Source organism: Dryas octopetala, chromosome 4 (assembly GCF_963921425.1).
Source record: "Dryas octopetala chromosome 4, drDryOcto1.1, whole genome shotgun sequence".
NCBI classification, from domain to species: Eukaryota; Viridiplantae; Streptophyta; class Magnoliopsida; order Rosales; family Rosaceae; genus Dryas; species Dryas octopetala.
This window is the reverse complement of record NC_141369.1, coordinates 8,746,862-8,818,950: the sequence shown is the minus strand read 5'-3', so window position 1 is coordinate 8,818,950 and position 72,089 is coordinate 8,746,862. Positions and strand designations below refer to the sequence as shown.

General features: G+C 36.2%; 6 protein-coding genes and 1 pseudogene across 9 annotated transcripts in view; 3 read left to right on the top strand and 4 right to left on the bottom strand.

Moving 5' to 3' along the window:
• The first annotated feature begins 813 nt into the window (after nucleotides 1–813).
• Nucleotides 814–6,664, top strand: LOC147286540 (PR5-like receptor kinase). 2 transcript variants are annotated; one of them, XM_086241499.1, is made up of 2 exons: nucleotides 814–1,649; nucleotides 5,374–6,664. In XM_086241499.1, the coding sequence occupies exons 1-2, from the start codon at nucleotides 848–850 to the stop codon at nucleotides 6,483–6,485; spliced, it is 1,914 nt and encodes a 637-aa protein (XP_086097625.1). In that variant the 5' UTR covers nucleotides 814–847; the 3' UTR covers nucleotides 6,486–6,664. The 2 variants fall into 2 exon arrangements, with proteins under 2 accessions (XP_086097625.1, XP_086097624.1); XM_086241498.1 differs by lacking the exon at nucleotides 814–1,649 and adding an exon at nucleotides 5,251–5,283.
• LOC147286541 (LEAF RUST 10 DISEASE-RESISTANCE LOCUS RECEPTOR-LIKE PROTEIN KINASE-like 2.7) lies at nucleotides 2,083–3,173 on the top strand (annotated as a pseudogene).
• A 14,102-nt stretch (nucleotides 6,665–20,766) lies between the features above and the next one.
• LOC147286539 (uncharacterized) lies at nucleotides 20,767–28,127 on the bottom strand. The gene is made up of 14 exons (XM_086240784.1): nucleotides 25,699–28,127; nucleotides 25,504–25,609; nucleotides 24,772–25,404; nucleotides 23,912–24,391; nucleotides 23,264–23,476; nucleotides 23,076–23,168; nucleotides 22,888–23,001; nucleotides 22,389–22,787; nucleotides 22,025–22,276; nucleotides 21,689–21,945; nucleotides 21,435–21,605; nucleotides 21,225–21,332; nucleotides 21,068–21,137; nucleotides 20,767–20,947 (listed from the first exon to the last, which is right to left on the bottom strand). The coding sequence occupies exons 1-14, from the start codon at nucleotides 28,125–28,127 to the stop codon at nucleotides 20,801–20,803; spliced, it is 5,472 nt and encodes a 1,823-aa protein (XP_086096910.1). The 3' UTR covers nucleotides 20,767–20,800.
• Nucleotides 28,128–38,309: 10,182 nt separating this feature from the next.
• On the top strand, nucleotides 38,310–39,807 carry LOC147286538 (PR5-like receptor kinase). The gene has a single exon (XM_086239425.1). It carries the CDS (start codon nucleotides 38,478–38,480, stop codon nucleotides 39,426–39,428), a length of 951 nt encoding a protein of 316 aa, XP_086095551.1. The 5' UTR covers nucleotides 38,310–38,477; the 3' UTR covers nucleotides 39,429–39,807.
• CRS1 (maize chloroplast splicing factor-like protein) lies at nucleotides 39,304–47,599 on the bottom strand. 3 transcript variants are annotated; one of them, XR_015121678.1, is made up of 10 exons: nucleotides 46,644–47,599; nucleotides 45,482–46,007; nucleotides 45,217–45,347; nucleotides 43,741–44,091; nucleotides 43,494–43,650; nucleotides 42,442–42,734; nucleotides 42,291–42,350; nucleotides 41,766–41,936; nucleotides 39,980–40,574; nucleotides 39,304–39,399 (listed from the first exon to the last, which is right to left on the bottom strand). XR_015121678.1 is itself a non-coding variant. In XM_086239424.1 (8 exons), exons 1-8 carry the CDS (start codon nucleotides 47,475–47,477, stop codon nucleotides 41,886–41,888), a joined length of 2,403 nt encoding a protein of 800 aa, XP_086095550.1. In that variant the 5' UTR covers nucleotides 47,478–47,599; the 3' UTR covers nucleotides 41,418–41,885. The 3 variants fall into 3 exon arrangements, 1 of the variants encoding a protein (XP_086095550.1); XR_015121679.1 differs by lacking the exon at nucleotides 41,766–41,936; XM_086239424.1 differs by lacking the exons at nucleotides 39,304–39,399; nucleotides 39,980–40,574 and having other exon boundaries at nucleotides 41,418–41,936.
• Nucleotides 47,600–54,648: 7,049 nt separating this feature from the next.
• LOC147286536 (UPF0481 protein At3g47200-like) lies at nucleotides 54,649–60,291 on the bottom strand. Its single transcript, XM_086242463.1, has 2 exons — nucleotides 60,185–60,291; nucleotides 54,649–56,169 (listed from the first exon to the last, which is right to left on the bottom strand). The coding sequence occupies exon 2, from the start codon at nucleotides 56,002–56,004 to the stop codon at nucleotides 54,658–54,660; it is 1,347 nt and encodes a 448-aa protein (XP_086098589.1). The 5' UTR covers nucleotides 56,005–56,169; nucleotides 60,185–60,291; the 3' UTR covers nucleotides 54,649–54,657.
• Nucleotides 60,292–67,924: 7,633 nt separating this feature from the next.
• The window catches only part of LOC147286535 (delta(7)-sterol-C5(6)-desaturase-like), a 4,719-nt gene continuing 554 nt past the window's right edge, over nucleotides 67,925–72,089 (bottom strand). The window contains exons 2-3 of the mRNA XM_086241860.1: nucleotides 70,199–70,504; nucleotides 67,925–68,595 (exon numbers count right to left, since the gene is read on the bottom strand). Of these exons, the coding sequence (XP_086097986.1) occupies nucleotides 68,303–68,595; nucleotides 70,199–70,504 (599 nt within the window). The 3' untranslated portion in view covers nucleotides 67,925–68,302. The remainder of the gene's footprint in view (nucleotides 68,596–70,198; nucleotides 70,505–72,089) is intronic.

Genomic DNA, 72,089 nt, shown 5'->3' with positions numbered 1-72,089 from the left:
ATTCCGACCTCATGTCCTATTTTTCCACCCACCTTATAATTTGGACAATAAGAGGTTAATGGAGAAAAATAATTTGGACAATCTTGTTGAATTTGATATGTTCTATGGATGATTTTTATCTATATGAATGCTATTGTTTAGTTATATAATTTTTTATTATAATGTTTTGATGTCCAAAAGGCATACACTTAACGCATTAAGGCTTAAGCCCTGCGTAACGCTTTTGCTCTGAAAACACTGTGTAGTACATATAGAAAATATGGTATAATTTAGCAATATTCAACTCATCTATACAAATGAGCTCCATATCTATTAGAAAAGTGTTACATATGTAATACTAAAAATATAGTACAAATTTATTCATACTCATTAGAAATGACAAAGTATGCATTGCCAACAAGACATCGGGGTGGAACAATAAGGAATGGGATAGAGGAATCCAATAGTCTGGTAAATTTTGACAACTCCCCGAACCACTACGCCATCTGGTAATTAAAGACACCATATATCAAAGATACACTTGGCTGCCTTCCACCCTTGACTTTGTGGTTGAGGAAGGACGGACCTGGCTGTCTTAGTTTTGTTGGCATTGAAGGTTCTTACTATCAAGATAAAAGAGACCCGTAGTTGAAGACTTGGCACGACTACTAACATCATGACTCATGAAAAGGAAAGGCTTCTACCTCATTCGCTGAATATTTCAAAGGCCTACAATTCAAACTTTAACGCAACATTATATATTGACAAAAGAAAAGTAATAAATACGCAACCCATTCGTATCACACCTTTGTAAAGTTGGTTGAATTAATTTCTTTGCTTCTAATTATCTCTCAGCATTTTGTCTAAGATGCATTCCCTTCTGCTTCAATCTTTGATTCCTTTTCTTTTGATTATTTCAATCAACTTCGAGCTATCTCTATGCGCCGATGATCCATACTATGCAAACTGCAGCCAATCCATTATCTGTGGGGACAGCAAAAGCATCAACTACCCCTTTTGGGGTGTAAACCGAGCCAATTACTGCGGTGAACCTGGGTTCGAGGTCAAATGCCAAAACAACATTCCAGTGATCACCACCAGGAGTATCGACCTCAGAGTTCTCAACATGAACTCTGCTAGTCCTCGTGCTGTTACAGTTGCTAGACAGGACTACTGGGATAACATCTGTCCCCAGAGTTTTGTTAACACCGCCCTCAACTTGTCTCTGTATAATTATCCCACTTCCGGGCTTAGAAACGTGACCTTTTACTATAACTGCAGTACAGGTGCAAGTGTAGGAATCTCAGGGATTTCTCTTACTCCTGTTGAAAATTGCAATATAAACGGCAGCGAATTCCCTGTTACGTATATCTCCCAACCTGCTACAGTGGATCCAGTTATGACCCGCCTCTGTACAGACTCAGTGATTGTTCCGGTTTTCGAAAGTACCGCTGTGTCTCTAGACGCCAATGAAACAAACATCCGTGATGCCATAGATGGGGGTTTTGAATTGCAGTTGCAGGTTGATAATGATCAATGCAAGAAATGTGAGGATTCAGGAGGAAAGTGTGGGCTTAACACTACTACTGGTGGTGGATTCCTTTGCTTTTGCATAGACAAGCCCTATTCAGACACATGTGGCAAATCAACTGCAACAAAATCATCATCAGGTTTGTCATTCTCCTATAAATTAAAGATTAATTTGGAAGATGCTAAGAAAATTTTCTATCATGGTTGTTGATTTGTTTAACTCTATAAGATCTCCACCAGTTGAATATCTGCCGCGTCTAGACTCTAGATTTCTAATTCAGGGCTATATAATCCACAGTTCCCTGTAGAACCATTCAAAAGTTGAAATGTTGGATGACCATCAATATGTTATATTTGTTCTTTTGACAAACTAGAAGGATAAGAACCACGTGTACAAACTTGCATTTCCTGACACTCCTAAAACAGGTCTTCTATATTCGAGATATTAAACATAGAAGTTAAAAATACAGAAACTCAACGACTCACCGATACGTCGACTAAACTCAAAAGTCCACTCAATTTGTTGCCGTGGTCCATGAGAAATTGATGAACACGATTGTCAGCTCTATCTTCTGCTTTTTCCAACTTTGAGTAATAATTCAAAACTCTCTCCATCTCTGTGAAAATGCATCCCTATCCTTTCCAAAACATCTATTCAGTACTCCTCATGATCATAGCCATGTGCTTAATGTTTCATGTTCCAAAATCTTGGTGGTGGATGAAGATCAGCGATACCTCAACTGCAGTACTTCATTCCAATGTGCAAATATTCCGAATATTGGTTATTCCTTCTGGGGATCAAGCCGGCCAGACTATTGTGGCTACCCCAAGTTCGAGTTGAACTGCACCGGCGACACCCCAGTGATCTTGTTCCAGGATGGAGATTACAGAGTCCTTGATATCAATCAAACTGCAAATACTCTCAAGCATGCTAGAACTGATTACTGGAACAATGTTTGTCCCATGTCTCTTGCCCATACCACCATACACTCAGCCCTTGTTGAATATATATGCTTCCAATGCTCAAGAACTACTGCTGTTCTACAACTGTCCCCCACGTACTAAATTAATATTCCACTTCCAATCCAGCTTACAAGTCAGTTTAATTGCAGCATAGACAGTACTGCCATTTCCATCAATTACTATGTGACACAAAATCTCACAAATTCCGGGATCCCGAATATTAGTAGTAACTTTGGATACTGAAATGCAACTGTCACTCTCCGGATTTCTCAATCAGCAGCTACGATGTTGAATTCATCCAAGGAAAATCGATCTAGCTGCTGCTCTGGATTCTGGGTTTGGGTTGAAATGGGATGCGAGTAACACCTTGTGTGGCCAATGTGAAGGGTCTGGTGGTAAGTGTGGGTACAATACAGCTACAGCTGAGTTCACCTGTTACTGCAAGGATGGGCCTAAGCTGTCTAACTGTGGAGGTATGCTATGCCTATTCTTTGGTTTTTCTAACATTTTCATGCATGGGTTGTTTAAATAATAGGCTATGGGTTGCTCACTTTAGCTTCTGGTCCTACATTTGATCCCTTTATGCCAAAGCCTCCTTATCTAGAGTTTAGGATAACAATTTGCTGCTTCCTTTCTGTTCTTGTACACACATATTCTGGTCTAGCAACAAATGAGGGGCTAAAACTAGATTGGCTTTTGAGTTGGGTCCGAGAGAAATATGAAATTAACATTGATGGAAAAATAGGAATTTCTTATTAGATGGGAATATGGGATGCAAAATACCTGTTAGCTTATGAAATGCCTCAAAGAGGCAATTCATCAAACATCTTTTGGCTCTCCCTTTCAAGGAAAATTGAACAAATTCGGTTTTGAGTTGAGCCCAATAGGAGTATGGTTAAAATTATATGTATTGATGGAAAAATAGAACTTGCTTATTAGATGGGATGCAAAATGCCTGCTAGCTTAGGGAGTGCCTCAGAGAGGCAATTCATCAAACACCTTAATTTTGTCCCTCCCTTTAAGACGGTGAGGTTTGAAGATTATGTGGACAAGTATCTCATCATGATGGGGTACGGGAAATTTAGATGAAGAATATGTGAAAAAATTTCAGAACTGGATTTTGGAGAAGAAAAAACTAAAAGTTGATTTTTTTGAAAAAAGTATTTATAATTTTTTTTTTAAATATTTTATATATGCATTGACGATAATATCCTTAGATTTTACAGAAAATTTGACAGAATATGACAACAGGTTCTAAAATAGCACAATTTGCAAAATGTAGGTGGCAATTAGTCATAAAAAATTTTAAAAGTGGTATTGGCGCACATTATGCATTGTTTGAGTGATAAATGTACATAGCCTATTATATGCCAGAACTATTCAGCATGTGTCGCGTGAAGCTGGCCTTGCTACTCCTTATACCACTACTGCTCCCCCTCCAACTCCTTCAGCCTCTTCTTCCTCTTCCACATCTACCTCCACCACCAGTCCTCCGAAGCCGCATTTAATTGGCACCTCACTGGCATCGCCACCAGATTTGACCTGACCCGCTCCTCTACTCGACTTTGGATCTGCCACAAAGAAAAATCAATAAACAATATAGCAATTGACAATTGTACTCCTTGAAGCAGCAACCCCAAATTAATTGATTGGAAATGGATGTCTATCTTCTGTCTCTCGTACACTGTTGCCCCTTCCAACCCCATCCCTCCTCTGTCCCAACTAATCATAGATGCGGGCTCGTTTGGCACTGTTTCTTAGAAGCGCTTTTACTTGGTAGCGCTTTTCCTATAAACGCTTCTGCTAAAACGTATAAACAAGTTTTTATAAAAATTTTAAGTGGTTCTTGCAAAAGCACTTGAAAACGTCTTATATATAAAGAAGCACCTGCCTTGTTTTTCTCAAAAATACCCCTTAAAAACGCTTTTAAAACCCAAAAGCGCTTTTATTCATTTATGTCAAACGCAACTAAAAGCGCTTTTACTAATTTGAAAGAGTTTTTAGCAGTTCAAAAAATAGTGCCAAACAAGACTTAACTGTTTTATTTTTAATTTTATTTTTTTCAAGTTTTAGAGATATAAAAGAGAACTCAAAACATAAATAGCTTTTAGCTTTGTACCAATAAAGAAAAACATAAACAGCTAGCATGTGGGTTTGTTTTTTATATCTTACTTTTACATTATTTTAATATATATTTTTGTTGAAATAAGGAATTTCAATATTAGACTTGATTGCAACGGAGAGTTAACTATGAGAACTTAACCGAAAAATATGAAACTACAAGAATGCAAGTGAAACTAAGGTCAAATTATGGGGACAAAAATGATCATTTGCCCTAAATAAATGTTTACTATTTCTTTCATTAACGCTACACTTATCATATTTTTATATCACAATTTTATATCATTTTATATGTTATTTATACATTAAACACTAAAAAATAAAATGAAATATTATATCCAATAAAGTAATGACATAAAAGGTTGGATACAAATGTTGAGAAAAAAAAGGTGGGACAATTAGCATTATTGTATTTTTATTAAATAAAAGTTTCATTTAGAACCTAATCAAAAGTTTCTCTAATTAAGTTAAGGCATCTTCTATTCCTTAGCTTGGAGGGTTCTTTAATTTTTTTTTTTTTTTATTTATCCCAACACTCCAGGATTACAAATTTACATCAAATATATGCTTCATATATATATATATATGTAAAAATTAAACTCTTGTGATTATTGGTTAAAGCCAAGAACTCCTGTGATTAAAGCATTTTGGTTGCAGGTTCAAGTTCAGCATTACGCGATTGGCTCATAGGTACGTACGTGCATATATATACACGGTACTTGAACAAATAGAACTTTCTATGAATATTTCTTTCTTTTTGACCTTTCTTGTTTAATACAGGCATTTTTGCGGGTGTTTTTGGGACTATCATAATCATTATTGGTTTTATATGCATATCAAGGAAAAGAATGGTTTTCTTCAAGAAATATAAGGACAACGAATTTGATGTAGAGGCATTTATAAGGAATAATGGATCGCTTACCCCAAAGCGGTATAATTATTCAAAAGTGAAGAAAATGACAAACTCCTTCAAAGATAAAATAGGTAAAGGAGGATATGGCGTTGTATACAAAGGAAAGCTACCTGATGGCCTTGTTGTAGCAGTGAAAGTCCTAATTGTGTCCAAGGGTAACGGAGAAGACTTCATTAATGAAGTTGCTAGCATTGGTAGAACTTCCCATGTCAACGTAATCACTCTTTTGGGATTTTGCTATGAGAGGGATAAAAGAGCTCTGATTTACGAATACATGCCTAATGGATCTTTAGATAATTTTATACATAATCTTGGATCTTCTAATGCAAATTGTCGCTTAGAATGGGAAACATTATCCGAAATTGCAGTTGGAATTGCACGAGGTCTAGAATATTTACACCGTGGTTGTAACACAAGGATTTTGCACTTTGACATAAAGCCACAGAACATTCTTTTGGACAATGATTTTTGCCCAAAAATTTCTGATTTCGGCCTTGCCAAGTTGTGCAATACGAAGGAGAGTATTGTATCGATGATGGGTATGAGAGGAACTGCTGGGTACATCGCACCTGAAGTATTTAGTAGGAACTTTGGAGGAGTATCTCATAAATCTGATGTTTACAGCTATGGGATGTTGGTTCTCGAAATGGTTGGAGCAAGAAAGAATTTGCATTCCGGAGTGTCTCGTACAAGTGAAATGTTTCCACATTATGTTTTTAAAGATCTAGAGCTAGACAAAGATGAAAATATTTTTGGGACAATATCAGAGGAGGAAAAAGAAAGAGCAAGAAAGATGATATTAATAAGTTTGTGGTGCATTCAAACCAACCCATCTGATCGGCCATCAATGAGGAAAGTGGTAGAGATGCTTGAAGGTCCCGTTCATTCCTTGCCAATTCCTCCCAAGCCTTTCTTGTTTTCTCCTACAAGAATTGTAGAAGAATCTATGACTACATCCCAAACATCTGAAACAAGCTAAGGCAATTAATTGTAGATGACTACATCCCAAACATCTGAATTGTATGAAAGTTTGTGTAGTGAAATGAAACAGTCTTGATTATCCAAAAAGTGAAAATATATATTTATATATATTTCACTTTCAATAGTTTCTGATAATTAATAAATTTGTGAAATCCGGTATTCTTTTATTTTATGTATATCAACAATGGCTAGGCTACACAATTATTAATTATATATGAATTACAAGACTTTCTAGCAAGAAATATATATAGATCCTAAATCTAAAGGAATTCTCTATATACAATAAATGGAAAGAAGAAACTGACATGATCTCCTAAAATATTATCATATCTCTTCTTCATCAATGAGGTATCACATCTTATCATTTGATATTACTCCCCCTCAAGTTGGAGTATATATGGAGGTCGAGAATGCCCAACTTGCTCTTTAAGCTCATAATTTGTTCTGTGCCTAATGATTTCGTAAACATATTAGCAAGATGATTAGAGGAGGAAACAAAATCTGAATGCAAGAAACCAAGTAGAAGTTCATCTCAGACAACATGCATGAAAATAAATTTCAATGTGTTTGGTGCGTTTATGAAAAGCCGGATTAAGCAATGGGCAATGCGGCTTGGCTGTCACAAAATAAAGTACATGGGTTTGAAGATTGAATACCAAGATCTTTAAGAAGATAACCAAGCCATTTTATTGCACATGTTGTAAGAGCCATAGAACGTACGGTATTCTGCTTCAGCTGAGGAACGTGAAACAATTTTCTGCTTTTTAGTTTTCCATGATACAGGACTATATATGACCAAGGACCTGTAGTTGATCTTCTAGTCATGGGTCAGGTAGCTTGCCCAATCAGAATCATAGAAAGCCTGCATGTTTAAAGAAGATGTAGCAGATGACAAAATATATGCTAAAATGCTTTAGGAGAATAATTTTTCTGATATCTTTCATAGACACCACAAAGTGGTATATGTACAGAGCCTAAGCCACAATTACAGGAAAGAAATCAATGCATAATTACACCCGTATATCTCTACCTAATTACAAGGTCTGACTTTGTTATCAACTAATTACAGTAATTAATTGAAAGAGTTGACTCACGCCAACACTCCCCCTCAAGTTGGTGCATGGATATCGCACATGGCCAACTTGACAAGTGAGTCAAGAAATACCCTGCTAGCCACTGCTTTGGTAAGTACATCTGCTAGTTGGTCTTCAAACTTCACAAATGGAAAGCTAATGATTCCTGCTTCAAGCTTTTCTTTGATAAAATGTCTGTCAATCTTTACATGCTTTGTTCGATCATGTTGAACAGGGTTGTGGGCAATATCAATGGCTGACTTGTTATCACAGTATAGATTCATTGTCATTCTTGGTTTAAATCCCAAGTCATTCAGTAAGTTTTTCAACCAGAGCAACTCACATACCCCAAATGTCATACCTCTATACTCAGCTTCGGCACTTGATCTTGCTACTACTGGTTGCTTCTTACTTCTCCAAGTCACAAGGTTTCCACCTACAAAGGTGAAGTATCCTAAAGTAGACCTTCTGTTGTCAGCTGACCTTACCCAATCAGCGTCAGTATATCCTTCAACCTTCAGGTGACCATGATTAGAGAATAATAGACCTTTGCTTGGAGCAGATTTCAAATATCTCAGTAAGCGCTCTACAGCATCCATGTGGGGTTTACGTGGGTCATGCATGAACTGACTCACCACACTTACTACATATGCAATATCAGGTCTAGTATGAGATAAATAAATCAATTTTCCTACAAGCCTCTGGTATCTCCCTTTGTCAGTAGACAATGCACTCAAACACTCAAATAGCTTGTGGTTTTGTTCAATAGGAGTATCAGCTGGTTTACACCCAAGCATCCCTGTTTCAGATAACAAATCCAGGACATATTTTCGTTGGGATAAAAAAATACCATGCTTCGATCGAACCACTTCAATCCCAAGAAAATATTTCAAGTCTCCAAGCTGCTTTATCTCAAACTCAGAAGCTAAATAATGCTGTAAAATAGACATCTCTTCATGATCATCTCCTGTGACCACCATATCATCAACATAGATAATCAAAACAGTGATTTTACCTCTTCTTCGCTTCAAGAACAAAGTATGATCTGAATTACTTTGTTTGTAGCCAAAATTCCTCATAGCTTTGGTGAACCTGCCAAACCAAGCCCTTGGTGACTGCTTCAATCCATACAGAGCCTTCTTCAGTCTACACACCATTCCTGTGTCTGAATACTCTGATATACCTGGAGGAGGATCCATATATACTTCTTAAGTGAGGTCTCCATGCAAGAAAGCATTTTTGATATCAAACTGGAGAAGTGGCCAATTCTGATTGGCAGCTAACGATAAAAGTACTCTGACTGTATTCAGCTTCGCAACTTGTGCAAAAGTCTCTTGATAGTCAACACCATAAGACTGAGTGTACCCTTTTGCAACCAACCGAGCTTTGAACCTTTCAATGGATCCATCTGCTCTATGTTTCACTGCAAATACCCATCTACATCCTACGGTTCTCTTTCCCTTCGGTAGGAGAACAAGTTCTCAAGTTCCATTTTTCTTCAATGCTTCCATTTCTTCTGCCATTGCTTTGGTCCACCTAGAATTTGCTAGAGCATCCTGCAATTTACTAGGGATAGATGCAAAAGATAATTGATGTACATAAGATGCATATGACTTAGATAACCTATGGGATGAAACATGATTATTAATTGGATATTTGACTTTGGCCTTAGGATCAGGTTCATACATAACAGGAGGAATACCTCGAGTACTACGAGGTGGAAGTTGATATTTTGGAGAATTAGACACAGAATCAAACAAATCAGAAGAAGAAGGTACCTCAAGAAGCATATCTGGAGGTGATTGTACTGGTGGTTCAGTAGAGGGAGTTGTATTATCATGGACATCACCAGAAATAATAGGTTCAGAAGCATGTTGTTCACCATCCCCTTCAACATGTTGTTCACCATCCCCTTCTAGAGTTGAGTGTTCAGATGAGCGTTCAGGACAACCGTGATCACTAGAAAAAGTAGAATGCTCAGATTCAATTGCCTTTGTCTCTTTTAAAGGCTCTTTCATCTTGAATGTATCATAAAACCCCAAGTCTAAAACTCATTCAGTCTGAGTCGTCGCTTCACCATTCGTCTCCCCCAGAAGGGAAGAATCAATACTTGTCATAGGATAAAATAACTCATGTTCATGGAAGGTAATGTCCATAGTCACATAGAATCTCTGAGTTGAAGGATCATAACATTGATAACCTTTTTGGTTAGAGCCATAACCCACAAAGATACATTTGAGAGCACGAGGGTGAAGCTTGTCACGCTGATGAGGATGTATATGGACGAAAACCACACAACCAAATACCCGAGGCTGCAAATGTAAAATAGAGGGAAGAGCAAAGTGATCAGACAAAACATCCAAAGGCCGACGAAACTCCAAAACACTGGACGCAGTTCGATTAATGAGATAAACAGCAGAACTAAGGGCAGCACCCCACAGATAAGCAGGTACACGTCCACCAATCAACAATGCTCGAGCAACTTCCAACAAATGTCGATTTTTCCTCTCAGCAAACCCATTTTGTTGGGGAGTGTGAGAGCATGAATTCTGATGAAGGACGCCATGTGAATCAAAAAAATCACGCAACTCGTGATTGACAAATTCACTTCCATTATCAGAACGAAGAATTTGAATACGAAACTGAAATTGAGTTTGAACCATGTGATAAAAAGACTTAATTGCAGCACAAGCATCAAATTTATATCGGAGAAACTAAACCCACACCATTCTGGTACAATCATCAATGAAAGTAATAAAGCAGCGCATACCGTAAGTAGTAGTCAGTGGAGCTGGCCCCCAAACATCAGAATGAACGAGTTGGAAAGGAGCAGTAGCCCGATGATCACTTGGAGTAAACGAAGTACGGTGACTCTAAGCCATCACACAAGTTGCACACCGAAAGTCTGAAGCACTACAACCAATGAACGAGGAGGGAAATAACCGTCGAAGATAAGAAAACGAAGGATGGCCTAATCGACGATGCCACAACCAAACCAGCTTCTTATTCCCCAAGACCTTGTTATCAACTAAATGAGCATGTCCAAAGCGGCCTAAATTTACATCACTGTCTAGATAATACAAGCCCCCTCTTCTAGTACCACTACCAATCCTCTCCTGTGTGCGGATGTCCTGAAAAATACAATGAGTGGAAAAAAAAGTTGCAACACAATTGAGGGACTTAGTTAGTCAACTAACAGAAATAAGATTGCAATTTAGTGACGGAACAAAGAGCGTATTAGATAAAGACAAAGATGGAGACAAGGACACAGTACCGACTCTTACAACGGGAGAGGACACACCATTGGCATTAATAATAAAATGTGGAGAAATAGGTTTTGACAAAGACTGAATCACATACTTATTATTAGTCATAGGGTCAGAAGCACCAGAATCAATTATCCAAGCATTATCACATGTAAATTGAGGAGTACTCAAAGCAGAATTAGGTGTACCTGACATGGCAACAAAGCCGGAAGTAGAGACAAAATTTTGGCTAGGAACCGATGTCTCCACCTTAGAGTCAGAAGCTGCCAAATATGTCTTATCGGGAGTAATTAAGAAAGACATATCCGGAGTATCTAGTAAAAAATTCCTTTTTTTTTTTTTTTTGTTAAATATGAACTAACATAAGAGTAATATAAATGAGAGAAAGAAAATATAGTGTTGTGCACGAAATAAAAACAGAGAAAGAAAGGCTAGGGCTAGCCTTTCTTTGATGGATTAGGAGCGTGGCTGCCAGACGAGATTGGTTGGACAAGTGTTCGGTAAGGTTGGGCTTGGCGAGGATGGGCTCGGTGAGGATGGGCTCGGCGAGGCTAGGCTTGGCGAGGATGGTCTTGGCAAGGCTGGGCGAAGGATCGCACAGAGAGCAGCAGCGGCACAAAGGACAGGTGCGCGGCAATGCAGAGTTGCGTCGCGACAGGCTGGAGTCGAGCAGCAGATTCGTAGGCGCGCAATGGTGTGCTACGGACCTGATCTGCGACACCACATCACGGGCTAGGCGGGGCTGGGGTCGCTAGCTGCAGTGGTCGCAGGCCGTGGTGGATTGCGGCGGAGGTCGCAGTAGGCTGGGTCAGGCAGCGGTGGCTGAAAGTGCTGGACAGAACACCTTGGTCTTGGTAGAACTAAAGCCTAATAACAAACTCTGATTCCTACGATAAAGGAGAGGAAACCAGAGGTGGCTCTGATACCATGCTAAAATGCTTTAGGAGAATAATTTTTCTGATATCTTTCATAGACACCACAAAATGGTATATGTACAGAGCCTAAGCCACAATTACAGGAAAGAAATCAATGCATAATTACACCCGTATATCTCTACCTAATTACAAGGTCTGACTTTGTTATCAACTAATTACAGTAATTAATTGAAAGAGTTGACTCACGCCTACAATATATCCCTTGTCTAGGTGAATTTTTAAGATAACGAACCAGACGAATAGCAGCATCCATGTGAGGTTTTGCGATGCTCATGCATGAATTAACTGAAAAACATGGAATGGATAGACGATGTCAGGGTTTGTAACTGTTAGATAAATGAGGCGTACCCTATTAATCTCTGATAAGAAGCTGGATCATGGATAAGGTCACCATCCATATTTGTGAGCTTAAGATCTTGTTCCATGGGAAAAGTAGCTAGGCACGCACCACATAAGCCTGTATCATTAAGAATATCAAGGCTATATTTTCATTGGCTAAGAAAAATACCTTTCTTGGATTGTGCGACTTCTTTGCCAAGGAAGTATTTGAGCTCACCAAGGTCCTTCAAGTGAAATTTTTGATTGAGAAAAAGTTTTATGACTAGATGGTTGAAGTATATGTGCTTGTGATAATGATGTTGTCTACATACACCAAAATAAAAGTAGAAGATCTGCCCTTATATCGATAAAAAAATGCATAATAATTAATTAATCAGGCCACTTTAGATTGAGTAAAACCAGCATCAAGAAGAGTGTTTGAGAACTTTTCAAACCAATTTCTAGAGGCTTGTTTGAGACCATAGAGATTTATTCAAGCGACACACTATATTCTCCCCCTTTCCACTATAGTCAGGTGGAAGCTGCATATAAACCTCCTCACTTCAAATCACCATGGAGGAAGGCATTGTGGGCGTCTAGCTGATGCAAAGACTAGTCATGAATGGCTGCAACAACAAGCAGCACTCGAACAGTAGTGAGATCGATGATAGGAGAGAACGTTTATTTGTAGTCAATCCTTTCAGTTTGTGTATAGCCCTTTGTCACCAATCGGGCTTTATATCGTTCAATACTCCCATCAGAATGCCGCTTAATTTTGTAAACTCATTTGCAACCAATGGGTTTTGACCAAGTGTTGTTGGCTTCCAAGGCAGAAATTAATTTCAGCGTGCATATATGGCAGCACCATTCACTACCAACATAGAAGAAGGAATATCAGTTTGAGCAAGTGAGCAATGGTAGTCTTCAAGATAGCTTGGAGGCCAACATTCACGCTGAGATAGACAAGGTGGCGACACATGCGGAGCAGGAGAGGGTAGCCTTGATGGTAGTAGTGACCAAGAAGAAAATATGTTTTTTCTTGTATTGATAGTGAAGCTATAATACTACGTTTTCAAAATATGAAACATCGTTGATCGTGGACAATTGTCGGTTGTAACGTTGTTTTAACATGAATTATGAATGAAACTACTATTGTTCAATTTTTCATTGTTATTGTCGTCCAACATTTTTTTTTTTTTACTTTTACACTATGACCCCCTCAGGTTAGGGATCTTGTATCCGCTATTGAGAGAGATATATATACTTAAATGAAACAACCGTACTCACATGAGAACAAAAGGCCTCTATCTCATTGGTAGAATGTATTCATAATAATTTACTCCCAAAGACAAAAAACCAAAGAATTTTAATTGAAAATCCACCTAAAAATAAAATTAAGCCAAAGCACATTCAATTTTACATGCGCGCGGTCGGCAGTGTAAAAAAATATGCAGTTTTTTGAGATGCATCTACATATGCATTTGATGCTTATTTTGGAGTTGCATCGACTGTTTTTTGGATATTTTGAGCTTGTATATGCAGTTTTTATGATGCAAATGCACATGCACTACTAGGAAATACCCCATTAGATATCACTAAAAAAATATCAGTTTTTAAAAAATTGATATTGTAAAATTTTTTTATATCAGTTAGATTTTTAGTTTTTTAAAACTGATATCGAAACACATTTGTATATCGCTAGGTTTCCAAATTCGATATCTAAAATTTTGGGTAGAAATTAAAATTCTATAAAAATCGATATCTAAACCATTAACTGATATTAATTATTTCAACTAAAAATCAATATACAAATTTTTAGGACAACATATAGACTTTTTGACTTAAATTTAGACCCGATACTCCCCTCTCAAACACAAACACATAAACAATCTATCTCAGCACTCCCTCTCACCCCGAGCTCTCTCTCTCTCTCTCTCACACACCTACCTCTCGTTCTCACAGTTGTTGTCGCCGTCGTGTGGTTGACCTTGGCGTCGGCGTCGGCCCTCAAGTGTTTTATCTCTGCCTTGCTCATCGTCCTGGGTTGCAGCCAAAAGGTAAGATTAGTCATCTCGATCTCCTGGGTTCTCTTTTCTCTCTGTCCTCGATCTTCTCTCTATCTCATCCTAGGTTCTCTCTTTCTCTCTGTCATCTTCTCTCTTTACTAAAATTAGGGTTTCAAAATGGGGTTTTCTGTTGTTTAGGTTTTTCTTCAAATTAGGGATTTCTTAGGTTCGTATGTTTCATGAAATTAGGGATATGATACATTTGTTTCTTCAAATTAGGGGTTTATTTTCTATGAATTTAATGTTTCATTTGCTTCTTTAAATTAGCGAGTAAGAACTGAGAAGATATATATGAAAGAGAATGGGGTTCAAAGCCCGGCAGCGGCGCACCGTCTCTGCCCAGAACAAAGCCATCGACTGCCGAGAGCATGTCCTACGACTCGCCCTTCAGACCATCGATCTCGCCAAAGATCCCTATTTCATGCGCAACCACCTCGGAAGGTACCTATCTCTCTTTCCATTGAAATTTCTTTGTTTAATCTTATTGTTTTCTTCTGTTTCATACGCTCCCAAAACTGAATGGGTATTTATTATTTTTGTTTTCTTGTATTTGCTTAGAACAATTTCGTTAGGAGTCTAACGTTTCTGGGTTAATGTCCAGTTTTTCTCAGTGATACAGTGTAGTATGGTTCAGGAGAGATCTGAGGATAAAAGATAACCCAGCTTTAGCTGCTGGAGTGAGAGCAGGGGGTGTGGTTGCTATCTTCATATGGGCACCTGAGGAGGAAGGCCCTTACTACCCAGGAAGGGTGTCAAGATGGTGGCTCAAGCATAGCTTGGCTCATCTTGATTCCTCTTTGAAGAGTCTTGGCACTCCTCTCATCAGCAAGAGATCCACTGACAGTGTTTCTTCTCGTCTTGAGGTTGTTATTTCCACTGGTGCAACTCAACTCTTCTTCAACCACTTATATGGTCAGTTCTTGATTCTTTTTCTTATCTGTAATACTATTTTTTTTTTATGTCAGACCACACTACAGTAGTAAAATATGTTCTTTTCAATCTTCTAGGTTGTGCCTATATATATATATATATATATATATATAGGGTAGCTAGCTGTGAAGTATCAAAATTAATTTGGTGCCTCATAGTCTCAGAAATCGTTCTGAACAAGTACGAACGGCCAGAGTACCAAAACGGCAAAACAGTATTAATCAGATTCAGGTGTACGTTTCAGCTCATTTTTTTGACCATCTAATTAATAATATTGGACATGGGACAGGTGGTATATATATGCCAAATGGACAAGAGTCATGCCTTGATTAGCTCCAGCTATAATTCCCTTTCTCCATCTTTGCTTAATTATTGGTGTCCCGTAAACTGTTTTTTTAATTGGCACTCGATTCATCTCTCGCAAAATGCATGCAGAGAATCAATGCTAGCCTTAGGTGTGACTTGTGAGTATCATGCAGAGTCTATTGATAAAAAAAAAAAAAAATGCTTTATGTGTGAGTTGCATTTGAGAGAAAAGGTACATGCATGAGGTACATATATATATAGCTAGCAATCAGAAATAGGCCTGTAAAAATATATAACCAAACAACCATTGCAGCTCTGTTTCAAGGTGCAAGAAATATCCATATCTCTCCCACCAGAAAATCTCTCTCTCTCTCACTCTTCACCACCATGTTTGAGTTCAATACAAACACACAAGGACGTGTTCTTCTACAAAAGGCTGTGTTTTCTTTGATTGAAATGGCGGACTAGGGTACGTTCTACGTCTCACAGAGGGATGAAGATGTGACATTGGTAGCCTCAAACTCACGGGACCCAAATGCTGTCGCAGCGCTGATGATGTCATCTCTGAACGCGTTCAATAACTTGAGCAGATGCGACAAGACGAGGTTCTGTTTTCAGTTTAATCTTCGCAAGTTGTACGATATTTTGATTGACGCCAACGAGGATGAGCTTTATACTCTTAATCTCAATTGGCCTGCTGAGGGTGACGATCATAACAATATTGACATTGTGTTCGAGAATTCTAGTCAGTACCATCTTAACACATTTCTTTTAATTTATTGGTTTTGAATTTTGATCTTAAGATTTCATGGGGGTTTGTTTCTTTTTCCAATTTATGATTATCGATTAGTTTACGGTTTGTTGCTGGGTTTATAACTATGAGAGGACATTGGGTCCTCCTTTTATTATGAGAAATTAAGCAATACTAGTGTGAGAAAAATTAATAATTTCCAAAATCACTAAACATAGTAAACCAACGCTTAAACTACTAAGGAATGCAGCATACAAATTTTAAAACAAAAAACAAAAACTTTCATGGTCAGTTTTGATGGTTAGCATTGATTAGAATCTGTTGGGAGTAAATTGCTTGTGATCGTTATAAAAGCCATTCTAAGCTTCTTGTGTACGTAATTCATCACAGTCAATAACAAACACTTTCTATTCTCTCTGAATGTCTCTCTAAGTTTTTCATCATCCTCAACATTTTCATTCATTTTCTGCTCCATGGTTAACATATGATTTGCAATTGCACGCTTAATGGTTTGTGTCACTGTCTGCATATCATTGATTTCTGTACTGTTTGTTATAAAATGTGTTCAAAATTTGATGAACTATCTGCATTTTTGCGTTCTTAATTATATATATCTACGTACTCACTATCTTAATTGTTTCTGATCCTTTGTTTATAATTACAATAATGCTGAATGAAATCCCAGCCGGTAACTCCGAGGAGTATGAACTGTCATTAACTGAATACTCTACTGCGGTGTCCGATGATGAAATACCCAAATGGTTAGATGAGAATTTTAACATATTTGTTGCAATTCCTTTGGATCAGTTCACAGAGCTTATCAGGGATCTGGTATCTTATGGGACCGCAGGTACTTTATCATTTGGTCTATTAGCCATATGGTACTGTAGGCATGCAACAAGTTTAGACTTGCTAAAACAAATTAATTATGATACATGCCATTTTGAAATAACTAACTATGAAATCTTATGCATCTACCTCAGTTTATGCGTACGTCAGTGCTGATCGAGTTACGTTCATTGCCGGGAATATGCAGCTGGCCTCTTGAACCCTGTAGGTTGATCTCAGCATACTTTTGATTTTTGTATGCTTTTTGAAACTCTCTCTTCTTCTCGGTTCGGTGCTAGTTCAATAAATTTCTTGGTTTGTTGTGTAAATCCCTAGTACTGGTTGATTGTTGGAAGTAGTTCAATTTGTTTTCTTATAATTCGAAGGTTGGTGCTTTGATGACTGGCTGAATTAGACTAGAGTCTTTGATTAATTTGATCAAGTTGCCTATTAACCACCATGTTCCTGTTTTGGGTGATTTATTGTTCACTAGCTGTTACCAATCCAGAGGTCTATTGATTGGGGCAAATATGTTATTTGATTGTTTGCAGTATAGTGGTCCCTTCTTACCTAGAGTGGGTACAGATGCAATTATGATATGTTCATCTACCCTAATTGAATGTTTGTTTAGTATCAACTACTTTAGTTACATCAAACAGAGTTTGTCTGTTCTGTCTAAAGATCCTTATGTTCTTCAGTTAATGAATGCTTGTATTTTTCATTACAGAGTTGAGGAAATAAAAGCAGCAAGTTTGTGGATCTCTATCTTTTTTTTTTCTGCTGCTTCTATTTTGTTTCTTATTATTTACATGAATTGTACTTTACAAATTCCTTATGTAATTGGTAGTAGAATAAGCATTCTCACAGAGAAGATAATTTCACTAATCATTATTCTCATTTTTTTGGTGATTCCATTTTTTTTCTTCAGATGGAAATGGTTTCAAGACGAGTACTAGCTATGAGAATGTTAACTTGTAGAGGGATTTGTAATTCATTTTTGTTCACTTGAATATGGGTTGAAATTGGATGTTGGAAATGTATGAGAATGTTGGATGAAATTTATGGAAGCATTTAAATTGCACAAATTGGATGTTGCATATTGGAACTTTTATATCAAATATTTGGCAGGAAAAATTGATATCTAACAACCGATTTTATTTTATTTTTTTAATTTAAAAATATTTACAATATCAGTTAAACACTGATATCTAATGTCTATTAAATCTGATATTTATACAGGTATATACATCGAAATAACAAATAATACCGATATCTAATGTTATTTTTATATCACATTGTAACTCAAACCTGATGTTTAAGAGACTTATATATAATATCTAAAACAATTAACAAACAGATATCTAATGTGTACATATATATCGTTTTTAGTTACAAATTCGATGTGTTAAAAATATTATATATTGCTTTGATAAAAAAAGTGATGTAACAACCTACCAAATATAGCTTTTGATGAGTTTATAATATCGAAAAATAGAACCAAACAGATATTTAATATATCTTTTAATGTCATTTCTTGAAAAAATAATGATATTGAAAGTATATTATATATCAGAATCCGTTCATTTAGATAGCGGAAACTTAAAAAATCGATATATATTTTTTATTAACAATATCGGATATTTAACAAATAAGATGTCTAATTTGATATAGACATCGGCCCAAAACTGATATTAAAAATAGGGTACATTAGATATCACGTCTGCCCTTATCGGTCGCAAACCTAATAGACATCGGTGTTCCACTGATATCTAATGGGGTATTTCCTAGTAGTGATGTTTAGGTTGCAGATACAGGCTGCACCTGTAACCTCTAAGCGCTCGTTAAGAATTACCAAAATGAAAGACGCTGTGTATCTAAAGAAAAGTCTTCTTCATGATGTTGCGATGAGGTTCTGACAATCAAGAAAGAACAGACCCACAAAAAAACAAAAATACATTATTAACATCATGAGAATGAATTCACTACTAGGAAGTACCCCATTAGACATCAGTGGAAAACTGATGTCTATTAGGTTTGCGACCGATAAGGGCAGACGTGATATCTAATGTACCCTATTTTCAATATCGGTTTTTACCCGATGTTTATAAAAACTTAGACATCCTATTTGTTTAATTTCCGATATTGTTAATACATAATATATATCGAATTTCCAAGTTTCCGCTATCTATATGCATGGATTCCGATATCTAATGTACTTTCAATATCATTAGTTTTTTAAAAACTGACATTAAAGTGTGTATTATATATCGGTTTAGTTATATTTTTCGATATTGTAAACTCAGCAAAAGCTATGTTTGGTAAGTTGTTACATCACTTTTTTTATTAAAGCGATATTTAATATTGTTAACACATCAGAGTTTTAAATAAAACCGATATATCTATATAGATTAGATATCTGTTTGTCCGTTGTTTCAGATATTATAAGTCTTTTAAATATCATGTTTGAGCTACCATGTGATATAAAAATTATATTAGATATCGCTATTATTTTGTTTTTCGATGTATATGCCTGTATAAATATCATGTTTGAGCTACCATGTGATATAAAAATTATATTAGATATCGCTATTTTTTTGTTTTTCGATGTATATGGTTGTATAAATATCAGCTTTAAGACATTAGATATCAGTGTTGAACGGATATTGTAAATGTTTTTTAATTAAAAAAAACAAAATTAAAATGGATTGTTAGATATCAGTTTTTCCTGTCAAATATTTGATATCAAAATTCGAACATGCAGCATCCAATTTGTGCAATTTAAATGCTTCCATCAATTTCATCCAACATTCTCATACAATATTTCCAACATCCAATTTCAACCATATTCAAGTTAACAAAAATAAATTACAAATCCCTCAACAAGTAGGGATAACCCTAGCTAGCTAATCCATTTTTAACCCCCTAAGAAACTTCAAAAATCGATCTGCACAAAATATAAGGCATGGCTAGTTCTAAATTATGCACACTAGTTAGCTAGCTAGCTAGTTCTAAATTCTGCCTTTTCCTCTACAAAAGATTGGAATGGCAGCACTAATACCATATCCACAAAATGTACGTCAAAACAGTATACCAACATGCATGTCTAAAAATAATGCTCGGTGACATAGTCTCCCCACTCAACTCGGACTTCATCAATTTGGGCTTGGGTGTAACCAGACCGCTTGTTCTTCGCCTTAGACCACTGAAAACATTAAAGACAAGTGCATGATCAGCCACCAAAAGATATGCAATTATATATTCAAATGATAAAAGTTATGGTCTTGCTGCAATCCCAAAACCTATACATGGCAGAGTGCAAATAATATATATAAGGCTAGCTGCATGCTATCAGAGCCACCTAGACATGCAATTGTTCAAATAAAGAAGCTAGGCAGCTGATAGCAATCCCAAAATCCAAAAGGAAGAGTTGCATGTGATAGCCCCCAGCAACAAGCTTAAGTACATGTGATGGTCCAGCAAGCTTTAAAGTTCAATTTACCAGATTTACAACAACCAAAACCATATCCTAGTTTCCTATCAATCCAAAACCAGTTTCAACTTTAAAGATTGAGAAAGCCATATCCAAGTTTCCTATAAATTAAGCTGCATATCCATGAAATTAAAAAAGTCAATTGCATGCAGTTGGAAATTCTAAAGACAAGGGGCAGTTCCAAGTTCAACATGCAAAGTTGCAAACATTCATGCAAAGGACAAATATATGCAGGGCAGTTCAAGCCAATCATACAGCATATCCAAAGGCAGTACATGCCTATATATATAACTTCAAAATCTCCAAAATAACAGATTGATGACATAACCAAAACAAAAATGCAATCAAAATTACATCGGATAATAATTTATATATACTGAAATAGTCAAAAGAATTCTAACCATGGTCTCAAAGGCAAGGTTTGTGTCCTCAATGATCTCTTTCATGTACCTCATCACATAATATGCACATTCAACACCACCTGGTTGTTTAGGACACTACATACAAGCAAAAGACAGCACACATAGAGTTATATATAACAATGGCATCCTTAGTCCAAATCAGAATGACATAAGTCGCTTAAAAAACTCAAGTATAGTACATAGATCGATGCTTACAGCGAGATTCTTCCATTGTGGTGTTTTTCTGCCTTGCCTTCCCGTAACGCCATTGAATATTTTAATGGCACTTGATCACCACAATTTAAATTCAAGTTATGCTCCATTATCAAAGAACTATGCATATTGGTAAATTTATGAGGGAACAGAAACTTACGTATTCACCACTTCCACCCATTCTTGGTTACGAGTCAGTTTTGGAAGAGGATCCATGATGTGAACCACGTCTTTTTCCTCGCTAATGATAGTCAAAATCCAATGGTTGCTACCAAATAGAACGATTATTACCATGGCATGTATGGGAAGCATATATACAAATAGCATTACAAATGACTGACATTCAGGTTCACCAAATAAATACCCTTACCTAGAATTGAACGGCACTAAAAAGACACGGTCACATTTTCCTTGCTGGAACCTGTCTGCTAGGTACTTTGATCTATTCTCTGAATTTCCAATTCCCACAGAGACACGTGCTGGGTCCACAAAACCAACCATTTCAGCCATGTTGGATTCGATAAGCCTATCGTACAGGTACCTAACAATTTTCAAGCATCCATTTGTATCACAACAGTTTATGAGGAAAAAAAACAATGTAGATGAATCAAAGAGTACACTGACCTCATGTACACAACTATGCAGGTTGCTGAAAGTTCCTCCATCCTCAATACTGCAGCTATATCCTCGTACAAGATATAAAGTTTTCGGACAGCTCCAAAGACTTGTTCCTCTATGTCAACTGTGATGGCCTTTCCACTAGAGACCATCTTTTGTAATGCTAAGCGATACAGCAACTTGCATTTGTTCGGGACATTCTTTTCAAGTGAATCCTTCTTGAATAGCTCCTTCGCCATGTTAGGAACATGCTTCATCTGTTTCTAGGGTATCAAATACAAACAACCAGGTTAGTTTCAAGCATGTAGCCTGAAGCAATACCATAGGTGAGGCAACATTTACCTTTTCCTTCATGCAAATAACAAGTTCTTGGGGCCACGCCACGTGACTGCCAACAGCCTGCCCAACTGTGATTAATTCGTCTCGCACAGGAATTGGCAGCAAAGCATCTTCCTTGTCAGCAATGTCAATGCCAACCCGCATGTTTCCCTCACCCAAAGGAACACCATGCACTGTGTCCGATTCCATATCAATTACTGTACCGTATGCAACAATGTTGCTGACATCTCCCACAGCCAATTTGCACGATTTCCCCTACATAAATATAAAAAATCATGGGGATTAAACCTCCACTAGTATGGACATGTTGATTTATTTGTCTTAGATCTAATAATATGAAAAAGGGCACCAAAGATTCATAAGTTACCTTCATTGTTGCCAAATTCAGCTCTTCAATATCAACTACATCGACATCTTCCTTTTCGACCTTTGCCTCGTACAAACAGCTGGCTTTATCGGAAACATTCCCTGTACCGGGAACCGGCATTGGTGTAGATGGTTCTGCAGCCTTGTTCTTTGCCTCCTCCAATTTCGCAATTCTCTCATAAAGCTCCTTACATTCCTTTTGCAACATAGCCACCATCTCAGTCTTTGTCATCACATCCTTTGGCTGTCTTGGAATGTTGAAGTACACCGAAAGAGGGACGTTCCCCCCCACAGCCCTTACCCTACCTCCATGCTCCGGAGTCTCTAAAGCCATGCTTAGAACATCATTAGAGCCTTCGACAGTCAACTCTCCAGCTTTCTTTTTTTCCAACAACTCATCCTGCCAAAACAACAAGATATATCAAGTATCAATTAAGCATATCTAAAAACAATTTATTATATATCAAATTAATCCAAACGACACTCATTCACTTGCTTACTATGACTTTGGCCACCTGATCCACCTCTTCATTCATGTGGCCAGTAGAGTCCTCCCTAGCTTTCTTCCATAGGACAGATCGGTCTAGCTCAGATTCTTCCATATTCTTTTTCCTCTATTCAGCATAAAATCACATGGTTAGTCCAACCGAATTCCCAATTGTTTAGACACAATTCAAATAGCCTTTACCAATTCTTCCTGCAAGCCAATGTATCCTTTCCTTGACAACCTATGAGGATACTTCCGTTTTGCAGTTCTCTGACTTTGAGCTTCGTGTAGTGCCTACAATGTCAACACGTACCTTTTGATCATCCCCTAAATGGAAGCTATTAAACACATATGTACCAGAAATGTCAAAAGAAAACTAGCATATCTACCAGAAACTTGTCTGTTAATCGGCTAGCAACAAAAGCAGTCCAATGCTCTTGCTCAATGAAGTCATACTCCTTTGGTCGGGTCTTTAAAGCTTCTGGATCGTCTTTGAATGGCAAAATGTACTTGGTGGTTAATGCAGTCTTGAAAGATCTCCATTTGGTGCCAGCAGAGGACAGCACCCACTTCTTGCTTTCTGGTGGTAGATCAAATGCAGCCTACAATGAAAAAAATACAAAAACCCTTAGTATGCACTCTATAGGTTTCTGCTTAATCACATATGTATAAATAACAGCTGCATGCTTGTAATTATCGTTATAAATAACACCTTTTCCCTTTTATAACCAAGAAGAGTAGATATATTTTATCTATCATGGAGCTGATTTCTTCCCCTTCTACGGAAAACTTGGAATGAACCATTTAGCTATCCATCAATTTCATTAGTTTATATAGTAAGATTTTCTTAAAAAAATGTCCAATTGAAATAAAATTTTGATATTAAAATGGATATGTAATTAAGTGTGGAACGAATGTGCACATGTGTTCATAATCAAAATTATCAAAATAAGCCATTTTTACAATAATTCCTATACAGTGAAATGTGATTAGCAAGTGAAGAAAGATTAAATACAGATATAACAGCTCTTAATTACCTGTACATCATCCCAAATTTTATTTTTTTCGTCCTCTGTCACAGCCGGCCAGTTATCATACGTAATCGGCACTGATTGCCTTGCCACAACTCCTATGTAAGAAGCCAAATTCGGACGCGCGTCTCCTACTGGCACTCCATATGGATTGTACTCCACTTTCAGCTTCCGACCTAAAGCTTTCCTAACAATGATTCCATGCATCATTGTAACACCGCGAGAGGATCTGCTGGTGCCTTCATCCGTAACGGTTGCCTTTGAAGTCGAACACTCCTTGGTGGAGGCATTCTTGGCCTTCAATACTGCAGCTTTCTTGGCCTTCAATACTGCAGCTTTATTGGCCCTCAATAGTGCAGCTTTCTTGGCCTTTGACTTTGGTGTGGATACCTTTGACTTTGGTGTGGATACCTTCGTCTTCCCCTTGGGTGTCGAGGCTGCCTTGGCCTTGGATTTCTTTCCTTTTGGTGTTGCCATAACAAACTCCTAGACCTGAAAATTACAACAAAGGGTACAATCAAATTCATTAGCACACAGAAATACATTAGCACCTAAGCTGGGTTACACAATGATCATAACAAGTAAAACAATTCATAATACAAATTTTAAAATACTGAATTTAATAACAAGTTAACACAGTTAATAACAAGTTAAAAATAGGGTTACCCATTGAAATTCATGTCAAAATAGGGTTACACAGTGTTACAAAGTGATCAGAGCAAGTAATACAGGTAAATTCAAATTAATTAGCACACTGAAATTCAAGTTTGCAATTCATAATCACAAATAAAGTTTACAACCCTCACAGCTAATTAACTATCCCCCTTGCATCCTGCCAGCTGGCTTTTTGAGTGATCAATCCATACACCCTCACAATTATCCCTCTTGTAAGTGTTAGCATCCTCCCCCATGATATCATCGAAATCCTCAGCGGGTGGTAATCCAAGGCTAAAAGATTGATGGTCAACAATGGTGTCCCCCAACTCATCCTCTTGAGCACAATCAATAAAGTCTCTATTTGGGGCTGCAAGCACTACTGACCATCTAGAGTCCATGGGGTCTTCTACATAAAATACTTGCTTCACGTGGGCAGCCAAAGCAAACACATCTCCCTTATGACCTATCCTATTAAGGTCAACCAAAAGGAACCCTAGCTCATCTTTTCTAATGCCCTTGTTGTTCTCTACCCATTGACATTTAAACAAAGGCACCTTGAAGTCGTTATAATCCAGCTCCCATATTTCTTGGATTACACCATAGAAAGTCATATCTGTGTAGACCGGATTTTTATCTTTCGCACTTGCCACTTGCATTGTCTTTGCCACCAAGCTCACCCCACTGTTTTGGACAGCGCGTATAGAATCACGTGCCTTTGTGTGATAATGGCAGCTCCCAATCTGGTAGCCCTCATACTGCAGCACACTCATAGGTGGACCAAGAGCTAGCCGCCTCAATGAGGTGGTTATGTGACTGGCTCCATGATTTATTAACTCTACCACCTATATGAACAGATTTAAGGGGTCATTATTACTCAAAAACGGAAACACAAGACCAAATATGTCTATCAAAAAGTGCTGTTAAAGGTAACAAAGTGATACCTTATCACGCAACCAATTGCTAAATCTGTGGTTGTGCTCTTCTAGCAGCCACTTTTCACTTTTCTTTTTACTTGAATAAATAGTATTCAAGTAGGCCTTGTGCAATCTATAAATAGATTACAATAATTACAACATGTTAATAAATTGGTATAAAAAACTGCTAAGTGTTTAAATAACAGAATCAGCGAATCTTACTCGGCATAAGGATCACATTCAGAAGAATTCTCCAAAACACACCGGTGAGCTTGTTCCCATTCTTCACGGGGTACTGAAACTACCCTACAACCTGATAGAGGTCTACTAGTGTTTGGGTCACCCATGCGCGAAGAGGGAATACCAATTGCATTTAGCCCGGATAAATACTCTGAGCAAAAATCCATGGCTTCCTCACCAACATAAGATTCAGCAATGCAGCCTTCCGGACGATGACGGTTTCGGACATAACCTTTTAACACTTTCATGCCTCTTTCAAATGGATACATCCATCTATACCAAACCGGTCCACACAATCGAACCTCTCTAGTAAGGTGCACAGTTAAATGGACCATTATATCAAAAAACGAAGGAGGGAAAACCTTCTCCAGCAAACACAAGGTGATAACAAGATCGGATTGAATTTTATCCAACTTGGACACATCAACCACTTTGGTGCAGAGGGCATTAAAGAAGAAACACAACCTAGTAATAGCATATCTCACATTCTCGGGCAAAACCGAACGTATGGCAATTGGTAGCAATTGTTGCATCAAAGTGTGGCAATCGTGAGACTTAAGACCAAAAAGTTTAAGCTCTTCCATGGACACGAGGTTCTGTACATTTGAAGAGTAACCTTCCGGGACCTTGATACCCAAAAAACACTTGCACATAGCTCGTTTCTCATCCCGAGACAGCGTATATGGAGCTGCAGGCAGAAATGTCCTTTTCTTCCCAATTTCTGGTGCCAAGTCTAATCTGACCCCCATTTCCACAAGATCTAAACGGGCAGCCACCCCATCTTTTGTCTTCCCTGGAATGTTTAGTAAAGTCCCAATGATACTGTCGCACACGTTTTTCTCAATGTGCATTACATCGAGGGCATGCCTTATATAAAGAGTCTTCCAATACTCCAAGTCAAAGAAGATTGATCTCTTCTTCCAACATGGAGCATGGCTTTCACCACCTAAGCTGCTTTTTTTCTGTTTCTTCCCAAAGATACAATTGATTTCTGATACTTTTTCTAAGATGTCCTCTCCACTTAGAGGTGTAGGAGCCTCACGATCGTCCTGCTGGTTATTAAAAGCTTTCATTTGTTTTCGATATGGGTGGTCGCGTGATAAGAATCTTCTGTGGCCCTGAAAACTGATTTTTTTACCATGCTTCAGCCTAATAGAATCTGTGTTTTCTCCACATATCGGACATGCCTTATACCCTTTCACTGAGGCCCCAGACAAGTTACCATACGCTGGAAAATCATTGATCGTCCATAGAAGTACGGCCTTCAAAGTGAATGTGTTTTTTCTGAAACCATCGTACACTCCATCAATTCCATTCCACAATGCTCTCAAATCTTCAACCAATGGTTCTAGATACACATCTATGTCATTTCCTGGCTGCTTAGGACCAGAAATCAACAAACTTAACATCATAAACTTCCTCTTCATGCACAACCACGGAGGAAGGTTGTAAGTCACTAAGATCACGGGCCAACAACTATATCGGCTACGGTTACTATGTGGATTTATCCCATCAGCCGAAAGGGCAAGCCTTAGATTTCTAGGCTCCAAAGCAAAATCTGGCCACTTATGGTCAACCAACTTCCAAGCTGGAGAATCAGCTGGATGACGCATCATGCCGTCAGTCACCCTCTGATCGGCATGCCAAGTTAGGTTCTTTGAAGTTTCACAAGATTTAAACATTCGTTTAAACCTTATAATAGGTGGAAAGTACCACAACACTTTGGCTGGCACCCCTTTCTTCTCAACCACTTCCTTGGTTACCTTCCACCTAGAGAGGTCGCACTTGGGGCACCTTGTTTCATCTTCGTACTCCTTTCTATATAAGATACAATCATTCGGGCAAGCATGTATCTTCACATACTCCATTCCTAAAGCAGTCAATGTCTTCTTCGCCTCGTACGTAGACAAGGGTAGCACATTACCATCTGGCAGCATATCTCCAAATGCGACCAAAAAATCAGAGAAGCAACTATCAGAAATCCCATGCTTTGCCTTCAAGTTGAACAATCTGACCAATGCAGATAGCTTGCTGTACTTATCACAATCAGCATATAAGGGTCTCTCTCCTTCCTCAATGAAACTCCTAAACTTATCTGGATCATGATCGAAATTATCAAATGCTACTTCGCACATATCTACTGTTTCGGACCCAAGAAAACCGTTGTATCTTTCCTCATCTCTAGTTTCACCATGCCATATCCACGTCGTATACCGTTGATCAAATCCATGAAAATACAAATGCTCCCTTACTACTGCAACAGTATACTTACTCAAGTTGACACATCTCTCGCAAGGACAATGAATGTACTTACGATTGCCATTATTGGCTAATCCAAAACTCAAAAAATTGGCAACTCCCACATCATATTCCTTACTCCTTCTATCAGCTTGAATCCATGTTTTATCCATGGATATAACTGATATCAACTTCACATAAAGAGATAGCAAATTAATTCAATATAAAAGGTTCAAGATGCAAAATCACAACCCACTAAGAAACAACCAGGTTATAAGCGTATTTTCCCTAACATGCAATCAAGAAAATTCACGATTTACAAATTTTAAAGCATTCATAACACACAAACATGCTATTCCTCACATGAAAACATGCAAACTAGCAAATTTTTAAGGTCCTAACACACAAACAGACCATACCATAACCCTATTTTTTTTAACCTGGAAACTAGGAATCAGCTATAGATCGTTAGCTGATCACCAAATATTCATATATAGAAGTTTGAAGAAAACCCATGTAAGACCACTTAGATTCCAGATAATCTTTGTTTAATTGACTGTTGTATATTTTCTTGCTGCAGGCTTTGTATTTAATTTATTATGACTGCTATATACCACATTGTACAGAGATTTATATGTTAAATTTCCATATGTTTTGCTTGTTTTAGATCGACCATGCTATATATATGTAGTATGTACCATATACTGGCCTCTATACATAATCTTAGATTAATTTTTGGGAACTTAATTGGATGCATATATGAATTATGAATGAAGCAATATATATTGGTTTCATACTTCTTTCATCTTCGAAACTGCAGTGACTTTTGCAAAATAAAGAATCAAATTTTCATTTTATTTCATCTAGCTAGTAGATATATATTGTTGGGTTTTCTTGGAAATTGCATATTTGCACCCAAACAAAAATATGGGTTTCATAAAGCTAGCTGAATATTACCATTGGAAATTGAACAAAATTCGAACAGCTAGCAGGTGCACAGAATACAAGATGATCATGATATTGCTAGATGTATTGAAGTGATCATTTGAATGAGTAGTTACTTAATTTTAGTCACTATGTGATCAGATCATAGAAGCTAGCTAGGCATTAAGTGAGGGACAGTGACCAGTACTTGATAATAAGGTACATATATAATTAAACTGGGCTATATAGCTGGTCGATCAGCTAATTGAGTGCATGCTAGCTGCTTGTGCTTTTTAGACCCCAAATTTGAATGCAGAGTGTAAATACCCATTTACTTCATACAACCACCACCATGCAATCAATCTATCCTAGCTTGTACACAAGGCAAGGGAATATATATATGTTGACTACTGTTAGCTACCAAGGGTCAGGACCACATGAACCACAATACATCTCCATAATTCAACCGCATGAAATAATATTGCAGCTAGCTATGTCAAGTTGTACCTTATTTTGAATCTGATATATGCATGTTTTAATTTTTTTTGAACCTGGGAGGGGTAATGAATTAAATTATAATTTATTAATTATTATGTGTCAAGGGTATAACCATGAAAGCAGAGATCTTGCTGATACTGTAGTACTCTATCTGTGGAATTACTTGCAAAGAAAATGAAATGAGCTACTAGAGAAACACAATACACAAGCTCGTTATCACAATACAGCTATATAGCTAGAGAAAAGGCAAATCTTATATAGCTCGTTATCACAATACACTCGCTGCAGCTCGCTCAGGCTCACAAGCTCCCAAGTCGAAAGCAATTGTACACCTACCAAAGCTCCTGTGGTGCTGAAACCAAAAGCCAGAATTAGCACAAATAAAAACCCAAACTTCCTAAGTTAATTCACAGAATCAATCATGCCAAGAAAACCACAGAATAAGCCCCTAATTAAAAGAAGCAAATGAAGCATTAAGCCCACAAAAAATTAACGCTAATTTGAAGAAACAAATGCACCAGATCCCTAATTTCATGAAGCATACGAACCTAGCTAAGAAATCCATAATTTGAAGAAAAACCTAAACAATAGAAAAGCCCAATTTTGAAACCCTAATTTCAGTAAAGAGAGAATAGGACAGAGAGAAAGAGAGAACCCAGGATGAGATAGAGAGAAGATCGAGGACAGAGAGAAAGAGAGAACCTAGGACGATGACTAATCTTACCTTTTGGCTGCAACCCAGGACGATGAGTGTGGCAGAGAAAGCTCTTGAGGGCGGACGATATGGCTAAGGTCAACTACGCGACGATGACAAGGCCGGACTGTGAGAACGGCGACGCCACGATGAGGGCGTGGGTGAGAGAGAGAGAGAGAGAGAGAGCTCGGGGTGAGAGGAGTGTGAGAGGAGTGTTGAGCTATAGTGTTTCTGTGTTATTGTGTTTGAGAGGGCGGGAGTAGTGTCGGGTCTAACTTAAGTCAAAACACTTAAGTTGGAACCAAAATTTTTATATTTGAATTTGAGCTGAAACAATTAATATCAGTTTATAGTTTAGATATCGGTTATTGTAGAATTTTAATTTTTACCCAAAAATTTAGATATCGAACCTGAAAACTTGGCGATATATAAATGTATTTAGACATCATTTTTAAAAAACTAAAAATCCAACTGATATAAAAAACTTTGACAATATCAATTTGTGTAAAACCGATATATTTTTAGTGATGTCTAATGGGGTACTTCCTAGTAGTGTAATTCGAAAGGCATACAATTCAAAATCCTACCCTACTAGATTCCCTAAATACATATTTCAAAGGCCTACGGCCTAGCTACCTCTTTCCTTATTACAATCCTGTGGTTTCAAGTTTTCTTTGTAAGCACTTGAATTTCTTTGCCCCTCACTGATCTCAGCTTTTCCTTCAAAAACATGGATTCCCTTCTGCTTCAGCCTTTGGTTTCTTTCCTTTTAATCATCACTTCCTTTATTTCAATCAATGTTGAGTTATCTCTGTGCTGATGATCCACAGTATGCAAACTGCAGCCAAGTTAAAAACTGTGGGGACATGACAAACATCTCGTACCCTTTTTGGGGAGTAAATCGACCCAATTATTGTGGAGAACCTGGGTTGGAGGTCCAATGCCAAGGCCTTATGCCAGTGATCACAACCATGAATACCAACCTCACGATTCTTAAAATGAACTCTGGTAGTCCTCGGACTGTTAAAGTTGCTACACATGGTTATTGGGATAACAAATGTCCCCCAAATTTTACTTATAACACCCCCCTCCGCCTCAACTTCTCTCGGTTTAATTATCCCACTTCTGGGGTTAGGAACGCCACCTTTTACTACGGCTGCAATCTCTCTATTACTGCAGCCGCAAATATTTATCATGGGGTCTATTGCTTGAGCAACACAACCCCCAATGTTACTTTTAGCTTGTACACCTTTAATACCTCAGATGATTACATACCTCCTGATGTGGCCTGTACAAATGAGGTCGTTGTTCCAGTTTCTGAAACGGCCGCTCTGGCTCTAGAGAACGGCCCCATGCAACCACATTGACCCAAGAAAAGTAAATGCATTGACTATGCACTTTTCTTGGGATAATTCAACCACAACCACAACATCAAGTATGCATGTTTGTCCCTTATTCGCTTGTCATATTATCTTCTCGTATAACTTAATTATTATTTATAAATTAGGAATTTAAATTTCAAGCCATTTAGTTAAATCTTAGCTACCTAGATCTTATAGATGGTTACTGATTTGAATAAGATTTGTTATTTGCATTGACTGGCACTCCTATAAAGAAAAGAAAGTCTTCTATTCCAAAAAACAATATAAAGTCGACCTTGACCTGAAGTCCACCCAATCTGTCGTGGTGGTCCATGAGAATTGGTGAACACGATTTTCAGCTTTATCTCGGCCTTTTCCAATTTTGAGTAATTTCAAATCTCTTTTGTGAAAATGCGTCCCAATCCTTTCCAAAAGACCCCTTTACCCAAAGAAAAGTTGAATAACCATCCATATTTTATATATTTGATTTGTTTTTTTATTTGCATTGACTGGCGAACAATACTTGGGTCACCCCTTGGAGGTACCTCAAGGTCACCTCACCTCCCCAAATTATGATTTCGGCAATGTCCGCGCATAAACGGAACCGTTTAATTTTTAAATAACATATTAAAGATCATCTCTGCAAAAAATCAAATCAATCGAAAATCGTTTGGTTATATAACTGTTGTCAATTAAATAGAAAAAATCAATGGTTTGGTAAAAAAATCACTCTTTAATTGAAAATCATCTATTTTTTCTATTTAATTGACAACAGTTATATAACCAAACGATTTCCGATTGATTTGATTTTTTGCAGAGATGATCTTTAATATATTATCTAAAAAGTGAACGGTTCCGATTATGCGCCGACATTGCCGAAATCATGATTTGAGGGGGGTGGGGTGACCTTGAGGTACCCCCAAGGGGTGACCCTAGAATTGTTCTTGACTAGCACTCCAATAAAGAAAAGAGAAAGTCTTCTATTCCCAAAAAAAAAAATAATAATAATAAAATAAAATAAAAGAAGAAAAAAGTCGACATTGACTTTAAGTCCACCCAATCTATCACGGTGGTTCATGAGATATTGGTGAACATGATTTTCAGCTTTATCTCTGCCTTGAAGTCCATGAGAAATTGGTGAACATTAACTTGAAGTCCACCCATATGGTAATTTCAAATCTCTCTAGATTTGTGAAAATGCGTCCCTATCCTTTCCAAAAGACCCCTTTACCCCTCATTATCACAATTACCATATGATTATTTCATTTTCCGAAATATTGTTGCTGGTGATAAGCAATACCTCAATGTACATGATTTCAATTAATGTATAAATGTTGGGAATATTGGTGATCCTTTCTGGATATCAAGCCGTCCCCACTACTACGGCTACCCGGAGTTCAAGTTGAACTGCACCAATGACTCCCTGGTGATCTTAATCTAGAAAGAAAATTGTCGAGTCCTTGCTATCAATCTATTTACACCAAAATTCAATACCTTTAGGCCGACCTGTTTTTCTGACCCGCAGTTGAGGTGATTTTTTTACCATTGGGTGAAGATTTGGGAGATTTTGAGAAAAATATGGCAAATCAAAATAATCATTTTTGAATCATTATCTACTCTATAAATAGATAATGGTTATTTTAAGTTTTGTGAGCCTTGAGATTCGTAGTTAAGATCACCATTGTTACTCGTTTTCCTAAAAAAATCAAGTTATCTACCAGTTTTTTCATCAAAGTGATCCATTGTTTTACTTTCAATCTTGTTACTTTATATTTAGTTGTTCGTACTTTAATTTGAATTCACAAAAATGGTAACTGATACATTTGACTAGTGAAGTCCTTGATTTCCAAGGAAAGAAAGAAGCCAAATCGAGAATCCTTCCTTCCTCGGTTGCATAAGCAAAGAAGCAGCCAGTCACGTGAGAAAAACTGCTTACCCATCTTTCTACGCTCAGCCTCTTGATCGCGTAATGGCACACCACGCATTCTTATTGAAGGACGTCCATATATGTTCCCTGTATCTTGGTCATATGCCGGTAACATAATTGGCATGTTCAATGGACCAAACAAACTTATCGTAGTTGAAGATTTTTGGTATTCACTAGAGCTCTTAAGACAAGAAATTTTGAATTTTTGGAAGAATTAAAACAAAGAAACATAACCCTTGCAGACTTGGTTAAATGGCGAACAAGAGGGATGGAGAAGTACATGATGAGCTTCTCTTGACAACAGTTCAGCTACACAAGACGGTACCGACCGTGTTGATGAGGCAAGCTCATTAGATTTGTGCAGGTAATGAATGAATCGGGAATAGGTATTCGATGGAGTTAGCCCAAGTCTTACATAAGAGATATGTGGAGTTAGGGCTATGTTTTACGTAGGTGTTGGCAAGATGACGATGAGTTTAGACTAACTTTAGCCATGTGGGAGTTCATGTAGTCTCAGGGTGCCTAGAAATCTCACATGCCCAACTTTTCAAGTGAGTCAAGAAACACCCTGTTCGCCATTACTTTGGTAAGCACATCTGCCAATTGATCCTCAGACATCATAAATGAAAAGTTGATAATTTCGATCAGCTTCCAACTTCTCTTTAATAAAATATCGATCAATCTCAACATGTTTATTTTGATCATGCAAAACATGGTTATGAGTAAAATCAATTGCCGATTTGTTATCACAATGCAAATCCATAGCCTTTCTAGGCTTAAAACCCAAGTCAGTTAACAGGTTTCTCAACCACAACAGCTTAAACACACCTAAGGCCATACCTCTACACTGAGCTTCATCACTTAATCTTGCAACCACTTGTTTTACTCTTCCAAGTGACAAGATTAGCACCCATAAAGTGAAATATTAGAAAGTAAGCCTTATATTATCACCTAAGCATGCCCAGTCTGCATCTTATAACTACCTACATCAAGATGACTATGTTTATAGATGTCACACCCCAATTCCAGGCCTAGAAGAATTGAGCTCATGGCAGTTGGCGTACTTCTTAATTGCTATAAAGTTGATCACCCCCTCTAGTACCTCAACCTTACATCAATTGAAAAGAACAAGACTAGAGAATTACCAAACTATCCTCAGATGAGGGGTGCCGGTTAGGCAGAGTCTAATTAGCGGAGCGCTTCACAAACATGTGAGCACATTAAAAGTGTGTTTCTAATCCATTTATTTAAAATTAGGCTCGAATTGATTATTAAAAATCATTTTAGCATGCAAATCTTAAATTTGGTCAACTTAGGTCAATGTCAAAGTCAAAGTCAACCCTGGCATACCTAAACACATCCAATAAGGTATAAGTAAAATCAAAACTCATATGTGTTGGTATAACAATAATTAATGGGCCTTTACAACTATAACATAACAAATAAAAAGAAATACAAAGCCTAGCTAGTAGACGTCATACTCACACTCTCATCAATGAGCTATCCGAGCTCGAATAGCCAAGTGTTGTCGAGGACTGTGAAGTCCCGTTGTGTTTGATATGACTCAATAATCACCATGTCCTTGTGCCTGCACAAAAGTCTGTGTATGAGTGCGTACCACCAAAACACTAGATCATTTGTTTGGCTCATCGACACATAAATCTTTGCATAGAGGGTTTTAAAGTAGTTTTATAGAAAATAGACTTATTTTCTAAAAACGTTTTGGAAAACCCAATTCAATCACAAACATACAAGTTTCATACAAGTGTTTCACAGTTCACATAATCATACACGAATGAAAATGATAGATATAGGATAATCAATCTGACAAGACAATATCGGTGCAAAATTCATCATACAATATTACCCTTTTGTAATATATATTCATTCATTCCTTGTTATTATATTGAATGCATGGCAATAGGAATGATATGAAAGCATACCTTTGCTATCCTGTAGTAGCATAATAACTTGTAAAGCAATACAATTGACCCACACTAGCCGGTATATATCGTACTACCCACTACTAGCCGTGTAGTAGCCGAAATCTAGTAGCAAGAACGTATGCATGTTCGCGAACACTTGTGATAACCTAACGGTTCACACTTAGCATATTAAGAATGTCGTAACCACGCGGTCGCATATAAATACCTAACCACAATCGAGGAGCCATTGTCTCACTAGGTTTCTACCGGTAGTTTAGGGGATCGAAACCCTAGGCCATAAACCATGACCTCTTGTTTCTAAGCTAGTGGTACAAACACTCAATTTCCATTAGTCGTCAACAATTAATGAGATTGATGTCATGCATGGATACATCAAACCGAATGCATCATCTCATGATTTATTCATTTATCTCATGCGTATGCATATGTTTTTAATATGTTAATTTTCAATCACAACACCATGTATCCATATATAATCACATGTACCTTTCATGACATTAATTGAAATGATAATGATAAATCATGTTATCATTGAATCAATATTCAACTTCATTATTAATCATATTACCTAATATAGTTAAGTCAAATTATGTTTATTAACTCATATGGGTAAACCGAAATTAAGCATCAGCATCACACCAGTAATCATCTAAGTAATTAATACGGAGACTTCAATCATCCTACCAGTTTTAATAGCAAAAAATCACATATCCCTTTAGCTAGCTAAGTGATTAACTCCTTATCTATCCATTTATGAATCATAAAGTGATTAATTCCTTATCTATCCATTTATGAATCATAACCCTAATCTAAGGTTCAATCACATTACAAGCATTCAACTTTCGGGGAATCATACATATGTGAATGTGAACATCACTTTATTTTGAAACTTGGTAAAGCCTTCAATTAGCATAAATGACATAACTTGTTTACGTGAGGTTGGCATGACATAAAATTAAAGGAAATACAAGTGATGAACGCTCTTTGCTATAAACTTTTCACAACTCATGATTAGGTGACAATTTTGCTATGAGAGTTATAACCATTGATCAGTAACTAAAGAATGGTGAATCTTTAGATTGACGTGTTAATGCATGAAAGTTCATTGATGGACCATGAACTCAAACTATAAAAACATCATCTACCATAATGCATAGACTCTTAATCACTAAGGATAATATATATGTTCTCAATGGTGAGAGAAGTGTGGACGCATGTTTCAATTTGAGTACGTTCTAGGATGCCCTAGCATATTCTAGATGTACCAACGCTATGGAAGAGTAGATGGATGCATTATAACTCTAGTAAATGAGCATATTCTAAGTCAGCCTTGATTTTCTGAAAAATTGCAGTTTTGAACTTTTTAAGTATTGTGACCAGTCTTTTGGGATTTTGAGTGAGTTGTGAATTGAGACTGGGCCTGAAGTTACTAGGACTTGAAATAGACATGTCAATAAGCATTTCAAAACAAAACTTGTGAATTGAAGTTGTAATGAGTTTTCTATGATTTTTCCATTCAATCCCTGAATTTGACAAAAGTGTGTACTCCGGGTTTTGACCTTGAATGCTTGGCTAGACTGTACCAAATTACAACTCCTGTACACTTGGTAAATTTTTTCAATATTACTTTGTATGTATAATTTCACCCTATTAGTTTTCATGGTCATTGAATCTAAATTGAATTTTATAAAAAATCATGGAGCATATTCTGCGCTGACTGCCCGTGTAAAAAGCAGTAAGCTAGCATGCATTCACTCCTACACCTTGAACCACTTTTGAATGAAAGTTGAGCCTTGTTTTTTAACACATTGTATAATGTGGTGTCTAGTTACTGTGGGCGGTGTAAGTCTCTTATCCAAAATGCTTTTGGTTGTTTTATAAAATTCTAACCCTAGGGGAAGTAGAAGGAATCTTCAATCAAAACAAGTGGTATTGTTTCATTTCAAAAGCTTTTAATGCATTGACTGAGCTTAACTTGTTTTCCCTTAATGCATCATCGATACAATACGTACTCTCCCTTTTTTAGCCTTGGTAAAGCTACTAATCTAGGTAGGGGGAGTGCTTGCATAAAAACCTATTATTCCTATATATATATATATATATATATATATATATATTGACGTGCATGTGTGTGCTTTGGTGTTGAGAATGTTGTGAATGATGTGAACTTGCTGCCTTGTTTGGTTTTCTAGCTTGTGATGTGTTCTCAACTTGGAAGTGATCCTCTATGAATTCCATGTGGGTTGATGATGCTTATACTAGATTATATGTGTGACATGCATTTTAAAAAGTGAATAGTGATCTTGTGTATGAGTAACTTATCATGTGGAAGTATGTTGATGATTTCAACTTTCTTTATTCAAAGAAAGAACTCTGCTTGAGTTTACGGAGTAAATTGAGATCAATGGCCCTAAGAATAGCCTTGGAGTTGATCAAGGTGGATGAGGAAGGTGTCAGACCTGAACACCCCTCTCGGATTCACTTTCTTTTACACAATTATATTTATATATATTCATATTAATGCTTATACTTATATTTATGCTCATAGACTTACACTCGTATGAGATTTGAATCATGTCATGCTTTAACTACAACAAAATGCATGACATAGGCTGCCAAATAGTTTGAGACTATAAATAGTTTAATTAGATAGTTTGGTGTGTAATGTTTGTTAATATCTAAAACCGGTTAGGGTATTATTATTCCTTCAATACATAGAGAAATTTTTCACGAGGGCTACCATTCTAAAAATATGCGCTTTATATATATAAAAAATCTTATAATTATTGAAAAAGAAGTAAAAAGAAATCTTATGATTTCACTTTTTGATAGCAGGTTCAAGTTCAAGTTCAAGTTCAATGTTACGTGATTTGGTCATAGGTATGCATGTATGGTAAATATATGACAAACATAAGTTTCTTTGAATACTTCTTTCTTCTTTTTTCCTTTCTTGCACAAATTAATAAAATTCTTGACTTTAACATTTTTGTATTATAGGGATTTCGGCAGGTGTTTCTGGGATCATCATAATCACTCTTTGTATTATATGTATATCAAGGAAAAGAATGGTCTTCTTCAAGAAATATGAGGATAATGAGTTTGATTGTTGAGGCATTTATAAGGAATAATGGATCGCTTACCCTAAGCGGTACAGTTATTCAAAAGTGAAGAAAATGACAAACTCCTTCAAAGATAAAATAGGTAAAGGAGGATATGGAGTTGTATACAAGGGAAAGCTACCTGATGGCCTCATTGTGGCAGTGAGAGTCCTAATTGAGTCCAAGTGTAACGGAGAAGACTTCATTAATGAAGTTGCTAGCATTGGTACAACTTCTCATGTCAACGTAATCACTCTTTTGGGATTTTGTTATGAGAAGGATAAAAGGGCTTTGATTTACCAATACATGCCTAACGGATCTCTGGATAATTTTATACGTAATTGTGGGTCTTCTAATACAAATTGTCTCTTAGAATGGGAAACGTTATCCGAAATTGCAGTTGGAATTGCACGAGGCCTACAATATTTACACCGTGGTTGTAACACAAGGATTTTGCACTTTGACATAAAGCCACAGAACATTCTTTTGGACAATGATTTTTGCCCGAAGATTTCTGATTTCGGCCTTTCCAAGTTGTGCAAAACGAAGGAGAGTATTGTATCGATAATGGGTACGAGAGGAACTGTAGGGTACATCGCACCCGAAATATTTAGTCGGAACTTTGGAGGAGTATCTCATAAATCTGATGTTTACAGCTATGGGATGTTGGTTCTCGAAATGATTGGAGCAAGAAAGAATTTGGATTCTGGTGTGTCTCATACAAGTGAAATGTTTCCGCATTATATTTATAAAGATCTAGAGCTAGACAAAGATGAAAATATTTTTGGGACTATCTCAGAGGAGGAAAAAGAAAGAGCAAGAAAAATGATACTAATATGCTTGTGGTGCATTCAGACAAACCCTTCTGATCGGCCATCAATGAGGAAAGTGGTAGAGATGCTTGAAGGACCCCTTCATTCCTTGCCAATTCCACCCAAGCCTTTATTGTTTTCTCCTACAAGAGTTGTTGATGAATCTATTACAACAACCCAACCATCTGAAACAAGCCAAGGAAATTTAAGCTAAATTGTACCAAAGTTTTGTTTAATGAAATGAAACAGTTTTCACAATCCAGAAATTAAAAATGTTTTCGTTCACCGTTAAAATTTTCTAATGACATATTTGTTCAGTAAAACAAAAGATAGTTTTCAGAAAATGAAACGTTTTTAAAACAGATTTGGTGATTTGTTTTTTGTTTTTCTTAATGAAGAAAAGATTATGAAATCCTCCAAACTTGGTTTGCTTGGTTTATGAAATTGTTTCCTAAATTAGCATCATTATTCTTTATATATGAAAAAAAACTGTTTTCAAACCATAAATATCCCTTCTAATTGTGTTTTAAGCACATGAGAACAATCTCATCGAAAAGGTTCTAAAAAGAACAACAACTAATTCGTCAACTAAAATATTTCTGAAAACAACAAAAAAATTATACCATTTGATCCCTTTATCAGCTAAAAAATTGTTAAAATAAAAAATAAAAAATTCCTCATGGAAGGATTTTAATTATTATTCAATCGGCAGGAAAAAAAAGAAGGGCCAAATAAGCAAAATAAGGTGTTTTTTTGCTGGCTTACCTCCTTTTTCTTAAATCACTCCAAATGTGTGTGGCAATTTGCATCTCTCTAATTTCAGCTATTATATTTGTTCGAAACTTTGAGCCATGTCATGTTGAATGCTGTCTTGTTCTACACCTAATCGTATAGTGTATTGTTTGAACAATGAATCTCATTGAGCTTCAAGATGAACGCATGACATTGTGTAAGATGCAGTATGCACTAATAGCTTGAGCCAAAATATTCACTAGTTAAAAATAATGGTTCTTCTAGACAACAAGAATTGTCTTATCCTCTTCATTCATCTCTGGAGCAGGTTTCCTTGGAATTAGCTGACAAATGATTCAAAGTAATTTTCATGGAAAAAGCCATTCAAACTGTCTCTCTCAAGAAAGAAAAGAAAAAGCAAAAAATGTGTACTTGAATTGTTGTGGACTGCAAATAATAGTCGGTGAGATGATCTGCTAGATCAGGTGGTCAGTGCGGGTATAATATGAGTTCAAGTTGGTTTTCTTGCTATTGCTCCTATCAGCCTTATCTATCCAAATTTCCAATCAAACTGGGTACATTTTCTTTCATCTGCTGAAACTGATTTTGGTAAAGGAACTTTTCACTCCTGAAAGAAAAATTCAAAATCATGTGACAAGAGCATCATGGTACAAGCCCAGTACCTTGTTCAATTGTGATATATAGTCAATCAGAAGTTACATTAAAAGCAGTAATAAATCGCGGGAAAGATTGCTTGGAGTCATTACCATAATATATTCTGCTGTAGCTTTTTTCTGTAAGATGATTTTGAGAAAGGAAACAGTGATGGATCAAAATGTTGAGTTTACTGCAAAGCATGACTCTCTAGCTCCTAGGAGATTTAATACTTCAGAAGTTAAGAAAATGACGAAATCAGTCATTGATAAACTGGGCCATGGAGGCTATGGCAGTGTTTACAAAGGGAAGCTCTCAGACAGAAGTCTTGCAGCAAAGAAGGTCTTGCATGAGCCTAAATAGAGAGGAATTTATAAACGAAGTTGCAACCATTAGTAGAACATCCCATGTCAACGTAGACACTCTCCTCGGCTTCTGTTATGAGAGGACTACAAAAGCATTAATTCATGCCTAATTCATCTTTGATAAAGGACAGGCCAAACCCTTAAAAACAAAGGGATTTTATTGCCTCTCTAGAGCTCTGATACTACATAGAAAATCACTAGAGAAAGGAAGTGAATGATTGGCTGTATTACTCTTATCTCTAAGGAGGCTAATTAAATATAAATACAATAAAAATTATACCTCGAGGGTCCAAGTTCCTTATTAAGATGCATATCAAGGAGACTAAAAGCAAATTTAACCAGTTATTACTGAGGCCAAGCAAATTATGGTGAGATGCTGAATGCAAGTGACAGATATCTTGCTAAAAAATTTCTAATATTAGGCACAAATAAGATTTATTATCAGAGTTTAAATGAATAGCCTAATCAATTAAATTGAATGACATGAACCTTCTAAGTTGTGCTTAACCTGGAAGAGAAATCATACTAAGATCACTCTAACACTTTGTTCTAATGTTAAATATCTCCTGTATGTCAATTTAAAGTACCTATATTACACAACTGACTAAAGCTTTTCTGCAAAAGGCTATATAGAAGTGAGCTAACTTTTTTTGTAGAGATACAATGTATTCAAGTAAATCTCTGGTGATAACTAATTTTCTGGACTTGTACATGTGAGCTGGTCTACTAGAGTCAAATGATTAGAGAATATATGGCATATACAATTTGCAGACCAATTTTTTGAGATGTGGAGGCCTTACATGCAAAGTGAATTGATGACTGACGGGAATTTTCTGTCCTATGGAATATCAACATCCTTCCTCAAAGGAGCTGAAAACTCAAAAGGAAATGGCTTGATACATCCATTAGTTAATAGTTTATCAAACTTCAGGTTCACCTTGATTAACTCCTCTGTTTTGTTTCAGAGTTTCCTGCAATTCATACACTTAAAAATGATTCTAAGTTCATCTTGAAGTTCTTACTAATGAGGCAATGCATGAAATAAATATGGCATGTTAGATGTCAAAAGTTTGGGATAGCAGTTTAAGGTGGCACTAAGGAAACAAAGAAACTTGCTTCATTTAGGATTTGACACACACATGAGACATAACTTCTGAATGATGGAAGAGTATGCCTCCAGTCTTTTATTTCAGGGTAAAAAGGTGGTTGCCAATATGGAAACAAAGAATTAAAGAGACTTTACTTCATTTATTAGGCAGAACTTCAAAAAGACGGAAGAGTCAGCCTCAAGCATTTTATTTCAGAACAAAAATTGAAACCCTTACCAGTTTGAATTTCAACTCTAAGGTTGCCTGCTGTCTTTGAGATGCAAAATACTTGAGCGACTGAGATAGAAAAGAAGAAACTAGGATCAAATCAGAAACAATCACAATATCAAACAAAGAGAAATAGTAGAATGATAAGAAAACAACTTACTCCAATTCTCTGCATTTCAAGAGATCTATGTAATGCTTTTCTTTTAGATAGAAGATTCCCAGATATCGGCTTCACAGGACGTCGGTAATTTTTCCCACGGTAAATAATAATAGCATGGCCTTCTTTTAGCTTATCTACTGAAACTAGAATCCCACCGCTTTCTGCTTCAAGCAATTTTGCAGTGTAAATGACCTGTCTAAACAGTTTCTGCATCGTAATAACCTTGACTACCTCTCTGTGCTTCCAATGCTGATGAATACCTTCCATTACACCACCAAAAACTCCACGCCTTCCTGAAGCCAACAATGAAACAAAAAATGTATGATTACAGAAGACAACTAATAGAACCAGACAGCACCAGAATTGAATAATGCTTCAGGTTACAAGTAGTAGTGCCCCTTCCAGACAAACTCTTCAATAACACCAGATATTGAATACGGCTCTACAAGAAGAGGTTTGGAAACATCAATTTGACAAAGCAACATATCATAATCAAAAGGGAGTCCACACAAATGTATGGAAAAATGGAAAAGCAAAGCAAAAGAGTTATGTCATGAATGCTGCCTTCAAAAAAATCCTAGCTCTAAACATTATTTGTAGACTGCTAAAACATCTCAGAGTTGGAGCCTCAATGCGGCTATGAGATCAAGATCCTTAGGAATGACTAATGAGAACCTCATTTTCTTCCCAGCATGCAAAATGCAGACCTTAATGCAAAAGTAAGAAGAATAGAAAGTCAAAGAGCTACATATGGTTATAAGCTTATAAGTTATATAATAATAAAGCACAATAATCAAGATTAATCTATTATCTTATTATAAAGAAAAAAACCAGGATGGTTTCGTTAGCAACAATGAGTAGTTCATTTCAGAAATTTTTATTTTCCGTCAAGCAAATATTGGCACTAAAATGAAATTCATTTCACGTCAGGATATGGGCCTAATGAGTAGTTCAATATATAAATATCACCAAGGATACTGAATGTTTGACGAATAAAGAATACAGGGTTAGAGGTAGCCATTTAAGTAAAAGTGATGTAAGTTTTCCTTTACCAAGCACTAAGCGACTATGCATCGCCAATCCTAACTTTCGGAGACATTGTCTCTCTTCTTCAGTCATCATTTCCCGGTCAACATCCTGCTCAGAAGGTGTCCATGCAGAATTCAACTTTGATAACTCATTTGTTGATTTCTCTATTTTCTTATTAAGCTGCAAAATCCATAGCAAACTATTACACATGAAAAAATATTATGGCTAAGCGAAAAGCTGTAATGAAAGTTTCATGATTTAGATTCTTACAATGAAAAGCTTGCGCTCTTGATTTCTCAGTTCCCTCTCCAATCGTTCCTTTTCAACTTCCAACTGAAGTTCAGCATTTTTATGTTCTTTTATCAGGTCTCCATACTCTGTTTGGATATTATGGAATTCTGATAATGTTCCAACTGAGTTAGTGTCAACTAATGGTTCATCATCTTCACAAAAAGCTTCACTTGCTTTCAGGCGTGCGTGTTCTTCATAGTGTTGGCATCTACTGAGCTCCACTTCTCTTTCTGCTATTAAATCTGCAACTTCACAAGGAAGGAAGTCCTTGCCTCTATAAAGTATTATAATAAACTTATTACGTAGTAACAGAACTCCTCCTGTGAGACACTGCATTATAAAACATTAATTTTAAAGTAAATTTATATTTAATAAACAAACATTATGTACGCAGTTGCACAGAACCCTCCCCCCAAACCCCCATATATATATAGAGGAAAATTTTCAGGTAAGGATGTCCGCATTTTTCCAAATGTGCGAACGCCGACACAATGCTGACATGGGGTAGAGACTGTGTCGACATAGATGATGTGCTGCACCAAGTTTTGGAATTTTGTGTTGACACACTGTCTACCCCATGGCAACACTGTGTTGGCATTCACACATTTTGAAAAAATACAGACGTCCTTACCTGAGAAGGACTGTATATATATGCACACGCATACAAATAAATATATAAAGACAACCTCTTGATCCTTCCAAACACCAAATTTAAATCAAAGAATCACAATTAGTAATACAGGTGCTCATGTTCGTTGAAAAGAACAATTCTCGGGGAACTCCGACATCTTTTGCAGTGATGCCATGATGCACCTAGATGAGCATAAAATGATGGATAAATTCCATGAAAAGGTAAGATGGAACAAAGTATCAGGATATTCAACAAAGTGTGGGTGGGGATGCCACCAAATGAGGATGAGAATACAGAAAGTTGCTTAAAGATGATTGGTTTGGGTGCAATGTAGAGCTGCAACATAGACATGCATGTCTTGACCACTATGAAAGAGTCAATTGATACAAGTTGGATAAAAAAGGAAAAAAGGGATGCCAAAGTGATATAGGTACAAGTAATCAGGAAACACATGACCCTCAAATTGAAAAGGAGAGTACGGCCTCAGGTAGGAATGAAAGGGGAAAAAATGAGTTAAGCAGTTAACCTAATTATTTGAGTTGAGATTAAGGCTTCGTTCTGGTGTTGAGATTAGAGCTTAACTAGATTTATCTATTTTTACTTGAGTTTGGTGATGCTCTGGTGAGTTTGGAGATACTATTGTGATGTTCTGATCAGACAGATATTCATTAAGGACGATCAAAAGGTGGGCTACTTTTCCCTCAAAAGGTGGGCCCTTAATATACACCTTTACCCAATAATGAGCATACAGGATTAGGTCATGTTTTGATTGTTTTCATCAAATCATGGGTGTCATGTATATGAATATATTCTCGTAAACTTGCCTTCAGCTCATATGCCATTTGCTCATTGTCTGTATTAGGAACTCCCATCTTCACAGCAATCTTTGCTATAAGACATTTCTCCCACAATTTTAAGATGGCAGCTGCCAGGCCTTGAAGTTTCCTATTCCTTCCTTGACAAAGTAAAAGGGCAAACTAAATTAGAGAACACTGAGTACATAGAAATGCATGCATGCACCACCATGCATTGCCAAGTATGTCCATTTTATGGGGAAATACTGACATATAACAGCAGGAAAGGTAATACCTAGGACAAAATGAGTAGGTAAGGAGCGAGCAAACTTTCTCAAGCATGTAAGTTCATCATCCGTCAGCTTTGATCTAGTGTGCGGTGGACAACGCCTAATTGGAGCCTTAAATCCAGGAACCACTTCTGGAAGCAAGTCCGCATCTACAGGCAAAGGCTTGTGCATCCACCAGTCAATGAAGCGAGGTCCTAAGCCATCCAATAATCTATCTGTTTCCTTCTCATACAATGATCTACTTCTTGGTTGGCAACTCTGATTTATTTCAAGACAGATTCCATTTTGCATAGGATCCCCTTCTGCATTCCTTTTTATCATCCTCTCATCCAAAGTACTTTCACATGATTTAACTTGATAAATACTACTTTTTTCCAAATCCAGCTGGAGATCTGAAGTTGAAGTTTCTTGACAGCCAGCAGAGTATGGATGAATTTTTGGAAAAAATTTTGATGTCGACTGATAATTGCATCCTCTATAAATAACAAGTGTATCTTTCTTTCTCCAAACAACCAAGCCTCCAGTCTTGGTCTGTGCATGAAATATATACCCGTATACAAAACCACAATCAGAAACTGTATTAAGAAAACAAAAATATATAAAAATAGAAGCAGCATGATAAAGAATTAGAAATGTGGAGCAGTTAATTTGATTCTCATCAAGAATCATCTAATTGTTTCAAGAAAAAGTTCACCCCATACTATTTGAAAACAAAAGTTAGAGTCAAATAAAACACATCACAATCTCAATAAGCAAAATCCCCGAGACTACAGCTGGAATTCAAAAAAATACCAATGTTCTCTCTTCTTCAAGCACACAACTAAACGAAACTGAACATAAAGAATATGTTTCAAAAAAATTAGATGCTGCACAACAACTAAATGCCATGCTAAGACAAAAAGTACTTTTCGTAGCAGGTAACATTGTCACGCAGGGCCTTGAATTTTGGCTTATGTAGAATGAATTGAAATTAATGAACATAGGTTACTCAAATCTTTGAACAGTAGACCCATTTCATTCTAGAATAGAATCCTTCCTATCAATCATATACAAAATATGAAGCAACTTCAATCAGTTTTGTTAAATTTAAGAAAATGTTTGACAATTGTCAGAATATAACATTCTCTGCATGAAAAGAAGAAAGCAAAACAAAAGAACAAACCCAACCTCAACGATTTCTTGAGCTCTATCCATATTTGAGCACAGAGGCACATCAAATTTGACCATGGCAAGCTCATTCCTCTTCCAAATGAACTTAATATTATCCACAACGGCTTGAGTGACCCCAGCCTTCTTGACCTTCACCCACTGCCTCATCTTCGCAGCCTCTCCTCTCAATCTCTCAAGCAACTCTTTCTCGAGGCTCAATTCGGCAGCACTCACCACCCTTTCCTTCTTGATTCTCTGAAAGACGATCCTTTCGTCCCTCTCCCACGGCATTTTCCCGCCAAATTTCGATCCCACGGCTTTCCCAAGTCCGTGCAAGCAATCCCCAATTCCAAATCCCCCAGAATCTTTCTGGGTTTCCTCCAAATTATCAACTTGCCCAAGTTTTTCAATGCTTTGGACAATCTGTTTGATTGCTCTCTCCCCTCTAATGCCAACCAACTTACCAGTCAGCACATTATCCGGCTTTCCAGCTTTGGCGCCGTTGAGGGTCTTCTTGTTTCTGGGTTTGGAGAGGTCGATGACTTCATGGGGTTGAAGAAGAAGGGGACCCTTCATCCATGGAGCTGTGGGCATCTTAATAGAAGCATCAGAGAGTGAAATTGCCTCCAATGGGGCCTTGGAATTCGGGTTTTCTGTGGTGGAGTTGAGTGAGAGAGAACTGGGAGGCTTTGAGGGAACTGGGTTAGTGGTTGGTTTGGGGTTTTGTAGAGGTTTTTGGTTTAAGGAAGATGAGAAGGCAATGTATGAATGTGAAGGTGGTTTACAGTTAGAGGTAAGAAAAGTAGTGCTTGGTAGAGTGGAAGGCGGTGTGAGGAAGAGAATGGCAGGCATAATGAGTGTCTGAGTGACTGCAATTTTGCAGGACGGGGAGGGTTAAGAGATGAAGAAGTCTCAATTGATTTCTTATCTTCTATTTTCTCTAAACCGGTGATGGATTTGATAACGGGATAAAGGAAGGAATAGTTGGCTATTTGACGGTTGCATTCTGGGTTTGGGTTTGGCTTCCGACCAAGAAAAGATTAGAATTTGGCTTATTTTTTATTTTATTTTTCGTTTAGAAGGAAATCAAATTATGCTAACCACTTAGGCTACTCAATCTCACACCACTTGAGCTAATCTTAATTCTTAACTCTTACACTACTCAATCAGTCAATCTCACCACTTAGACTAACCAAGAATGTAATTTTTCCTAATTTGTCTGTTAAAATCATTTTTGTTGTCATTTACGCACAAGGCTACAAGCACATAACCACATTTTCAATGGTATTAATCTTGGAGGCCTACCTAGCCCCTACTCAAAGGCATAATGAGACTAAATTTGCATGTAGTCCAAATTTGAGAACCCAACAAAGAATGTCCTATGCCCAACTAATCAATCAGCCAAATTGGCTATCGAAAAGCAAGTCGCAAGGTGAAATTGTCAGATGCACTTAATAAAATTATGATATTCTGAATAATAAGTCGTACATACCAAGACGGTCAAACAATATCCTTATACTTATCCGAACCTATAACTAACATGTCAATCAAAACATCATCTTTTATGTTATTTCGCCCAAACCTTAAGTCATTTAATGGTCCCACTTTATTCTCCTTTCTAAAGGACTATAGAAATTTGAAGAAAACAAAAAACAAAGAGAAACTCCACCCACCCAAAGCCCGAACCACTACCCCTTCTCACTGCTAGCCGCCGCTCAATCCTGACATGAACAACCTTCCCACCTTGACTCCGACCATCTTCCCCTCCCATCTCTCTCTCTCTATCTAATACATATAAGTTCAAAGGGAAAATTGTTGGAAAACAATGCACTGAAAAAGTAACAATCAATAATGCCAATAATTAGTGAATAAAACTATTGCATGCTACGTCACAATTTTTGAAAAATCTGATACGCATGTCAAAGTTCAGTAACATACATGTCGACCGATCACATAAAGGCCAACTACCTATATCGATAACACTCTTCGATATTCTAGTGAGAATAACCATTCCTGGTATATACCACCTAGAATAGCCTCCCCAAAAGGACAATCGACTAGTCTGTTCGTATCACTGCCTCTGAGGTAAGGTATCGAAACTCAAGGTCATCAAAATGTGACACCTTACTCTTAAGTCGTACAAGAATATTACTAGAAAACCAAGTAATAATGGCATTCGAAAACTATACACTTTTTCATGCAATAATATTTAATATAACAATATAGGGAGAAAATCCACTAATCAGGATGTGGGGTTTTTCCCTACCTTATACTAGAGTACACCTTATTGTGGAACCATGAAATATTCTAGCATAGGACCATGGTTTATTCTAGCATGGGACCTATCCATTCTCATGGAAAAAGGAAGAGACCTATCTATTCTCATGGAAAAATGAGGGGACCTATCCATTATCATGGTTCCATTGGAAAAGGCATGGAAATATAGGACCCATGGTGTTAGAAAAATATGACCTATGTTTTGGGAGACCTATAAGTTATGTGGCCATGGATAAACTTTACATGAGACCTATGTCACTCATTTGGAATGGGTCCAGAGAAAATAAGATAAGGGTATAGGGCCCCTAGACAATACATGAAGGTGGGGTGCCTTGACTTAGATGATAGGACCTATGCTCTTATAAATCTAATGGGACCTATAGACAAGGTTCTATCACATATAACATTGGGGGTATGAAACACCATAAATTGGAGAACCCATTGAACACAGAGTAAGGGAAACAACCCCCACACTCACTTAGGAGGGTCGGATGCTTCCAAGCACATGGATACATCCGAGCCTATGGATCTATCTGAGCCTATGGATCCCTCCGAGCTCACGAATGGGTCCGATTTCTAACTAATGTCACAGATGCATTCAATTGAGAACCCACAGAGGTATTACCACACCACCCACAGTTCAAGGGACCTAAGAACTCCATATATGTTCTACTAGGATACCAACTCTCATATGGATCAAAACGGCTTGAATCCTTCACAAATGAGGATTCAATTATAGGAGTTTACTCCTAAATGGAGTATACTTCCTGGTAATTACAAGTCTAACCAACTTACAATCCTAAGGCCATAGGGATTAAATCATCCCCTATATATAGACTCTCATAAGATCATTCAAAGGTATGTAATTCTATAGCTCTAAGCCCATTGCTTTGAGTTAATATTGATCTTGCTTACTGACTTGACTGTCGGAGAGCCTTTGGCCGACACCACACCGGTGTCACCATACCTCCGAAGGTTTTTCATATGTTTACAGGACTTATCGTTTTCTGAATTTAGCTACTTGGAGAATTCGTGTTACAACACTTATCCCATTATCATGTTCACTTATACATGATTTCTTCTAGGAAACTAGAGTTCCAAGTCTGACAGTAATCGACGTTAAGAATGGTTAAAAGTAACCTTGTTGACCTTATCTTGGTTAAGGTCTAATAGATTCAGAGCGTTGGCACTAGCTTAACTGCTAGGCATCTTAGTTTTGGCATGACTTGTCTCAGAAGTCAAGTCATTCCAAAACTGTCCAAAAACCAAGTAATGGCTTAGTTTATTAACCCTAAACAAATTTCTATTTAAGTTCATTTTAATTTAAGTTAAGGATGTTGATCAATTAAGGGCCTACAACATGACTAGGTCAATGTATGGGGAAAGTGGGGGGGTTCTAGCTCAGTACCTAATGCTCGTATGCTCATGGACTGACGACATCACGACATTTGGTTACCAATGATATGACCTCAATATTTAGTTAGGTTGATTTTATTTCATAAAAGTCGGATAGTGTTTCGACTATAATCGCAACTTAGATAAATAGTAATTTAAATAAGCTGGGTTGATGGGATTACTTGACAAAAGACCTTCTATGGGTAGAACCTCGGTACTACTTGAGTGGCTAATTTAGAAGACAAAAATAGTCTAATAACAAGAGATTAATGTAATAAAATTTTGATAAAACCTTAGCTAAGATCAAGAGATTAACTATAGAGCTTGAAAATTGACCTTTTGAAAACTTCAAAATTACTTAGCTTTCACACTAATATAATTGAAAAGCTCTTCGCGTAAGTGAAAACGGATCATCGATCGAAGCTTAAGAACTAAAGATATTCAAAAACAAAAAATTTGGAAGCAATAGAAATTGAGGATAGAGAGTGTCTTGGGTAAAGAGAGCTCATGTGTGAAATAGGGGCCGGCTGGGGGGTACTTATAGGGTTCTGTGACTGAATAGACCCGATCAACTCTCGTTGACTCGGTGAGTAGACTCAAGCCAACCGTCACGAGGTAGACTCACCACATGATGCCATATGTCCTGGGCCCATGGTGCTAGCGCAACACCAGCTGTGTGATGTTGGGATTCATGCACGACCGGGCGGCCCGGATTGTGCCACGTTGAGTGATCTGGTGCCCCCCTTTTTTTTGTTTCTCTCTTTTTCTATTTTTTAAATACTTTTCTATTTTTGAAAATTCGCCAAAAAAAGCTCGGGACTTGAAAAAATTCTCGGAAAATCCTATGGATTTGTCTTGACTGGTACTATTTATTTATGGGATCAAAATACCATTTGACTTTTATGATTTTTCAGAAAATTCTGACCCTTCAAACTAATTTCTAGAAAATTAAAATAACTTATAAAATTAACAAAGCTTGGGAAATTTATAGGATAATTTCACGAACTCTGAAAAATACGAGGTTTGCACCATTGAGTTCATGGGAAGGAGCATCACTCTTTTTTTTATCTATCTTGATCAAAATATTTTTAAAGGTTGGTCCAAAAATTTAATTTCCCAAGGAGGAAACATTAAACTTTCTATCAAAACTAATTTTAGAAAAATTCTAGAATGTTATTAAAAATTTTGAAAAATTTCAAAATGAATTTGAACATTTCTGCCTCACAATATCAATCCTTAATAGGCCAAGGGCCGTTTTTCTCTAAAAACAAAAAAACCATAATGATGGAGATACAGCTTTTCACTAATTAATTAGTATCCAAAACTATGTTATTTTGAAGTTTAAGGGTTACATTTTAATTTGAAAAGATAATTACATAGAAGTTTAAAACAACCTAGTTTTTAACTTTACAATATCAGCTTGAAAAAAAAAAAAAAAATCAAAGAGATGATATGGAGCAAGATCAACTTCAAAAAACTAGATCAAGAAAGGAAACGGAGGACTACCAATTAATCACGACCAACACATTAAAGTCACCCTAACGAGTTTTCTACTTTCTAATCATAGAATATACATATCAATTGAACCAAGCTACTTTCACAGTTATTGTGAAGAAATTGAGTTTCTGAATCAATTTGCTTGAATTCATCAAAGAGATTCATACAACTTTATACAGAAGGTTAAGAAAACAGATCCTATATTAATGCCTACTATTAGGCGCGCTATATATTTGCCTCAATTAGAGATCGATTTACAAATATAGGAAAAAAATCACTTAGTTGACTATATACAAACCTATAATCAAGCTATTTGATTTTGCCTTCTTCAACATTCTCCCTCAAGTTGGAGTGTATCTTAACAACTGACTTGCTAAGTAGAGCCTCAAATTGTGATGAACTTAATGCAAAAATGATTAATCGCTCACCATAAAGCAGGGATTTTTCCACTCACTTAATTACCCAACAACGAATTTCAATAATCGAAACCGTTTATATTTTATGGAATTATTCAAAAATTATCTCTGTAAAAAATCAGCCAAATCGAAAACTGTTTAGTCAGTGTATTACTGTCAATATTATTTCAACATTATCTAATAAACTGTATTTATCTGCAAATCTTAGAAGACTAAACAATTATCAATTTAATTAATTTTTTACAGAGACGACTCTTGAGGATAGACTTAAAAAATTGACAGTCCGATTATTAAATTCTCCGATCTGTAATGAGCGGACAATTAGGTGAGTGATGAATTTCTCACTCCATAATGACAGAGTGATCATTATTGGAACTTAATGCTTTGGTGAACAAATCAACCGGCTGATGTGTCCGAATATGAGCAGTACGTTTAAATCATGTATTCTTGCTTCCTTCACATGGTTTACTTTTAAGTTGGCAACACACATGCATGTTGTTGACTAAATGCTAAGCTATTAATAAAAGACTCCAAATTCAAGACATGTCAGAGTTCACACATATAGTCATATAGATATTCAAACGTTAATATTTCGCATATGATATTCTCCCCATTATGCCCAAATGCCAATATACAACCATACAGGCTCCTTCTGTTGAGGTATATCTCAACTTATTTATGTTGAGGTATACCCTGTTGGAGCGTACACGAGTCTTTTTGTGTCAATCCGAACCGTTCATTTTTTACATCTCCATAAATAGATCATCCTTGCAAAAAATTAGCCAAATCGGAAATCATTTGCCTATCTAACTTTGATCAAATAAATGGACGAATCAAATATTTTCGATGAAACCGTCTATTTGTTTTATCAAAGTTAGATAGACAAATGATTTCCGATTGGGATAATTTTTTGCAAGGATGATCTATCAATGAAGATTATCCTTGCGAATGGTTCGGATCGACACAAAACGACTCGTGTGGGCTCCAACAAGGTCATACCTCAACATAAATAAGTTGAGGTATACCTCAACAGAAGGAGCCTGTACAACCATATTCAACATATATATATATATATAGGATTCTTTTCTATGTCTATCAGGAATCAGGATCATCTTTCTAGTTTATTCAAAAAACCATACTCACCATTCAAATCAACACTAATTGGCAAAGAAAAAAGAAAAGCTCAAGTATATTTATATCTACTAACTATAGGGTCCATTTTAAGTTGGCCTATGAACTATAAAATATTTCAAATTCCCTAATTAACTAACAAAAATATACAGAATAGTTTATCTGTTACAAATTTCGTCAAAGAGACCGTTCAGTGCCACGCTAAACATAATCCACCTGACATTTTTAATGATGTGACATTGACTGATAGGGGCAAAAATGGTTTGACCCCAAAATAATTTCCTGCCCATTCCACAATGACATGTGGCATCTAACTTTGACATGGGCCTCCACTTTCCCTCATTTATAAATGAAACCGTAAGCCCCCATAAATTAAAAAAATCTAGTTTTTGTTCTAAAGGCTAAAAATAATGCATTTAACCATTGGAATTAGGGTTTTCTGGTCACTCAATAGTTTTGTCCATGATTTCCACTGCAAATTGAATCTTATACAATGCAAAGGCTGATTTTTTGTTATATATTATGAGAATTAGTATTTAAGGCCTAGTGGACTACGTCATGTATGACACTTAACAGTCCCTTTAACGGAATCCCTAACGGATGGATCATTTCGTATATTTTTTGTTAGTTAATGAGGGAATTTGTATGTTTTTTGTTAGTTAATGAGAGAATTTGAAATGTTTTATTGTTCGTAGGCCAATTTGAAATAAACCCTATAATTGGTGGATGTAAATGTACTTATGCCAAAAAAAATTTGCACCACTTGACAATATCCTAGGTTGTCATTCTAATGATTCTAATATAAATTTTTTTTTTTTTTTTTTTTTTTGGGGTTCCTATATATCTTTTTGGAAGAGCTATCTTGGACAAAATTACTGAAATGATCAAAGACCATGCAAATTTAAGAAATTATCCGGAACAACGTATAATTACTGTTCATATTGAATTTGCATGTTCCTATTTTGGGCATCCAATATGGCTACTTGAATGATACAACATTACAACATTACAACCCAGCTACCAAGTAATCGAGTAGATCATTATGTACAAATTATTAGTTAATTCGTTTGGAAAATATTGCTTTAGATTAGGTACCTGGATTTGCGCTTTCCATCTGAAAAAAAATATAAAGCGGCCAAGTGTGTATACAAGACTTCAGATTAAAAGACAAGTTAGCTAGAGAAGCTAACTTAAAACATTGATTTACTTTCAAGTTATATAAATGGACAGCCAATGTCGACATTAAGATTAAGGACTACATGATCACTGTCGATGCCCTTACTAAGAAGGCTTAGAAATATGTTTTCCCCACTCATTTATGTTATAAAGAAAGCATGTTTTAGAAAGAATCCTAAAGTAGAGTCGTTTCCCAAATCATTTTTGGCACTGGCAACTGCACAGACAGTCTGAATGAGAGTGAGGTAAAGCGCTAAGCATGCACCAAGAGTTGAGATGCCCACCAACCAGCTACTAAAATGGTGGTGCACCAAGAAGGCTCTTAATCTTGCATAATCACTAGCATAGTAATCGTCGACTTCTCGAACCACCTTGTACAAGTAGGACTGGGACAAATCAGGACAGACTTCCTTGCAAAGGTTGTTCACAAGTTTAGCCACCCTTATATTGGTGCCTAGAGAATGGTAGAGGATTTGATGATAGTGCAGAAGTCCCACATCCTTGCCAGAGTTGATGAGGCCGTCGAGGAAAAACAAATAGGCTGTAACATCTTGATGGCAATTCCGGTGGCATTTTTCAAATGCCAGCAAGTTACGAAATAAAGTGCCTCTGTGATCATTAATGTGTATTGGAGGGATTGTGAGGACCTTCCCCCAGCACAAGGTGTACCGGCCACGGCGGCGACTAAAACTAATGTCTAGTGGCCGACGATTTATGTCAGTACTATTGCTGAACTTGACACCAGCCTCCTTAAGCTCCTGTATGGATCGGATCAGCTTGGTTTGCACCCCTCGTGGGTCTTGGCCAGGCTGAGTAGTACTACTGGAGAAGCCTTTCCCACCATCTTCTGGACAGATGACATGGTGGAAAAGTTCAAGAAAGTGCTTGCCTTGAAATTGTTTTGTTACAAATTCTCGTAATGGCTTTTTCATAGCAAGATGTTGCAGCAGCGGCTCAAAAAATTTAAGGGCCAGCGATTCCAAATCCGTTTGCTGATCAGTGCTTCTTCTTGTGATGATCAGCTTAAATAATTTGCGTAAAACAAACAGCGGGAGCTGATTTTCGAGCTTGATCAAATCCTGACGGAGAGCTGGCAGCATCCATCTTTTAATGGTGGAAGGTGTATGCTGAAAATCCGGATGCATTGACTCCATCAGCAACCCTATTATGAAGCAACCGTCAATCACCATCATTTTCACAAATTCCTCGCTGCTTAGCTCGGATTCTTCCGAGTAGCAGCTCCGAGCCTCCTCCTCCAATTCCTGCATCGCCTTCTTCGCTTCGTTCAATAATTCCATCATTGCAGCCTTCTTCTCTTTGTCATCCAATATTTGATCTTCTACTACTTCTGGGTAGTTTGGATTAAAGAGGCGCCCCAAGTATATTCGTTTTAGTTTCTCCATTTCTTGTAAGCTTTCCACTCCATGATGGTAAGGACCAATGGAGACAATGTTGGGCTGGTAAGCCTTGATTTTCACCCGACGCATGGTGTTAGGAACCCTGTAAATGCATATTGTAGAGCTATGATCAAGAGGAATATTATTGGCAATCTCCAGTTCTTCTGTCAGTGATAGTGAAGCTGGTTTCCTCCTATTTGATGATGAGCCACCACCACAATCATGACCATGATGAAATTTCCTTTTGCTTATCTTCTGCAAGAGTGACCAGCTGGTAATTATAAGGTCGCCCTTCCTCATTTGTACCCAGTGTTTTCAGAGGCAAAAACGTCACGCGAAGTTTGCAGTCTCGCAAGACAAGGTGTAAGCCTTGACGCTATAGTATAGCGTAAGCCTTTCGGACATAAAAAATTATAAAAAAAATTATATAGCTAAAAAATAGTATTAATTGTCATTCATAAATGAAAATCATCCATATTACATATCAAATTCATAATATTGTCCAAATTAAATAGAAATCCAAACAAGCATATTAATCTAACAAGATCATTCACAAAAACATAGTAAAAACAACCACTTCATTCATCCCACTCATCATCATTAATATCATTCAAACTAATTCCAATATTCATTATTCACAACAATTCACAATACTCATTATTTGTTGACTGACTCTTGACTAAACTAGCTGACTGTACAGCTGTCAATGTTTTAGTGGTGCTAGTATAGCCTTTAGGATTATGACATATGGCATTAGTTAAAATGAATAAGTTGGTTAGAATGTTGTTTTAGTTCAATTAATCCTGTTTTCGTTGAGTCCAGTATATAGACTTGGATTAGTTCATTTTTCATTGTAATGCAATATCATAAAAACACATAAGTTTTTCTTGTTCTCTCTAAGCTTTAGAGCATTTCTTTTGCTTCTTCCATTACTGTTATCATGGTATCAGAGCCAGGGGCAATCCTGACTCATTTTTCATCCTACTGATGGCGTCGTGCTTTGATAGCTATGTCCGTCCATTGATGAGGTGCTTGAATTCTGCGATCGTCAACGAGCAGAGGGTAATTGAGGTTTTTCTAGTTGTATTTCGAGTTGCAGAGCCGAGATTGATCATCTGCAAACTTGATCGTAACTGGGTATTGTATTCTTTCCTTCTTTGATAACTGTTTCTTGTTTTGGGTGGGAGATTATCATGATTTTGGATCGTGTTGCTGCAATTGGTCTTGGATTTTTTGAATATTTGATGATTTCTTGAGAAGTGTTCTGATTTCTTGACGAGGTGTGTGTTCTTGAAGAAGTGGTGTGTGTTCTTGAAGAAGTATTGTGATTTCTTGACGTTGTGTATGTTTCTGGAGTTCTTGAAGTAGTGGGATTATTTGTGTTTGTGAAATTGTTGTGTTCTTGAAGTTTTGTTTTGTGTTGTTGTGACGTTGATTGTTGAAGAAATTTCTAGTGATGTCGATTGCAAGTAAGGTTGATGGCTTGTTACCTTTTCTGACTTTAAGGTTGAATGATTCTAATTACCTTAAATGGAGTTTTCAAGTCAAAACAATATTAGGAGGTTATGGCTTGTTTGGCTATTTGGATGGATCAATTGTTTGTCCTCCACAGTTTATACTAGATGAGAGTGGAGTAAATACACTTGAGGTTAATAGGGCCTTTATTGAATGGGAACAAACGGATAAGGTAATAACCAGTTTGTTGCTGGCTTCGATTACTGAGGATTCTATGGAGTATATCTTGGATTGTTCTTCTGCTCATGAAGCATGGATGAATGTTAGAGAAAGGTACAGTACTGATTCTAGAGCCACAATTATGCAACTCAAAACTGATTTTCAAACTCTGCAGAAAGGTGCTGATAATGTTGAGAGGTTTCTAATGAGGATTAAACATGCTAAAGCTCAGTTAGCTGCTGTAGGGGTGTATGTTACAGATGATGATGTTTATGTGGTTGCATTAAATGGTCTTCCTGATGAATTTGATCATGTGAAGGCTTTATTAAGAGGTCATCAGGGTCCTATGTCTATGAAGGAATTTCGATCTCAACTTCTTGCTGCTGAACATGATATTAATAAGAAGCTAGCTCTTGCTTTGGATTCTACTCAGACTATGTCTGCAATGGTAGCTAAGCTTCCTGTGCCTAAATCAAGCTATCTAGCAAGTTCTAATGGCAACATTGGTACTAATGGTTCTAATGGTTATAGATCAAATTCTAGAAAGTCTTATCACAGCAATGAAAATTCTGGGCATACTGCAGGAAGTGTTTACAATGGAGATGGAGGTTATAATCATCCCTCAAATGGTGGTTACTCTAGAGGAAGTAATAACAATGCTGGAAGATGGAATAATAATGCTCATGGTGGTGGTGGTGGTTACTGGAACAATAATGAAGGTAGAAATGGGAATTCTGGAAGTTACTGGGGTAACAATGGAGGTAGGTTTAATACTGGTGGTCGTAGAGGTTGGAATTATGGTGGAAATGACAAGTTTAACAACCATTGGGGTGCAAATAACTGGAACAATGGGGGTCGACAGATTCCTGAGTGTCAAATCTGTTCTAGAAGAGGGCACACTGCTGTCAATTGCTTTGATAGAGATGGATTATCTCAGAATGTTGGTACTATTGTGGAATGTCAGATTTGTGGTAGAAAAGGTCATGTGACTTTAGATTGCTTCAACAGATCAAACTATGTTTATCAAGGCTCAGCACCACCTTCAGCAAACTTAAGATATGGTTCAGACTACACTCAAGCATCAGGAGATGAGAGTTGTACAAATATTTTCGACTCAGATGGTTCCTTCTTGGATATTCCTACTGCTTTGCATGCCCACTACTTTGACCAAATTGGTTATGTGGTAAATGCTTGCCCAGGATCACCCCCTCATTATCAAGAGGACATTCTTCATAGTCACCATAACTTAGAGGAAGAAAAGTTATCTGCAAAGTCTTATTCAGTGGCATCATCTGATAGTAATACCAGCTGTAGTGAAGATGATAATCATGAATCTAGGCAGTCAATTCTTGAAGCTCATCAGCAGAAAATTTCAAATCCAGACCACTCTTTGCAATCATGTGCCAATGATGTTCCTGCTAGTGCTCATGATTGTGAAATTGTTCATTTCATTAATAAAGAAGGTGATTTGTTGAAGAGGAGACAAGGCAGACAGCAAACTAAAAGAAGCGTTATTCCACTACTAGAAGATGATAACATGTTTTTGCAAGCAGACACATCATCAAAATCAAATGGCAATCTAGTTGATCATGTCACACAAGTGGAAACTAAGCAAGTGAATCAACTTTTTTATAGACAAATGTTGTCAAATACAAGTAATATCTCACTAATTGATGATGCAAATGGATCATTTAGGGGTGCATGCTTATCTCCAAGGAGTGAAGATTTTATTGAGAATTATTTCAATGTACATGTTGCAGATTTGGGAAATCGTGAGATTTGTAGGCAGAGTATGCTTTGCTATTGTATACGTGAGCTGGATTCTCTTTACAAAGAAAGAGTCGTTGTTGTTTTACTGAGTGGTGACAACAAGCAGTATGTGCTACTCATGGTTTTGCTGTTCTCGTCAGAATTCTGTCCCTTGGCCAAATCTGACAAAGAAGACTCAAGTGTAAATGGAAAAAGGACAGCTTTAGGGTTGGTTCAAGCATATTGGTTCAGTTTGAAAGATTGGTTCTGTTTGAAAGAAGATGTTGATCTTGGCAGGTTGATCTATTTATGGTTCTTTCTTCTCCTCCTCTCTTTCATAGTCCTTTGCATCATCAACATTGTTGCAACCTCAAGCTCGGTCCCCTTGCTGAGGTTGAGGGGGGATGTTGACTGACTCTTGACTAAACTAGCTGACTGTACAGCTGTCAATGTTTTAGTGGTGCTAGTATAGCCTTTAGGATTATGACATATGGCATTAGTTAAAATGAATAAGTTGGTTAGAATGTTGTTTTAGTTCAATTAATCCTGTTTTCGTTGAGTCCAGTATATAGACTTGGATTAGTTCATTTTTCATTGTAATGCAATATCATAAAAACACATAAGTTTTTCTTGTTCTCTCTAAGCTTTAGAGCATTTCTTTTGCTTCTTCCATTACTGTTATCATTATTCACTATTCACAATACTTTATCCAAAACACATCACATATTCATTATTCACTACAATTCACAATTATGTGAATTTCACAATATTAAGTTATTCACATAATCACAAATTCAATTCAATCATTCAGATGAGAAGAAATCAAGAAAGTTAGAAACAAACATACAGGATAGCTGCGCACAAAGATGAATGGGCTCCTGCCTCCTGCTGCCGAGAATGAGAGATCGAGACTCCTAGCTGCGCACAGAGAGATTGAGACTTGAGAGAGGAATGGGCTTCTAGATGAGAGATCGATTACAGAACAGAGATGACTAGATCGATTCGAGTCCGAGACCACCCAGCCGCTGTCTCGTCGTGATGAGAGAACCCTCACAGAGATAAGTCTTGAGAAGTTGAGAGAACGACTGAAATTAAGTTCTTGACTCGTAGGAGACCTGCACTTTTGGTATATATCACAATAGCAAGGCACAACAGAACAGAGAATTAAACAAGAGAAGGTTGAGCTAGTCTTAATTAACAGAGAAAAAGAGCTTGAGTCTTTTTCAACAGAGAGTATAGAGGGGGGTCTGCTACTTCATTTACTTGATGATGCCGAATGGCTTTTTGTGATTTTAACAACTCTGTATATCTATTACAAATAATCAAAGACAGCTACACAAAAAAATAACTAACTTATGTTAAGCCAAGCAACATACAATGGACTAAAGCATTAATTCTAACATTAATTATAAGTTGGGTAGATGAGGAGTACGTACTGCTAGTTAATATATCACCGATCATTGTCATATAGAATGAATGCAATCGATGCATGCATGCTTCAAGACTTCCAAGTCTTTCTCATAAAATACAAAATATAAAAAGACTTCGATCAAGTCTTTCTTTAATTTAATTTAGCAGGAGGGGCTGCATATGGGAAGTGGGAACCTGTTATTAATTATCATTATAATATATATATACATAGTGCTTAAATTCAATGTTAGAAAAATTATTGTATAATTGTAGCTAGAGACAAAAAAGAAAAAGTCTAAGATAATGTTATAGTTATCCTCCATCCCAAAATTCCTGGCTCGTGCTTCCTATTGCTGGCTCTTCTTATTCTTATTCTTACAAGCAGCTTAATTTCTATTGTTTTATGAAAACCATTATTTTTTTTTTCGCAAAAGTCTTACAAAAACAAATATAAGCAAGAGGTGAATGAGCTGGTTGCAATATATTTCTACACTTGCTATTTATAAAACAGAGTTACAGACTTACAGTTCACTTTCTAAAAGTCTAAACAAAAATTGTCAAGTTTTCTCCCCCCACCTTAGTCTCCTACGTCCTAAGGTAGTTTTATTTTATTTTTTCTTTTTTGACAAACTAAAGTTAAAAACAAAATATAATTGATTATCATAAAAAAACCATACAAACAAAGAATTGCCATTAATATCCATGGCTGTTGACCTTGTAAACAGTTTTTCTGGTGAATTTCATCCTCTTGGAATCTCATTTTGAAGTGCCAAGACCTTATGGCTGGTCGTTGGATATGTTAATGTCACACATTTATAGGGAAAATAATTGCGTTGCTGACTGTATGACTGAATTGGGCCTATCCCTTGACTTAGGCCTCTCTTTTCTCGTTTCCCTTCCCTTAAGTTCTGAACCTTTGCTCCTTGATGATCTTTTGGGCATTGGTAGATTTTGTTCTATAAATAATCTTGTTTGTTTTGGGCCCCCTTTTCTCACAAAAAAAAAAAAAAAAATTGCCGATATACTTAAATAATTTAAAGTCTCCACATTCCCTTTCGGGCCGAGCATCTTTGCGTGCATGTCCTCACCCATGTTTGTGTTTGGGCTTCTCTTATGGTGTTGTTCGGCCTATATGATTCACAATCTGTCAGACACATGTCCCCGTAGCTTAGCTTGGGTAAGAATATGGTTCAAACATGTCTAAGGCCCTGTTTGGGATTGCGGTGGAAGACTCAAAAACTGCTGTGGACGACAATTTTCAATCACCTACAGCAGTTTTGGTGTTTGGTAAAAAAATTAAAAACTACTTTTTCTCACAATTCTCAACTCCCCACAACAAAAACAGAAAGCAGGTTTCTAGGTGCTTTTGAAAGCTGCAGTGAATCACAGCAACAATGAATATTTTATTTTACTCATAATATCCTCATTGATTTCTATATTTTTAATTTGTTTATTTTAAATTAAAAAATATGTCCATTGTTAGTTATATTTTATATTGTGATAATTAATTATGATATTTTATTTGCACGATTAAAATTATAATATACCTAAAAAAATAATAGACATACTTATTTAATAATGTTGTTCTTAGAAAAATTAATGCTAATAAAAATTTGTAGCCAAAAATTTAAAAAACAAGTAAAACACATGTTATTTTTACCAAATAAATAAGTGAAAGACACTTTTAGTATCATGTCTATTTTAGTAATTATTCACAGTCATAGCACTTTTACATTAACATTTACCAAACACTTTAATACTGTTTTTTGCACTCACAGCACTTTTGAAAACATACTTTACCAAATACTCAGCTGCTTTACTTCACAGCTGTTTTTTCACACAGCAATACCAAACTGGCCCTAAGGCCCCGTTTGGGATTGCGGTGGAAGATCCAAAAGCTGCTGTGGAAGACAATTCTCAATCACCTACAGCAGTTTTGGTGTTTGGTAAAAGAATTAAAAACTGCTTTTTCCCACAATTCTCAACTCCCCACAACAAAAACAGAAAAGCAGGTTTCTAGTTGCTTTTGAAAGTTGTAGTGAATCACAGCAACAATGAATATTTTATTTTACCCATAATATCCTCATTGATTTCTATATTTTTAATTTGTTTATTTTAAATTAAAAAATATATCCATTGTTAGGTATATTTTATATTGTGATAATTAATTATGATATTTTATTTGTACGATTAAAATTATAATATACCTAAAAAAATAATAAACATAGTTATTTAATAATGTTGTTCTTAGAAAAATTAATGCTAATAAAAATTTGTAGCCAAAAATTTAAAAAACAAGTAAAACACATTTTATTTTTACCAAACAAATAAGTGAAAGACACTTTTAGCATCATGTCTATTTTAGTAATTATACACAGTCACAGCACTTTTACATTAACATTTACCAAACATTTTGATACTATTTTTTGCACTCACAGCACTTTTGAAAACATACTTTACCAAACACTCAGCTGCTTTACTTTACAGCTGACTTTACTTCACAGCTGTTTTACCTTACAGCTGTTTTTTCACACAGCAATACCAAACTGGCCCTAAAAATCGCTTTCATAGTTAATAATAGAGATAATGTCATTTTGCTTCTCAGATTTTCAATTTGAAAGATTAAGGTATTTGGCTTTTCAATTAATGCAATGGAGGTAATTCCGCTGATTTGGTCAGTAAATTTATACAAGTGATAGCGATCGGCACGTGACTATCATTTTTTTCTCAATAAAGACCCTTCGTGATGGCATAGGCATTTGATTTGTGTAAACAAAGTTTTTGTTGGAAAGCAAATAAATTGATGAAATTATCTAAATTGACAAAATTGAAAAAGTCAAGTACTTTAATTTTCTAAATTCCAAGTGCGATAGTCTAGAGAGTAAAATAGTTTATAATATATGAGATGGTAAAAATACGTATAAAATATACATGTGTATTATTCAGAATATTTCCTTTAAAAATATGGTGAAAAGTTCGGGTATAATATGATATAATATAATTTTATTTATTTTCTAGATATAAAATTTTACTATTTTTTTAAAAATATGAAAATAATACGTGAAAAATACATGTTATACATGATAATACGTGTTTAATATAGATCTAGTACACATATAATTGAAAAATATGTATATTATGCGTTTGGATTGAAAAATACACATACTTTTTCGTACTTATGAAAAGAGTAAATAGAATTTTTTTTTTTTTTTTTAAATGTAGTGCAAATTTACTAACTATCATCGCTTTATATAAAAAGTAAATTACTAATAACCCCAGTTTAGGCTAGCTGATTCCTATACAGTCCACCGCCTTAATATGCCTTCCTAACGGGTCCACTTCATTTTCTTCCGGCCCATAATTTATGTTGTCCAGTCCACTTGCTTCTTAGTTCAGCTTATTTATTTTTTTTAATGCCGATTTTGCCCATTTTGCATTTCTCGCTCACACTCTGTTCTCTCTCGTTCATCTCTCTCTCTCTCTCTCTCTCTCGTTGATCGCTCTCTCACCGATCTCTCATGCTCGTCGATCTTTCATGCTCGCCGATCTCTCATGCAGATTTCTCTATTTCAAGCATGCGTACTGTGTTACTGGATTTGTTTGGTGGAGCTCGATTTGCAGCAGATCTGCTTTGAAATCTAAGGTTTATTTCTACATTTTGATTGATTTATTATTTTAATTCAATACATTTTATTGATTCAATGGGCGGTTCGGCCGATTCGCGTTGTTGAAATGCTGCTTTTTGTTGAGCACGATTTCGATGTTAATCGGCGAAAATGGCGACTTTTTTAGCAGCTTTTGAGCGCCCAAGACCCGGGGGTTCTAATACGGTATCGTCTTCTTCTTCGCTTCTCTTGTCTGTTTGGTTACTGGGAAAATAATTAGAATTGGATACAGTCTTGTGCGACTGTGCGAGGATCTCATTATTATTTTGATTATTGTTTTTATTTTTAAAGCTTTGTGTTTGTTGGCTTTTATGGGAAGGAACCAAAACTAAAGCGAATGTATTTATTTTTTAAATACAATAATAATAGGTACAAGAAATGCAATGTATTGTTAAATTTTACTTATTGGTAGTAATGCACTAGTGAAATGATTGAAGTTACGTTAGGCTGAGTTCAATTTACTATTTTCAACTAATGTAGATACGGATTTGGAATGGTAACTGCAATGCTGTTTCCTTTATTCGAACAGAACCCAAACTTTCCCAAGTTTGGAGGGAGTTGACGAAGGCTTCAATGCTTAAAGAGAAAACAATGTATTTATTCATTTTTGATTATTTGAATGTGTTCTTAATTGTCAGCGCTGAGATGTCATATTGATGATGAATGTGCAAGGCTTTTTGCCCATTTTTTACATAGAATTGAAATTGTAAGTAAGTCTATGGTTGTTACTGTTTGGCAGTAACAACATGTTATATATTGTTATTGCTTGGCAGTAACAACATGTTGTATATTGTTACTGCATGTTAGTAACAACTTGTTACTAACATCCTTGATGAGTCAAAGCAATCACATTCTCAAAGCAGCACATCCTTCTGGTTTATCTGCAAACAGGGGTTTCTTTGGTTGCAGGTAAGTTTAACTCCAGAAGACAAGTGGGATGAGCTATTATAATTAGTTTGCATTTTTGTGTGATTTCTTTGCTTGGCTTTATCTATCTGAAATTTCACCTAATTAATTTGCAAACATGATACTGAATATACGTGAGTAATTGTGTGAGTATGAGTGTGAGAATGAGAGCAGTAGTCGAAGCCATTCACTCAACTCCCATACAGTCCGTCCTCTATCTCTCTGGTGGAGCATCTCAGGTTTCAGATATGTTTTCAAATTTACATTGCATTCTTTGATATGTTTGAGTTTGGGAACATGATAATTTTTATTTTCATGGTTTTTAAGGTGTAGTTCTTGTCATATGCTGCTGTTTTGGTAAAGCCAATGATATGGTAAAGATTTGACTGTTATTGTTACTGTCTAACAGGGACTGTGTTACAGTGTTTTTATGTATCTGTTTCCAATTTTTAATGACATTCTTTGACATGTTGAGTTTGGAATATGATATTTACCTAGTTTCATGGTGCCAAAGGTGTAAGTTATTGTAATCTACTCTTTTTTTTTTTTTGGCCAAAATTGTAATCTACTCTTTGATTAAAGAGAATAATGTGTAAAAAGGGATACTTGAACACTTGATGTTATAGTTACTATCCGACAGTGATAATGTTGTACTTTGATTTTTATATTTCATTACAGATGAAAACTATTTTTTATTTTTTATTTATCACTAAATTATATTTTTTTTCTTGCAGAAATACACCAAAATATGAAAATATCAAGTGTTTTCTCCAATTTTTTATTTGTCAATGACAATATGCTATTGTTACTGTTCAATAGTGACTATCTGCAATTGTTACTATTCAACAATGACTATGTAATTGATTTTTCAATAACAAAGTTAATTGAGAAATTTTGTTGGTTGTTATTTTTAGTTAGTTACTGTGTGATTTTTATAGATATTTTTGGACATTGCATATAGTTATAGGTGGTGTCTGATGTATTTTTTCCTTATTAACAAAAGTCATGTATATTTTGTTAAAATTAAAACGACTAAATCCATGAATCAGTTAAAAAAATAAAAATAAACCAATGTATGAATTTAGTTCAAGAGCTCAAAGAAACAGCACATGGCAAGCTTCAACTAAAAAAAAAAAACAAGAGACACATGGCAGGCGGGAGATATAAATTTGGGAAAAAAAATGTGAAAAAAATGTGGGACATTGACAAATATATGGTGGGTAGCATATCAAAAACAAAACCGGTGGCAGTATTGTAAATAGGTGCTTTTCAATATATATAGTTGTCATTTCAGCTTGTTATTTTAAAAGTGGGCCGGATTGGTACTTGCTATTCTGTGTTGGGTTATTTTGTCTTTAGATTATATGTTTTGGACTTAAAAAAAAAAACGACCCAGTTAGAACAATATAACATATAATTTAGCTTCCTCTTTGGAAAAATTATTATTTATGACTTTTACATGATGTAACCAATCAACATATTACTATATTGGTGGACGATGAGTTTATACTTGTAGGGTATAGTTTAATAACGTTCACCCATATTATAACGCGTGAATTGGTTATACAACTTGATAGTTTATTGGTTATAAAGAATAATTTCTTTGAGACTTGGGTATTAAACATAGACTTGTTTTTTGGTTTCTTTTTCGGCTAGGAGTGTTCGTAGATTTGAAACCATTGATTTTAACAAATTTTTATACAATTCGATATAGATATTGATTGTATATATTGTAATCCAATCCAATCTTCCAATCCAATCCAATTCAATATTGCTTATACATAATCCAAGTCAATTCGAGAAATTTTTCGCAAAACCATTTGTACATATTGCAATCCAATCCAATCGGTACAATATTTGATTCATTGAATTAGACTCCATCATAGGTTTTAATATGAAGAAAAAAAAAAAAAAAAAGATATCAATACATGAAAAAATTATCATCGAATCAAATCCATTCTCAAATTTTATTAGAATTTAATATGAAATGAAGATTGAAAGCTAAAGTGTTTTGTGCTATATAATGTACCAAATATTATTCTTTCAAAGAATTTAGATTATTCATAGTTTCAATATTTCAAATGTTTAGAATATAAATTTTTGGGGTTAACCCAAATGGTGAGGATGAGTGAGACAAATTTTAGGATTAGGTTAGGTTTAGAATCTAAATGCCTCGGATGTCAAAAAGCATGCAACAAATTAAATTAGATTACGTCATCCAATCCAGTCCGTCAAAGTCGGCAAAACCCTCAACCGGTTGCAAGTGTCGTAGTGATGAACCTATGGCTTGTAATGGATGGTAGATACTTTTCCAATTTCAATATAAATCACAAGATTAAGGTCAAAGTACAGCGCAATGAGCAGACAAAACCAATCCAGAGAACTGTACACACAAAAAAAAAAAATAAATCCAGAGATGATGTTTTTGGTCGACTCTCAGGATAGTGATATTAAACTGAATCACTTTAGATCTCTCCTATTATAAAAATCAATCAGATCTCCTAAAATAAGTTATATTATATTTTCTTAATATAGAAATCAATCAACTGAAGTTCTTATTTTTATTTTTTAATTAAAATACAAACAAAAAATTAATTAAAGATAAGGAAGGGAAAATGAGAGGATAATAAAAAAAGAGATATATCCTGAACACATTATATACATTAGCACATCTCTAATTTGATGAAAAATTTCTAATCCATTCAAAACATGCCCCAAAAGCATCAATTTATTTGAATTGACTACATGGGGTATGGGACTTGGGACCAACTGAATAATAGATAACAAGAACAAAAACCTCCAGCTAATGCCCAAAATATCTTCTCTGCTAGATTCTCTATAGCATTTTCTAGTCAGTAACTCAAGAAGAAACTAATGACCAACACAATTTACAAGCACAGACCACATACACAAAAAGGAATCCAAACATCATTCAAAATGAAAAACAAAATCAGCAGCCAGGTAATCAGTGCAGTGAGAGCGCTTCATAAGACTTTTGATTCATCGTCCTTAGGGTCCCGAAGAGTTCCACACATCCAATCCATCCATATAGTATAATGGCCATAATTATGCCGATACGTAGTATGATGAATGGTGTGGTAGCCAGCCCCCATGACAGGCCATATCTTGGCATGGATGCAATCGTGAATGTTTGCTGTCCATATGGCCTCAATAAATAGGAGTGCTATGTGGGTAGTAAAGTGCATTGGGACAAGAAACAGAGCTACAACATGTGGAACTGCCTGCAGTATGCCATCAAGTGGGTGAAAAGCCAAACCTGAGATAAACAGATTCAAAATAGTCATTAGTACAATGAGTAGGAACCCGATTTTGAAACCTGATGACAAGGTGGAATGATTAAATGACATTGATTTCTATGACCAAAAACTTGAAATGCTATAAATAAAGTACAACAAAGTGGACATGCTGTCTGCTGGAGCACATACAAAATCCATAACCAAATAGCTCCTAAAACAATCAAAAACCAGTTCCAAGTAATTACAAATAGAATAATGCAAAACAGCTCAACTAAGCACTATAAATCTTAAGAGACTATTGTTGTCCAATCCGCACAAATAAGAAAAAAGAATGGTGCATCCCAAACTTCCGATGAAATTCAAGCCCACAATAATGTCCAAAAATAAACTCTATCGCATAATCCATCCACTGCCTCCCCCCTACAGTTTTCAGAAAACCTCTTATTTCATTCCACCCACACTACCTACTCAGAGTAATAGGGAAATGAAGAAACAAATGATCTATACTTTCAGCTCCCATTCCACACATATGCACCAATGTCAAGATAGGCTTATATTAGGCCTCCTCCTTTGGAAAAATATCACAAGTGTTGACTTACCATGAGCAAAAAACCTGCCAAAATTTTTTACTTTTTCCTTCCAAATCATGTGAAAAGGATTGTCAACAGGGATTACTCTTTTAAAATGTCTTAGAAAGATATGAATCATAAATGGAATATTCTTTTACTCGTGTACTAAGAAATCCAAGTCCATTTTATGATCAATGCATAGACTGCTTTATACAATCTGATGTTGGGAATGGCCTTAGTAGCAGAAGCATGAAATCAGAAACCTATACCATACCAAACTGAAATGGGGAAATGGGTGATACTAAGGTTGACTGTTAGTCAAGCAATGATTCAGAATACATACACACACATCTATATATATATATATAAAACACAGAGAGAGAGAGAGAGAGAGAGAGAGAGAGAGAGAGAGAGAGAGAGAGAGAGAGAGAGAGAGAGAGAGAATCAGGCAGAGCAAATGAAAGATGGTACATCATTGGCTTGTTAAGCTACCAGAAAGAGCAGATCCAATTACACAACTGACCCAACTAAATATATATATAATTAGAGAATAGAGATCATTAATTGTCCATTTTTGTTTAATTAGTGAAAGGCCATAGAGAGAAGAATTTGGTTTGATCAACTAAACTATCAAACATTCCTGGAATGATATTTGTATCAATTGATTCTAGTCAGGCTAACCCTCTAAGTAGTGTATGAGACTGAAGAACAATTGAAAGTGTATACACATTTCATATAGTTTCATGTAATATTCACGCAGTTTTATGCTTCTTACTGATCCAGAGAACAACTGAGAGTTTCAGAATTGGTTACAGCCAAAATTACTTTAGAGTAAGAGAAAGAAGAGAGAGAGGCAATTTGGGAAACAAAGAAACAGGAAATGCAAACTCATCAAGTCCACCAAACACAGTTTTCACATATGTTCTACATCACATTATAGAGTCAGCTAATAAACCAAACATGACAGATATGCGCACATGCATCCAAATCAGACAGATTATATAAACATTAAAATTGACAGAAGGCGTGAAAGTTGAGTAGTTAGATAACTTGCCAGCAAATGGAGAGAGGGTATTCTGCTTGTTGTAGATGTGATGGGTAGCATGAAGATATTTATACAGAGGTTTTATGTCATGCAACTCTCTATGCATCCAATAAATTCCAAACTCCACGATTACAAGATAAATTGCTAAATAGGTGAGGTAAGCAAGCCAACCGACATCACTTATTCTTGAGAAGCACTTTGTCCAGCCATTTTCAACCATGTACTCAGAAATACATGGAAGAGCACAGTACCAAGGCATGGCCTTCATGGCAACATATATTTGCAAAAGCATGGCTTTATTAGAGGGAATGGCATCTGCAATGGAGTGAAACGTCAATTTGTCACATAGAAAGCACAATTCCAAATTTCAAGTCTTATGATCGCTCCCCAAACTTTCAGTTGGACCACTACACATTCAAACTAGAACCTCTTAGAGGCCTTATACCAGTTAACTGACTGACAAAAAACAGTTTCATGGTACTAGTTACTTTAAAGTCCATAATATTGGTAAATTCTTATTCATTATAACGTATCAGGGCATAGATCTATAAAATCAATTCTTAGTATAGAAATGATTAAAAAAAATATCAGAAACAAACATCAAAATCATTTAACAACTTCAATTAAACATGCTAAAAAAACATCATTTTAACAGGTATCTAACATTATGGGTCAACAAGGGATTGGACCAAGTAACTGGTAGTGACATGTGAGAATTCTTAAATTCTATTCGCAGAAAGATAACACTTTCATATCACACTTTTGCAAACATATAGTGTAGGATCAATCTATGCTTGGGATCCCATCAAACAACAAAATAGATGTCAATACACAACAAATTCTAAGGTCAAGGAACAAAATATCAGAGAATCAATAACCTTGTAGCATGCTTGGGTGTATTCATTGAAGTACCTTATACCCTATTTTCATTTTCTCTTTCGTGTCAGAACAGTATCCAATTCGGAAAATGCAGTTTTATCAAATGCTGAGAAAAACAAACTTACAACTTCTGACACAAAATATAACCATGTGACAAAACAAGGAAGTCTACAGAATGGTCATGACAGGTTCATTCAGATAAATATTTTCCATACAGATCAATTATAAGGAATCATAAACACTGTTCAACTATGAAATAACTCGAAAATAAAAATGTTCATCTCATCCTTTACATTTTATTGGTTTGAGGGAAACAACAAGCTTGCCTCATCTTAGATAATGTTAAACACAAAAAAAAATTCTTAACTATTTAACCAAAAGAAAAAACAATGAATGGAAAGGAGGTTGAAAAGAAAAATAAACAAACAAAACCCAATTCATATCAAACTCTAGAGCACATTAAGAAAACACAGTAACTCAATTTACTCATCAATCAATATCAACTAAAAAGTTAAGACACAGATCCGACACTTCAAAAACTAGTTCAAATAAATAGTCCATTTAATTTTACTGAGAATTAAAATGAGACTAGTCAATAGTCATATAAAACCCAACTGACCCCAGTGAGAAAGAGGCCAAGAAAAAAAAATAAATAAAAAAAGAGCAAGCAAACAAGCAGATTCAGAAGTTTTGAAACAAATAAAACCAATCTGCTAAATAGATTTAAAGGTCTCAAAAATTCAGTGAGACAGAGAGAATGCTTGATCCATTTGAAAAAAATAAAATTAAACAAAAAATTCAAAATCACCTGCTTCACACAACCCAACTCTTACCAGATATGAACATCCTAAACCCAAAATGAAAATAAAATAAAATAGAGCATCCACAAGAATAACAGAATATGACATACACTACACTCATCAGTCAAGACTAAAATAATTCAAGAAAAAAAAGTAAAACGAATTCAGGATATGAACAATGTGTTTGTCTGTAACTCTGTTTTCTGGTGTTCATAAAATTC

What these genes read in the sequence shown, in the direction of transcription:
- LOC147286539 (XM_086240784.1), bottom strand. Translation starts at nt 28,127, where the DNA reads ATGGATAAAACATGGATTCAAGCTGATAGAAGGAGTAAGGAATATGAT. An exon ending in TTGGCTTGCAGGAAGAATTG is followed by an intron (nt 23,002 to 23,075) that starts GTAAAGGCTATT and finishes TATGCTGAATAG; the next exon opens with AGGAAAAAGAATATGGAAGA. An exon ending in TTATTTGCATGAAGGAAAAG is followed by an intron (nt 21,946 to 22,024) that starts GTAAATGTTGCC and finishes TTGATACCCTAG; the next exon opens with AAACAGATGAAGCATGTTCC.
- CRS1 (XM_086239424.1), bottom strand. Translation starts at nt 47,477, where the DNA reads ATGCCTGCCATTCTCTTCCTCACACCGCCTTCCACTCTACCAAGCACT. An exon ending in ACCTACTCATTTTGTCCTAG is followed by an intron (nt 45,348 to 45,481) that starts GTATTACCTTTC and finishes TACTTTGTCAAG; the next exon opens with GAAGGAATAGGAAACTTCAA. An exon ending in GCATAGTCGCTTAGTGCTTG is followed by an intron (nt 42,735 to 43,493) that starts GTAAAGGAAAAC and finishes TGTTGGCTTCAG; the next exon opens with GAAGGCGTGGAGTTTTTGGT.
- LOC147286536 (XM_086242463.1), bottom strand. Translation starts at nt 56,004, where the DNA reads ATGCGTCGGGTGAAAATCAAGGCTTACCAGCCCAACATTGTCTCCATT.
- LOC147286538 (XM_086239425.1), top strand. Translation starts at nt 38,478, where the DNA reads ATGACAAACTCCTTCAAAGATAAAATAGGTAAAGGAGGATATGGAGTT.
- LOC147286540 (XM_086241499.1), top strand. Translation starts at nt 848, where the DNA reads ATGCATTCCCTTCTGCTTCAATCTTTGATTCCTTTTCTTTTGATTATT. An exon ending in TGCAACAAAATCATCATCAG is followed by an intron (nt 1,650 to 5,373) that starts GTTTGTCATTCT and finishes TGTTTAATACAG; the next exon opens with GCATTTTTGCGGGTGTTTTT.